Source organism: Leptosomus discolor, chromosome 7 (genome assembly GCF_034619465.1).
Source record: "Leptosomus discolor isolate bLepDis1 chromosome 7, bLepDis1.hap2, whole genome shotgun sequence".
In the NCBI taxonomy this organism is placed as follows: domain Eukaryota; kingdom Metazoa; phylum Chordata; class Aves; order Leptosomiformes; family Leptosomidae; genus Leptosomus; species Leptosomus discolor.
Window position 1 is genome coordinate 19,958,089 of NC_141397.1, and position 63,431 is coordinate 20,021,519.

Genomic DNA, 63,431 nt, shown 5'->3' on the forward strand with positions numbered 1-63,431 from the left:
CGGGAAATGCTGACACCATTCGCAAGAGCTGTGGTCTGGCCAACACCCCCTGCGATTAAATTTTGATATTGCAAGAAGGTTGAAGCCATCTGAAGTGCTGTGGTGTGGTCTACTGGCAGTGCCTTGCTGGGTCAGAGCTAGCAAAACCCTGCCTCTCACTGTCTCTGGATAAACTAACTGGCAAGATATCTATCTGCACTTGAAAGCCTGGCCGTGTATTGACATTTGCAGGGAAAACAATTTGTCACTGTAAAGCTGTCTCTATGTGGTGAGCCATAGAAAACAGTTGAAAAATAACTTTCTTCCTGAAGATTTTGATGCAGTGTCTTTGGTGGCGATTTTACCAGCAGGCCACCTTCACCACTGCTTTATATATGATATTTTAATGTAGGGCTGGACCGGATGGTTGTCACTCCAGAAAATCTGTTTGCACCACGCAGTTGGCCTCCATCCTGGGATGTTCAGGTGCCTCAAGGGCTTTAACATGTTTTATGGCAGAGAACTGCTTTAGAATCACTGGGGAGTGGCAGGCATCACAGCATAAGAAGTCCCTAAGTCCCTGTACCTTACCCTTTGCAACCTCCTACAGCCTACATTGCTGTTCCTCTACTGCCTTTCGCAATAAGTTTGGAGTGGTCCTGCATATTAAGCCAGGTCTTGGCAGCCCTTCCCCTGGCTGCCTCCACCCTGTCTCTCTGCCTTCATGCAGTATTTTATTTTTTTCATGATAGTGCAGCTTGGGTACTGTGCTAACCTATGCCTGCCAGGACTGGCCAAAGCCTCAGGCAGGGTAAGTGCCCCAGCTGTGTTTTTCCAGTGGTGGCCAGGGCAAGTTTTCCTGATTCCCCAAGTGCCCCCATTAGGTGCTAGGGTGATATCCACTGCACAGCCGGGTAGAGTGGCATTACACACATTACCTCGGGGGTTCAAAAAGGGACCATGCCAAGGCAGAGGGCTTGATCTTTCTGCATCCTCGTAAGCAAGGTTGCCTTGAAAGGTTACCATTTAACCCACATGCTGATTGCAAATCATTTTATATAAGACCAATGATGAACAAGCAGGAAAAAATGCTGTGAGAGATAGCAAGATGTGATGGTTTATGCATTGCAACATCACACACCTCCTTTATATACATATACATATACATATATATAAGCCTGAATGTATTGAATCTACTTTATGGGGTAAGGAATGCACAGGCTAAAGGTTGAAAGGAAAATTTAATATCACATTTAAACAATGACTCAGTGACTTGCAGAGGTAATTCCTGATGTGCTGGATGGGTCAGCACCAAAGCGGGACTGAGTGTGACTCAGAGGTGTGGGGAAGGGAGGTGAGGGATGGGGAACGTGCCAAAGCTGGGAGAGGATGGGGCTTTGAGGGTGGGATGGCAGGGGGAGCAAGCCCTTGGAAAGCTCTGTGAGCTGGAAGGGTACTGTGGCAAGGGGCTGAGGGGTAGGTGAGTGCCAGTGGCCATGGCAGTGGATGATGAGAAGATATCTCCTGTCCCCAGTTGATGGAAGCTCTCATGAGCTCCTAAAATTCGGGGAAATAACTCTGGGAGCAAAGCATAAATGGAAGTGTGTGTGGCAGGAGTACTGGCTCCGGGGAAGGACCCTCATAAAAAAATCCCCCAAACAAGGGGTGGAGGTGTCACATGGCGGGAGGGGCAGGACAGGGACAAGGGCACCACAGCCATACCGTATCTGCTGCCTCACAGTGTGCCATCCCTCAAGCAGTGGGATGGCACTGCTGCTGCTCGCTGCCTTGCCAGAGGTTTGTAACATCTGTAAGTAGGGGAAGGTAAGGTGGTGCTTTTCCAAGGGTGGACTGCTGTGAACTGTTGTGTTTTGTCTGGGTGCTGCCATGGTAAACCAGGAGTAAACCAGAAGGCAGTAGAGGGCCTAGACCATGAAATGCGCCTTCATATCCTGTGGTATCAGAGCCTGAGCTCAAAATAAGAATTTTGCTAAAGCCAACCTAGAGATGGGAGTCTGTCAGCAGGCCAGAAGTAAGAAGCCGATTTATTAAAAAAGGCAGCACGAAGCTTGTGGTCCCAAATACTGCTAAAGATGACACCTTACGCAGCTCAACTACCCAAGGCTTCTCCAGGAGGCAGCTGTGAGACAGCCAGGATGTGACCCATACAGTGGTCAGCTCTGGGGGATATCTACACCGGTGCCAACCACGGGGAGAGATGGACCAAGGCGGACCAACAAAGGAAAATGCCCTTATGGATGGGAAGGGATCTGGAAGCAAACTGGGCACACAGTCCTATTATGCTCACATGGCTTGGTCCTTCCACAGCATGGAAAGGAGCATGCGGGTAGAAATGATGTTGCGGGGGAGTCTGCTGCTGCCAGCAGTGTGGGAAACACAGCTCATCTGAGTGCTGGGAGGACCTAGACCACTCAGCAGCAGCCAGGAGTGAGCCATGAGGCCATGTTTTGTGGATGATGCTTCAGTGTGCAATGTAAATTGGCGAATATCTAACAATTACTTTGCCTCCTGGCAAGAAGACATGGGATCTGAACGAATAAGTGCCCATTGGCTGCAGAAGAGAAGACCTGTCAGAGATCTGTTTGCTTGAAGGAGTCAGTCTTTTCTGTCTCCTGTGAGGTTTTCAGGTGTGATCCACTCATGACGTACAGTAGACGCAATTTTATTGCAATTTGCACACACTTGTTTTGATACACCTCAGATGAAGTATAGTAGGGGAGAATAGTCTTCACACCAGTATTCACCAAATTTCATCAGAGTACTTGTACTTCTATTCTAATTTCTTTGGCAGGCACGGAGGAAACATAGGATTTGCCTAGAGTGGGAAAAGAAAGCCTGCATTACTATCAGGTTGGGTACCAATGCTATTCCAGACTGCTGTATATTATTATCCAAACATCATTTTTCTCCCTCAGTGCTTGTGCCAGCAGTGGTGTTGATGGAGCAGCCTATGGAAAGGACTGGTTCAGGTCAGCAGAGAGGTTTTGCAAAAATGATGGCAAAGGTGTTTTCCCTCTTTCTCAAGCACAAAATGACAGCTGAGTCTGGAATGGACACTTTTTGGTTAAAGCATCCTCTTGTAGCTTACCAGGAAACACGAATATTGGAAGGAAAGGAGCCCTGTGTTGCTACCCTGGCCTGTGGGTTGACCCCTTACAAGCCCTGCTGTCCTGCTCCATCAGAGCAACATGCAGCAGCATGTTCGCTGCCTGCTCCCCCATCATTGAGATATCATTTAATATTAAGATGCAGAGGACCAGAGACCTCAAAGGCAGCAAGGGAAGATTTACGGCAGAGTGTCTGTCAGTTGCTTTGGTCTAATTAAATGGCTCCTGCCTCCTTGACTCGGTTCCAGTGCAGTGGAGCTTGACTTGTTAAACACTAGGGAAGCATCCTGGCTGCTCACTGTTACTAATGCCTCAGTCCTAAAGTGTGACTGTTTGGCTGAAATAAGCTGTAAAAACCTGTTGTGGCCTTCCCATTCACCTTTGCAGGTAGCCAGACATCTCTCCTGGTGGGTGCCCGTCCCTGGGACAGCAGCAACAGAATCCGTGGACAAGGGGCACCACATGTGGGCAGACGAATGTGGGGCTAAATGCTGCACCTGCGGGGCCACTGCCACCCTTGGACCCTTTTTGGAGGTGTAGGCACTTCTCCTCTTCTCTGCCTCCTTTTCAGAGGGGACAACAGGGAGCTGGCGGTAGAAGAGCACTCTGGAGGTAAGGACCAAACCCCAGTAGTGGTCCCATGAGGTCCTCTCCATGTGACCCCATGCCTCTTGGGCAGGGGTCCTCCCCTCTTTGCCCAGAGCCACACTGCCTCTCCTGGGGCACCTCCCAGCCTGCCCTGCTGCTCTCCAAATTTCTAAACATCTGGAAACAGAGCCAAACGAGTTGTTCCCAATGAGTAACTCACCCAACACCCTCAGCCCATTTTTTCATGTCAGTGAAATAAGGAACAGGTCACGGTTTGAGTAAATGTGCCTATTAGCCTCAATCACTTGAATTATTTTTGATTACAGATTATTATTTGTGTCTTGTTAGCAAATTGGTTGGTGTGAGTCGTCAGAGCACATGCCATCTAATTGGCCATTTACATCATACGTTATTGCCTCCCTTCCCTGATTGGATGAATCAAATTTTATTAAACAGCAGCCTTCTTTCTCTCTTGTTTGCAGATGATGCATGAACATTTGTAGCTACTTGGCAATTCTGTTGTGAGACAACAAAAGAGCTTTTCAAAATGCCAGGAGAGGAAATACAGTGTGAATACTCTTGCAAATATTTACTTGTGCTCTTATTTGCAGTGTTTTATTGTGTAATGGATTTAATGATGTTATTTATCAAATAATTACGATTGCTCTCTTTAATGAATTTAAATTTAACTAAGTAATTTCCAGAAATATCTGTCAAAATTAAAAGAAAACTCCAGTGCACTAAATGCACAAGATAGGGGAAACGATTATAAATAGTCATAGATATATGGTGCTTAGATATTGTACAAATGTGTGTTTCACAAGCATCTCAGAGGAAAAACAAACACAGAGTTACCTCAGATATAATAACAAATTAGCAAATACTAAATCTCCACTTCTTCAATTTGGCAGCACCGAGTTAGGATGCAGTGAACCGGCCTTTTCACTGCAAGCAGCGCTGTGCAAAGATGACCACCTGTCAAGGTCTGTTTCTTCAAGACAGATCTCCGACAGAAGTTGTATTTTAGAAACCTGAGATGTTTTCAGGGTTTGAGTCTGTTTTCACAAACAGGGCTGCCTCATCCTTGCAGCCTTCCCAGCCCTGCCTTGCAGCAGCAGCCCCCAATGCCACCCCTCCGCCTGTTGGGGAGCTGTGGCTGGAAGCAGAGGTGAAGACACTATCCTTCCTACTTCTTTTCTGCTATGCATTATACCTGTGAAGTTTCCAGCATCCGCAGAGATAATTTCTTCCTACCTGTTATACCTTTGTTGGAAAACAAGAACTATAAGAAAATGTTGAATTTTGGAGGTGTTCAAGAAAACATGGGCAAGCATAGTAAGAGCTCCCCAAGATGGGCAGCAGTTGTGCTTTTCATGTTTTTCCTTGAAGGATCTTCAAGGATGTGCTCCTGAAATGCTGAAGACAAGGTCAGTCTCCAAGCTCAGTCCCTTTCCCTGGAAGCTGTGGGCTGGACATCTTCCAGTGGCAGTGACTTGAAAGGCTCCATTCGTATGTCTATTAAGTCACTGATCTGAAAGTGGTGGGCTGCAAAAGTCCCTCAAAATCTAGATCTATGAAAAAGAAGGAATGAGGACTCGTTCTCAGCCTAGTCTGAAGGGATGCCTAGCAAGCGTCAGAGAACAGGACCATCTCCAAAACACCCGAGTTTCACTGAAATCAAACACACTCTCTCCTCATCTGATTAAAATGGAGGTACTGCCTTTTTTCACACTGCTATTTTCACTCATGCCTTGTTTGAATACGCAACACCCGCCTCTATTTCCAAGGAGTGCAGTAAATGTGGACTCTTGGAGAGCCAAATTCCTCTTTATGAGCTCTGAAACACCCAAATCTTCGAAGCAAGAAATATTTCCTCCAGCTATCCATGCATGAAGTTGATTTATGACTAGTTTTCTGTTAAAACCATTGTAATTTTATGAAATGATAGCAGTATTGATTCTAGCAAGAGTTTCACTTTGCCGAAACTACCAGGGTAGAGGGACTAAATGTAGCCTTGGAGTGAATAATATAGCTTTCCACTTTATCAATTCCGTCTGTTTTGCTCCCCACCTTCACTTAACAACCTACATCTCTTCTTTCCATCCTTCTTTTCCCTTTAAGGCACCAGTCTTTTGCTGCAGTTTACATATTTTCTTACCTGGGAACTCTGAGCAGCATCAAAATACAATCTGAGCAATGAATAGACTGCTCAATATCTCCGAGGGGTTCATCTTGCAGTGTGGGAAGTTGAATTCTGTCTCTGAAAGATAGTGAATTACGGAGGTGAAAGATGATTTTTCTTTTTTCACGGAAAAAAATATTTCTGGTTTTTTTTTTTCTTAAAATACCAAGTGAGCAAAAATATTTGCTTAGAAGAACTAGGAAGTTCCCTAACCTGGGCTAGATTCTGGTCTCAGTTACATTGATATGAATGAAGATAAACTTTACTGAAGACAATGAAAATATCTTGGCATAAAACTGGTCTGAAGACCAGTTCCACAAACAGACAAATCCTCCCTTGTGTAGGAGAGAAACACAGGGGAGTTGGATGACATTCCTGGACCGGTAACCTCAACAATATCCTATTTTTGAGAATAAGCAGAAATTGCAGATGGACTCCATACACACTCTGTCCACAGTCCCTGTGTGCAGGTGTGGTTGTGTTTCCATTTCTAAAATCAGAGTGAAAAAAAGCAGCAAATACAAATGCTTCAGTGGCACTACTAATTCAGCCATAGGCACAGCATGTATGTCAGCATAAATCTTCAGTAGCCTAGCCAGCTACTGAAACTGCTGCTTCTGCATTTGCTTTCTCTGTACTGACTTGAAGAAAGAAATTTCAGAAAACCAGAGGGCTATAAAAGTGTTAGGAACAAATGCTGCTCAGAAAAATTAAGAAAAAGCTAAATATGTTATTTTTCTGGGCATACATACAGCACAGATTTATTTTTGCAAATGGACCATCCGAGGCTCTGTAAGCACATTAGATGTTTGAAGATTTTTGAGGAAGTGCTCAGGGAAAAAAGTGACAAATAATGTAAAGAGATTTTAGCATGATGAAATGATAGTTTGGATTCTACCACAGGAAACGTGGTTTAAAGTAAAGCTGAGATGTGCTGCCTGTCTCCAAAATGCTGCACATAGCAGTGGGGGTCCAGCATGGGGACATACATCACCAGCCAGCACATGGGGTCAGGTTTGAAGGTGGAGGTGGGCTTCTGCCTCTGTGCTGGTGCTAAACAGCTCCATGGTGGCCATGAAACCCTACTGCCTGCAGCCTGTCCCCTTAGCCCCAGGGAGAGGGAAAGGCACGTAATCGCTCAGCAGCTCCCGTCACAAAGAAAAAAAAACCTCACATCATGATGCAGGAGGGAGAAGGCTCCTGCTTGAGAACCAAGCCAAGCATGAAATTAGTATTTCCTTTACAGTAAAAAAAAAAAAAAAAGAAAGAAAAAGAAAAAGAAAGGCTGTAACATGGGAATAAATGTAAACTTGATGTGGGAACGGGCTTTGAATCTCTTTGTGAGAAGGGGAACACTTTGGCTGGCTCACTTCTCTCCCTGTTAAGCATCATGGCACCAAAGAGGTCTAGGACAAGTCACACAGTTAGATCCTGATACACAACGTGATACCCAGGTGAAACTCCTGTAGGTCTTGTATTCCAGCTCCCTCAGCAGCACCTCACCCAAAAGGCATAGACAGGGCCCGTGCAGAATTTCAGACCCCCAGGAATGGGTTAGCTCCTTTCCCCTGGCTCTCAGCACCGCTTGGCAGGCCACCAGCTGCCAAAAAACACTGCAGAAAGCTGGTGGGGCTTCAGAAGGGCTTTCCTGTGGACAAAAGGGCAGCAGTGCTTGTGCATTGGTACACATTTTTACTTCCATGGCTGGGTTTCATGTAGTCATTCGTATTTCTTCATCCCTCTGTTCACTTTAAGGAACCATTCCAAAAAGTCTCATGTTTGGAACCTTCAGCTCTGGGACTGACCAAAACTGGGGTGTGAAACTAAAGCCTGGGCAACCCAAGAGGTATGGGATTTAATCAAAACTGCATCTTGATTGAAAATGGCACCCTCCCTTTTTCCCAAATGAAAATTTCTCAGGAAATTTTATTTTGTTTGTGTTTTCTCCCCTCTTTTTTTTTTTTTTTTTTTTGACAGCCACATCTCAGCACTGCCCTACCCTTCCCTGCCATCTGTGGTCTCCCGGGGAGGAGCTCTGCATCCCCCGAGCCCAGCGCAGCGTGGCTGGCATGTTTCTCCTGGCCAGTTCAGCGCAGGAGCGGAGATCCCTGCAGCATCACTGATGCTCCCCAGGGAAGGCAAACTCTTGGTTTTGCTGTGACTGCCAAGTAGCTGAAGCAAAGCAAGCGAGCAGCGGGGACTGGCAAACACCCTGGGTGGCAAGCAGAAGCACAGCCTGCCTCCAGTGGGGAAGAGCCTCACCCACACAGGATGGGCACGTTTTGGAAGGTGTCAGCATGGGCAGTGGGCAGGTAAATACCCAATGTGTCATGCACGTAGTGCCTTTACCCGTGAAAGGCGTGGGATGAAGGAGGGAGAGATGGCTGTTCTGTGACAGAAATGAATGACCCAGCTTTGCCCATTTTGGGCACAATACACAAGGGAAGAAAGCAAAATCATGGAAAATGTAGTGAAGTTTTCAGCCCAAGGAAAAAAGCTAAATAAATTCCTATGGCTTTTTTGGTTTTGAAAAGCTTGTGTTTGGGAAATCTGCTTGAAACTAGGCTTATCCCACCTAGTGTCCTCCTGCCTCTGCTGGGTTGAGCTGTCACTGGTTCATGAGGTCTGATGTGCTGCAATGCTGCTGCTTGGTGCATTGCCTTTTTTTTTTCCTGCCATCCATCCAACATTTTGGTCACTTGTACATACTGAAGCACAGCTCTGCATTGAAAAGCCAGTCTCCTTCTAAGTCATCAGGCTGCTCCTCCTCTTAGCTGGGAACCGAACGTGCCTGTTTAAAAAGTCAAAACACATCCCTTTTTTCCCTGCAACTGCTATTTTAGAGACAGCCCAGCCAGTGCAACAGGATCTGGACTCCTGCAGCTCTACAGTATCTACTTTTTCCAAAAAATGCTGTGCTAGATGGGGTCTGACAGGAGGAAGTGGCTGGGGTGAGGAGCCACTCAGTGTGCTTGGGGTACCTACCAACCCTGGCAGGCTGCTGTCCCCCTCCTGCCCTCAGTACACCCACAGGCCTTTAAACTCCATGAAAGCTCTTTGATTTTGGAGAAAATAATAATTAAAAAGAAAAAGCGGAGGAAAATTCCTCCTTGATTGCTGAGGCGTGATGGCAGGACCCCTCCTCCCCGGCAGGTTTCTTTCCCTGCCGAAGCACTTAATCAGGCCGGCCTCGCCGCCTCTGGCAGCCGCCGCCCCCGCAGCAGCAGCAGGTGCCCACCGAGGTGGCCTCGCAAAATCTCCTCATCACCTGCAAACGGCCCTGATGATGGCACAGCAGGCGCCGAGCGAGGCCAGCTCTTCGCAAGCGCAGAGGAGCTTCACTGGCGGTGCTGGAGCTTCCCATCTCTCACCAGTGTTGGCAGGATGGAGGCTGCTCTGCCACCACTCCGGGCAGCGCCCTTGGGCTCTGGCCGCCAGCTGCTAACGCTGAGGATGCTCAGCCCTGAGGCCTGGTGCTGGCAGTGACGGCACAGCCCAGCACTCCCCAGTTTTGAGCGGGAGGGCATGTAGCTCCTTGGATGGTGAGGAAACACTGGGATTTCAGAGGAAAGGAGGAATCAAAGGGCCACTTGTGGCACAAACTGACTTGACTGCTGTTTTCCTGGTGTTGCACCTCCTTTTTGCTTACAGCCACAAGGCTGGGCGGGTACTCACTGCTTATCGTCTGGGACGTACTTTCATGTATGGTGCCCATATGGGGCCCTATTCCTAACCTGCGCCAGCCTTTACGAATGACAGTAGAAAGCACAACTTTGGCACAACCCTAGTGCTTTCGCCTTGGCTTCTGTACCATGAATACTGGTGCTTTCCCATGACCCACAGCTCTCTGCCCCAGGCTTTACGAGGGTTATGTGGCTGCCCTCCCAACTTTACTCGAGGTGACGTGATTACAGTCCCTGTCTCCTCTGGATAAATGTCTTCAGTTGCTCAGCAACCTCCATACCAGGATTAAATTAACTTTGATTACAATTACAGACAGCACGAATCAGCCCGCACCATCAGAAGAAAGCAGAGCATGGGCTGTTTTTTTCTGGAGGATTTTCTTTCCAAAGCACATCTCTCAGGGGGAAATCTCTTCTCCCCCCTTTGCTTTGTGCTGAGCGTGGATGCATCCAAACCCTGACACTTTAAATGCACAGTGGGATTGAGCACAAAAGAATTGATTTACATACCTGAAAATACTTCCCTGAGTGAGGAAGGAAAGCAGAGAGGCCCAAGTGCTGAAGGCAGCTTTGCTCTTACACCAAGGTCTCAGAACTTCTTCTGGTGAAAGGATAAGCTTAAATACAGCTACTCATCACCCCTATAGGGCCCTCGCTGTCATCTCCTCCAGGTCCTCCATTTAATATATAGGGATGTGCAGCTATTATATATAGCTCCACAGCTCCCTGGAGCAGGCTTCCCGGCTTGGGGGGGAGCATTTCCAAGGACACCTTGGGCAATGAGGGGTTGCGGGTGACTGACCGCACTGGGATCAGACCTACTGGGCACAAAGCCAGAGGGTTAAACATCTCTATTTGCTGTTTGTGCTGTTCTCTGCCCGCACCTGGAGCAGACCTGCCCGGCAGGCAGGATGTTGTTGTGGTGCCCGGTGTCTCTCCTGGGATGCAGTGGGCTATGCCTGTACTGGCAGAAGACACTCCTGCCCAGGCCTCAGCCCCCTAGAAAACTGAGGGTTGCCTGAAGCAGTGCCTGTTTGCTCCTGGCCTTGGGGAGATCAGGCTGCTCTGCTCCCTGCTCTTGCACCTCTTCATTTCACCACCTCCTCTCAGCCAAACCAGAGCCTCTCTTTCCCTGGCTTTCCCTCTTCTTCAGCTCATCATGCAGGAGAGCTGAGTGCTGGCCACCAGCAGCCTGTAGAAGACCTGCTGGCACGGCCCTGAAGTGCCTACTGAGCTGTTTCTTCAGATAAGAACCTCCTTCATGTAGGGGGAGAGGAAAACAGTGCAGATCAGTGCATCAGTGTGGGAACCAGGACCAGCAGCACCATCGAGAGGCATGTAAAGTGTAGTTAAAATCGAGGTTGGCTTGCTAAATGCCTCAGTAGAGGGGCAGCTTTCTTCTTTCCCTGGGTGAGGAGGAAGAGGAGGAGAGGGCAGGGCATGGCAGGGCAGGGCAGCAGTTTTTGCTCCTCTCCATAGTCCCCTGGCCAGGAGACTTTTGCCAACTCAGTAGGTAAGGGCATCATCTGCTACAGGAATTGGCCAGCAGCAAATGACTGCTCCCAAGTGGGAGTGGGGAAGGAAGTGTGGAGGCTCATTAAATTTAATGTAATTACTCTGGACTTACAGCAACAAAGGAATTTGGCTTTCTCTCTTTTTCCCTCGTCCCTGCCTTAATCTTCAATGTTATAAGGGTCTGGTCATACCAGCCTGGGATCCAAAGCGGCTCTCTGCAGCTTCTCCTTAAACAGGGATGTTCCTGGACTTGCACAGGCAGAGGTAACATGGCAGAAAAATTTATAGATAAGCCTAAAATTTGGCCAAGGTTTCTACTGTGCAGAGGTGTGATGCCAGCAGCTGCTGTCCTGGCATCCCCTGCTGGGTAGTTCCCTGTGCTGCCGGAGCCACTGCCCTCCCAGCTCTGCCAGGGAAGGGTCAGAGCTGCTCCTTCACCACCTGCCCATCAAGTGCACAGGAGGCATGGCCCCAGATGCCTGGGATGCACCACCTCACATGCATCACCTGCAAAACAGTTGGAGAAGCATCAGCCAGGATGTCCTGGGGAGGCTGGGATATGGGGGCTTTCATCCACCCACTCCTCCCTTCCCAGCTCTTGGTTTTGCCTCCCTTGCTTACTGCTGGAGGAGACAGAGGTGGCTAAAAAGCTGTGGCAGTGCTGTCCTGCTCCCCTGGGCACACACCTCTCCTCAGCACCCTGTGCACCGAGGCTGCAGCCCTGTCCTGGCATAGAGCCCCCGAGGCTCCGAAAGCTTGTCCATGCAAGCCAGGCTGGGGCCATCTCCTACTGGAGGCCTTCATGGGTTACATAGGCAGGTCCCTGTGCTGTGGCAGTGGGTAGCTACCTGCACCCTGGGAAAATGCGTGGTCATCATCTGTCACTGCTTACAGCTGTCTTTCAGTATCTGTTTTCTCTCTCTCTTAAGTGTCTTGATGTTTCCTGACACTTTCACCTTCCTCTTCCTTGTGTGCACCCAAGGGAAAGTGCCTTTGACTCACATTCCCATTTCACTGTGACGCATTTCAGACCTGCTGCAGCCTGCTCTGACACTTGCCTGAGTGTAGCACGTCAGATATGCCACAGTTTGACAGGATTTGCCTTTCCTAACATTATTTCTTACGAGAGGAGCCTTGCACAGTCCATCTCTCACAGACTTGGTCAAACAGTCCACTCTGATCTTGCAGCCATCAAGAAGTTGCAGTTCCTAGGGTCAGGTTGGACTTTCACACAGCTTAAATTTGGCTTTCTTCTGTACATTGCTGCACTCTTTGCAAATATCTCACATCCCTGTTTGTTCCAGCAGGACATATTCTATGGCTGATCTGTCTCTAGGAGTGTAAGGTTTATCTGTTTCATGCTGCCAGCTCTATGTTTGTTCGCATTCCTGAGCAGCGTCCTTTAAACAAAGTCCGCATCTGTTTACACTGCTCCTCATTTTCTGATGATGGAAGCAGCATAGGACACTTGGTCTTTGCAGCCTGGCCACTGCCAATTTGCCACCTTCAAGCTGCCTGGCACCCAACCCTACTTAGTGCTTGGTAGGAGTGCCTGGATCCTCCTGCCAGAGAAGCAAAGGCACAAAGCAAGGGTGACAGGGTCAACCTTTTCTTCCACTGACTATCTGTGTTGTACCCTCTATGTCCCACTTGTGTGGAAGACAACTCCCACTCCACACACTCGTAGAGTCACTGTTACTGTTTTGCAGACAGGCAGTGCAGTCAGCCATGCCTCCTTCCTGGCGCTTCCTCCCAGCTGGTGATCAGGCTGTGCATCCACTGGCACCAACGATGCCCCATGGTAACCAGCTGTCTCCTCCCTGTGCCTCTCAGGGATCTGCTGCAGAAAGACCCAGGCCATTGTCTCTGTACTGGTGATGCTCAGAGTCCCTCCTCCATGGTGATGCACGGCAGCACTAGCAGGTCTACCTGGCCCCAGAATGTCAGGGCTTAGCCATACATACCGTCTTCTTGACACTTCCAAGTGCAGGAAGTGGACTTCTTTTCTTCCTGCTGCTGGTCACCAAAGTCAACTGTCTGCCTGCTACAAAAAGAGAGATTGAACTATTGCTTACAAAGACATGTCTGTCTCAAGGGCTTTTGTGATACCTTTGAATCGTTGCTCCAGCAGCAGTGACGGAGCCAAAACAAGATGCCCAGGTGTACTCACTTCCCCTTCCCATGTCTCAACAGCTGTGGAAACACTGTTCCCGGCCATGCAATCCACACGTGTCAGCCTACAGCCTCCATTGAAGGTGCTGTCTGTCCTCTGTTTCCCTTTGAGGAGGGAGTGTCCACGGCATCCATTTCTCCTACGCAGATAAACACAACTTTCAGAATATGAAGGACTTTAGGTCCATTTAAATACTTATTTGCTAACACAAAAGCAAGTGCCCCCATAATTTAATATTATTCTGGAAGTAATTGGATAGAAGTCCTTTGTTTCTTTTCCTCCTGTCAGCTTGCATTTGTTTAATTTGGCTGTTGTGACACGAAGTGACAGATCCCATGCTCCATTGTTACAGATAGCAAAACTCTGGGATTCTTCTTCCTGCATTGTTAGAAATTTATGTATTCTCCCCATTCACTCGTACATCACTATTGTGTCAGATTACTGACCCCCTTAAGAATAAATGCATTTTAATACAGCTGACCCAGAAACCTCCCAGAGGGGAGATAAAGCATAGCTCCGAGAACCAGCTGAATTTCCTGTAGCTTAGAGAGGAATCAGAAAAAAAGGGTCCAAAGTGGGCAATGGCTCAGTGCCACGGCTATTTCCTATTAACAAGCCTCCCATCACATCCACATTTCCTGCTGCGCACAGCAGTCTGGTCACAGGGCCGCGTCAGCTCCTCTGGGTGGGAAGAAGATGCTCGCACAGAGTTTTCTGCAATGCTTTCACAGAGATACAGCTGCATGGGAGGATCAGGCTTTATCCCCGTGCAGGGCAGGAAACAGGGCTGTTGCAGAGACCAGGGATCATGGTAGGAGGCACAGCAGGCACCGAGGGCAGTAAAAGTCAAGGACAGGTATTACTCAGGCTCAACATCTGCAAGAGTGAGAAGGCAGAGGAAAAAGTTGTCTGCAGAGGCTGGGCAGGCACATTGCAAATCATGCTTCATTCTACGTTTGCCTGGCTGGCAATGTTTCTGGCACTTCTCTTTAACGAATATTTTTCAGAAGAAAGGAGAAACAGAAGGGAACTGCAGATTCAACCTTGTATGAAAATGTGAAGCTGCAGAATGCAGGAATAAAAATGTCAACTTTCTCTTTCAAGAAGTCTTTAGACATTTTTCTCAAATTTTGTACAGCGAATCTTGCTCCCTGTCCATTTTAGCAAGTTGTTTTAGAATGGTTTCTGTAAAACTCATTCAAAGCCCGAAGGACTTGCTTGGTTCTGAGGACCATAGGCCAGTAGCACCTCTCTTGCTTTGAGGTTTCTGAGCTGTGTGTTTGGGTCCCTGTGAGGGTCTTCAGTTCAAGGGAAATGTCTTCAGATTATAGGTGTGGCAAATTGTTGGGGGGAAATTTGTGTCACATTGGATGATGACTCCAGTTATCTGTCATGCTATTCTAACACCTTCTTCAAGCACCACAGGCCTTAGGTGCTTAATCTCTGTGCTATAGCTTAACAGTGACCAAATAAAGACCTTTTCAGGCAAAACTTCTCTTAATTTACAAACTAGAAGTTGAATGTTGCCCTCAAACAGTTTATAATGACCACATTGTTATGAGCCCTAAGAGGCTAGTCCTGCAGTGGCCCTGGCAATGACCTTGCCCCATGGGAACAGCAAATGTGGGTAGACGCTGCCACTCGGGACCCTGCCTGTGTGTCCAGTTTGCCACCATGGCTGGCCTGTCTCTGTGGGATGTGAGTCTGTGTCCACAGAAGGGATGGAGCCTCCCACCGATGAACTTCCCATGCAGTGCTGCTGAGGCCACCAGGAAGGTCCTTCATCCCAGCAATACACTTTGCACCCACCCTTGAAGAGACCAAACCCTCCATGGTGCTTTCCTCGTTTCCTGCACACACAGAGCTAAGGTCCTCTCTCCCATCCACCAGCCCGGACCCTGTGATCATGAGCTGAAACAGGTGTCTGCTCTCACTACTGGAGCAAGAAGTTGCGGGCACAAGAGGCAGTTTCACATGAGCTGGTGAAGATGTGCTTGCCATGAAGGTGCAGGGGCTGGTGCTTCCACACGTACTGGGAGAGAGCACACCTTATTTAGCTTGTTAACACCATAAGTGATGAGCCTTTCCACTGTCTTATTACTGATCATCAGTGGTGTAGGGATGAATCAGAAAGCAGCTAAGTTCATTTGCTTCATCTTCCAGGGTAGCAAAAACTAGATAGGCTCTTCTAATCTGTGTTTCCCTTCCCTGAGGGGGTATGAAAGCCAAGAGAAGAAAATAGCTGAGGTTTCAGAACTCATGTTGATTTTGCAGCATGGGCAAAAAAACAAAGCAAGCTTCTCCTCTTGTTTAGAGCTGAAGAACATTTGCTCTGGAAGCCCTTGAAAGAAAATAAACACAGTGCAATATGGTGTTGTTTGTACAACCACTTTTCTGTGAAAAACTTCACTTTAAATGGTTATGGAGATCTGGATAGCATTGATCATGCATGTAAATTTAAGGATTATGCAGTAGCCAGGGCAATATTTCTACAAATTAGGCTACAGAGAAAGATGCATTTCTGAAGGCCGCCCTTCTTCTCTCCAATGTGAACAGGTTCACACACATGCATATATATACATATATATAGTAGAGTTTATTTAGATCTAAGGCCCATTAAACAATCTGGCTTTAAGACTCATGATGAGATTAATCGGGCATGGTAATTACACGTGCTTGAAAATTACTTAGCAATTATACTTGAAGTTACCAAGAATTTCTATGATGAATTACTTTAAGATTTTAATTCTGAAAGAGGTAAGGACAAGGTTAACAGAGGTCTAGTTTGAAGACAGTTGAGCACCAGATAATTATCCTGCGCTGCCATATATTTACAGTATATACTGCTGCCATGAATCTTCAGACCTGTTGCAACGTAATTATTTCTGTTTTCCATAATACGAAATTAAGTCTGCACCGTGGCTTGGGATTCCCTGCTCAAATCTGTGAATATTTTTTTGTCAGTGGCCCAGAGAGGGGACCTCGCAGTCTCTCAGGTCACTGCAGGTGGCTCATCCCACTCTCCTTTCCTTACACACCAAGACGTGAATTAAGATGCCCGATGTTTGGCACCTATTTTGGGAGTTTTAATGGAAAAGGAGTTAAAAATTTCTGTTTTCAGAAACCAAAGCATTTAAGTTCTTAAAAAGTGCAGTGTAAGGGGCCACTTCTTGCCTGTGCCAGCTGAACTAAGGAGAAGACAGAGGGTGGGCATACAGAAGCACACTGTTTTCATCTATGAACATCTACTCTGTGCTCTAAAACCAAAGAGGCCGTAACTTTCCTTTGCTGGCCTCTGCACCCCTAGGGCGTACGAGTCTGTGGTCCTGGTGGGAGCTGGATGGAGTGGGGGTCTCAGCCCTACAGGGAACCAGGGGATGGTTTCAGCAGCTCTCTAAGCTATAGGCTTGGCACACTGGGTCTGCAGCGGCTGCACAGGTGTCCCCGGGCATGGCATTAGTCCCCTGGTGCTCAGGCAGAACTGGCACTCTCGTCACGGCAAATGACAGGCAGAGCCCAGCTCGTCCTCGGCAACTTCTGTCTTTGACAGAGTTGCACAAGGGAGGGGTTTCATCTCTGGTGCCCGGGCAGCAGGATCAGAGGAAAGGTGGGGTTGAATGAAATCTCTGCAGCACTTAAGTTCCCAAGTAAATATCTAATTAGAGAAATGTTTGGCTTCAATAATAAATGAGCAGAATATCAGGAGACATGAGTACTGGCAAAGTACATCTATGGCTAAGTCTTTACAATGGGGGCATTTTTTGGCCTGCCCTCCTATTTAAGATCCTCATGTAAGTGGAAAAACCATGTGTGCAGCCGCTAAGGGTAGGGCATGACTTTCCTCGCTCTTGCTTGAACAATTTGGAGGCACCCATCGGCAACCCACCCTCATCAATTCTGCATCTTCCTGAAAATGTACTTTTAAGCACCTTAATTGCATTTCAGAGATAACCCTGCAGGCAAAGTGACAGGAAGAGAAACCATATGGAGCAGTTTGGCGGTCGGGCTCTTTGTTTTAAATCAATCAAACATCTGCGGCTAATGTAGCTTTGGGCTGCTCCTCAGGAAACATTAGCCCTATTAGTCTGGGCTGGCAGGAACACAAAATAATATATTTATGGACAAAGCACATGTGCATTACTGCTGGAGAGCAAGCGGAGGAGGAGGAGGAAGAGAAGATCTGTGGTCAGCACTTTGCCTTCTCAGGAGGTCAGCTCCAACATGCAAAGAGCAGGGACGTGGGGTCCTGTCTCCTTGCCCCAGGCCCGTGCCGCCCACCTCCCTGCCCGGGTGCATCCTCAAGACCTGCTGCCCCAAGCCCAGGGCAGAAAGACCACCAAAAAGAAGCTGTGTGGCTTCTTAACTTAAAGGAAATGGAGTGGGACGGTGCAGTGGGATGTGTTGGAATCTGCAGGAGCAGCAATGGGAGAGGAGTACTGAGCAGTGGGGCTGGCCGTGGGGCCGTGTCTGGCTCCTCCCAACACCACATCCCTGTACAGCTGATGTACCGCAGCAAGTGCAGCACGGGGGTCGCACTTACCGCTTACAGGCAGAGGCAAGGACCGTGCGTGTGAGGGAGCAGGGTGTTACCAGGCTGAAACCACCGTTTCACACCAAGGGCTGTGAAAGCCAGAGATGCTCTGGTTCCCCATATAGTGTTCTCTTTTAAATCTAGACAACCTCCAGGCAGTTCATCCCATTTTCCTCCCATGTGGTGTCTTTATGTGCACTCAGGTAACAGCAGCAGTCTCAAGGAGGAGGTGGGAAATGGGAAGGGTAACAAGGCTTTTTCATCTACACTGCCATGCAGACAAATACGTATGCATTTGCATTCATAAATGAAAGGTACAAGGACATGTCTGCCTGCCAGCACCTCTCTAGTCCATCCACCCACAACCCAGTTCCGCAGCAAATGGAGAACCATGACTGAAAGCAAGAGCAATAGCTTTGGGGCTGCTTTGCAGCCGGCCATTGCCGCTGTGCAGGACAGAATTTGCACTAGAAAAACCCCAAAATGTGTGAAATACTGTATATAATCTTAATTAACTCCCCAACCAGAGTTTTAGGCTTTCCTGTTTCTATTCTCTACAGGGAAAAGCTAAAAAGCCTATGACATCAAGGGGGATAAGTCAGAGCATCCATATTTAAGGAAAAGTACATCATTAGCATGTTTTGATTCTGCCAAAACAAAATGTTGTGAATCCTGGAAACACAAATAATTGCTGAATTTAAGAAAAAAAAAAAAAAACTTACTCAGAGTAAGGAGTTGTATTATTAAATAGGCTGAGATAAACCTTAAATCTGCCACTTAGTGACACTGTGAAGTAATCATAAAACTATGACATTTCAACTAAATTTTCAGTCCAGCACTAGATGAGCCTGATTTCCAACATATGATCCAGTTAATAACAGTTTTTTATTTGTTCTGATGCTATCAACACTGGGCAGAGTCAGGGATTCGAGGATGCCTTAACTGTGACTTTCCAAATTTTTAAATGTTTTATTCCATCTTTGCACTTCTTCAGATTATAATGGCAGGGGTTGGGGAAAGGAGAATGGCAGCATGTGCGATTTGGCTATTATTTTTTTAGCCGTGCTTCCATGGATGCATTTAGTGCTAGTGTGTAAGTATGTTTGAGGAGTTTCTTCTTTTGCCCAGGTTGAAAATGCCAGACTGGTACAGTGACCATGAAATGCAAAAAGAACGCTGTTACATGCAAGAAATGCAACGACTTAAATCTGGAGAATACCGGTTTAATTTACATTTCTGGTCTTTCATGAGCATGCTCATTTGTAAGCTCTGGCTTTCTTGCAGGGACACAGAGAAGCTAAGCTGGTTTTGTAAAGCAGAGCTGCCGAAGCAGGTAATTCAGCACACCCTGCAGACCCCCCTGCTGCCTCTGCAGTTTATACCCCCTCATATGGCCTGCACTGTCCTGTCCACACCCTCTCCCCATCCTCTTGTGCACACAAGCCCCACGCAGGCATGTGGGAGCCCCACCCCACCCCATCCTCCTGCTCCTTTCACAGCCCGTTTGCTTTTCAGAACATGTGTTAGCTCCCAGTGTTTTCAGTTGCACTAAGACCATTCCTGCCCCAGCAAATGTCCCAATTTCCAAGCAGAGATGTGCTTCCACCTTCCTCTTCCTTAGAAGGATGGATGAATTGTGCCAACTCATGATCCCCATTCTCCCAGGAAGGAGCTCCATCCGTTATGAAATGGGGCAATCTCTGGGACAGTTGTTACTGCCTTTTCCTTCCCCAAAGGCTGACAACGTTCAGTGCTCAACAGCAACAGAGACACTCACCGACAGTCCTTTGAGAGCCCGTGAACACAGCCTGTGTAAAATACTTTGCCCCTAAAGGAAGGCTGGAGAAACATCTACACATTTCCTCTGGCGCATACATGAGAAGGCAGAAGTCTGAAGACTGCTGCTAAATTTGTCAAAGGACGTATTTTCCGAAGTACTTCTAACTCAGGCAAATTATCCAATTTATTTGCAAATTATTTGAAAATCCGTCCTCTACTCAAAAGAATAAGTGCTGTAATTCTGCCAGAGATCCACTGCATCCGCACCAGTCGCTTACCACCTTCTCCAAGTGCAAAGAAATACTGTAATTCTCAGCAGCATCTCCATCACGCAAAACACACCAGTTTGGTCTGAATTTTCACAGCAAAATGTTTCCTGGAGTTGTTTAGAGCTGAGGGGTTTCAGGAGGAAACCGAGGGATAGCTCTGCTGCGAGGACAGGGACACTGCTGCCGATGGAGCTTCCCAGTGTGGTTAAGGGCCTCCTGGGAGGGTGGGAAGAATAAGCAGGAGGTGTTTCTGGGAGGGAAAAATGATAGAAGGGAGTTTGCTTTGAAAATAAGGTGTACCTCCACCCACAGGCCATGTACCATGATAGCAGGAAATACAGGAGGTAGCTGAGGTCTTGCAGCAGACCTCCCCCAAGTTTTGACTGCCTCATGGTCCCCTCGGTGGCTCAGCAGAGCAGGGGCCTGTGTTTTGTGGGTCACAGAGCAGAATGGGGTCCTAGGCAGCATGTGGGGATTGAATTGTCCAAATTTCCACAGCTTCCCACAGAGGATATTACTGTCAGGAGTCATCCTAGCCCATGCGGTCAAAGGCAATCATCATATACAATATAGACATAATCATCAGCCATAACAAGGGGAAAAATTTTCTTTCTTGACCTGTACTTTGTGGGAACTCTTTTTCCAAGGAAAGGATGTGGGATCTTCTCAGCAGCAACGACAGCAAATCAAAGAAAGGGCAGCAGTCCTTCCCTTTGCAACTGAAGGTCTCTTGTGACCGCAAAGAGGTGATACTGCAAAAAAGGATTCAGAGAAGAATCTGTAATTCCAGTTTTAGTTTGTCTTGTCGCCAGCTGCTTGAAAGACTTCAGTGCTGGACCGATGTCTGAAGTGAAGGACATGGAAAGATAATTATGAAAGGAGAAACTAAGTCCTTTGGTGTGAATGTTTGTTGCTGTGGGAAGAGGGAGGTTGTGGCTACCCTGGTGACGAGTATGCCTCACAATTAAGAGAAGTGAGAAACAACGTGGTGACCACATGTACATTTGAAGATGGTGTGATAAAAGTCCGATTCACGTTCAGAAACAGATACAGGTGTGGGGCAGACCCAGGGGAAGGATGGGACCTCAGGGGGTTTGTCCTACTGCCTTCACACCCCTTTGGACAAGATTGGTGTCCTCCCTCCCAAGGATGTGCAGGGCCAGTACCAAGTGAGCTTTGTGAGTGGCCTCCAGGCTGGGCCCTGTTTGCCCCTTGCCCCTGTGTTAGCTGTTTACAGACAAGGCTGCGCTCAGGTGGGATGCAGCAGCCCTTTGCAAAGAGGCGGTGATAAGCCCGGCCCAGCTCGCGCGATGGGTCACCAGATAAGGTCGGCTGATAGTGGCTCATTACATCTTCATCCTGACCAGCACCATCTCTGTGAGCTTTGCAAGACCCGTTGTCCAGGAACATAAGGAGTGTCCCTAACCTTCCCCCTAGGTACCAAATCAAACAGTGTTTGTTTTCTTTTGCTTTCAGCAGGTTCCTTAACTATCAACCATGCAGGAGGGCTTAGGGTTTACTGCACAGGTTACTGCAGAGCACCTTGCTTGGGGAAGGTGCTCTGCACAAGCTGGGGAGTTTGTTTGCTCCTTGGTGCTCCTGCAAGATAAGAAAGACATTGAACAATGGGAACCAAATAATCTTCCTTTTCCCCCCTTGACCATTAATTTGATTCATGGTACTTTTTGTTTGCCGCTGGTGAGTAACGAGCTATTTCATCTTCACTCCAGATCTATGCAGAAATGATAGGTACACATCATGCAATGTAAAAGGCACATAGATTTAACTCCTTTGCCCAACAATGCACTGCTAATAGCATGTGCCTTAGAAAAAGTGCTGTGGTAGCAGAGGGGAGAAGTATTTTTTTTTTAATCTACCTTTGATTAGGGACGTACATTTTTGGAGTGACAGCCTGCCAGAAATACAGCGTTACACGAGCTCTCATCATCTGAACCAGCATCTTGGAGTAGCTAATTTTTCTCTCTCAAGGTCATTTTGTTATTATGCAATTGCACAAGCAACTAAAGGGGTAAAAAGACAAAGGAGGTTTTGACGCACTCCCAGCAGCACAGGCCCTTTAGGACTACCCATTTAAGTACATATGTTTGAAATATTCCCTACGCTTTCTCTCAATTTTGCTGATTTTTGTGCAGCCTCTATGCAGTCTGGGGCACAGAAGTGCCACCTGGCCATGCACGCTGGGTGCCTCGGGGTCCCGCTCTCCTTGTGCCAGGCCGGAGCTGTGCAAGGAGGGGACTGTGCAAATATCCAAGCCTCCTTCACGCCCATCTGTAGCATGGGGCACCTTCTTCAGTCCCATGCTGAGCAGTCATAGCCAGAAACCCTGGTGCCAGGTCAGCTTGCTGGTCCCTCCAGCCCAGTCCCCTTTCTCTAGCAATGCCCAGTCCAGCAGAGGTTCAGTGTTTTGGGGACCAGTATAGGCTAGGGGCAGTGGCACCCCAGCTGGCAGGCAGCCCTCACCCACCCCCCCCTGACTCATGCCAAGTGCCGGCAGAAGAATGTACCTGCGGGTTAATAGCAGTGCCAAAAGAGCGATGGTTTTCCAGAGCCCTCCAGAGCTGACTCATAGGACAGAGCTGAGCCAGAGATGACAGGGGGATAGAAATCAGGGCCCTGATGAGCTTCTCCATCAATTATCTATTTATTTCGTGCACCATCTTCTCCTTCTGCCTGTTGGCAACGAGGGGAATTCATAAATGATGGTAATAAATGCGAAATGACAGCTAATCTTAATTGACCAAAGCTTCCCTCAAAAGCCTGGGTCGTGCTGGATGTAATATGCTCTAAATGTAAAAATACAAGCCAGGAAATTACACTGGTGGTTTTACGTTCCTTTAACAGGGTGGGGTTTATGCTGCCAAGCAACAAAATCAAGGTGGAAACTGGCTGTGAGGGGGATTTTTTTCCTCCCCCAAAATGGGAACTCTGCAATTCAGCAGCCTCGCGTTGCTCCTCAGTCCCACTGTCTCTGCTTCCCAAACCTGCAAATTTAGGCTCCAAAGCAGCACCACTTGGTAGGGCATTATTGTCTGCCTAATCTAACCTCATCCTTCTGGGCATCCGCCACCTGCTCTGTGCAGCCATGGTGCTGAAACACAGTTGAGATGTGCTCAGGGGGAGCCCTGTATTTTGCCAATGATATTTTACCCTGGTGGCTTACTTATTTTCTCGCCACCTGTAATGCAGCACAGACTGTTATTTTTCCAAGAAAACACTTTTCTTCCCAGGAAACGGGCATTGACAGCAAGGCGTCCCCTTACATCCCATTAACTCCAGCACATTTCTCTCTGGAAACCGATGCGGGATGCCTAGGGGCTCTTTGGGGCCAAGGGGGAAGGAGGAGGCCAGGCACATCCCCTGGCAGACTTCTCCTCCCATCAGAGGGTACCTGAAAACCGCAATATTTTCCAGTGCTCCCTGTGAGAGCTGTGCACCAGGGAGCCAGGGCTGCAGCGGCTGCTCCCACTCCCACCCTGGGCTTGCGGCATCACCTCACTCTACATATTTCTTGGCTGAGTGGACAGTGCCCAGGACGCTGGGGCTGAGACATGTGAAGGATGAAGGCCAAAGGAGAGGGGAAAGTGGGTAAGAAAATCTGAAGACAACAGCATTTTTGCAGTCCTGCCAGGGTGCTCCTGCTTGGGCTTTCTTTCCCCCCTCCCCAGCCTGGTTAGGCCCCCTCCCTGCCGCCTCCCCCGCCTGCCGTGCCAGCTCGGCTGGGGTGGTACTGCGGCACTTTCCTGAGAGCATCCCAGAGACTTCAGAACCTCCTCCTCGTCCTGGCAGAATGACTTGCAGCTTTTCCGAAAAACTGGCAGGCAGCCTCAGTGCTTTACCATGGGAAGAGGGTTAACTCCTTCCCTCCTTTTCTCCTTCTCTCCCCTTCCCCTGGCCCAGTCCATCATCCTGCTGGTTTGTCTGGGAACCAGGAACAGAGGAGAGAAGCGTTTATTTTTAAGAGCTTTTAGCCCTCATGTCTCCATGGCTCAGGGTGATGGGAACGCAGCCTTGCAGCGACAGCCTGAGGCGTCACCCATCTGAGGTCAAGAGATAAAATCATTTGAGGGTGATTTTTGAAAGGGGCAATTATGGAGGATTTGGGGGTCGGTTGGTCGCACGGGGTGTGAAATGTTTAGAAATGGGGAGACGAGATTTATCCTTCAGGTGCTGCAGGGAAGAGCTGGCAGCAGCTCAAAGGGCTCCCAGCCCCAAAGGAATATTTGAAAGTTTTCCTGTTTTCTAGCTCTGCGTAAGAGCAACCTGCAGCAATTGTGCAGCAGGGATCTGGGACTCCCGCCTCCTCTTCCCAGATTTGCCTTGGGCTTGCAGCGTGATCTTCTTCAAAAACACCTGATTTCTTGGTTAATTTTCAAAACCACTTTTTTTTTTCCCCCACAGGAATCTCTGCAAGTATAAAACCACGGTGGTTCAGTGCACTACAGCTGCAAACCCAGCTATTCATCCGGCTCCCTGGTTTGCACCCAGTTAACGTGGGACCGTGGGGGGCTGCCTCTGTCCCCCTCTGTCCCTGGGCTCCTCTGCACCCACCACCTGCCCAGGGCAGCCCTGGCCCCCTGCCACTACTAGGGCAAGAACAACCCCTCTGCGCCCCTGGCAGAGGCTGGCCGGGAGGGCTGGGGGATGTGTAGTGGGAGAGGAAAGAGCTGAGGAGAAGGAAGACTAAGAGGCTGCCACAGCAAAGAGGTCCAGCCCAGTAAACCGGGATTTAAACTTTTTCCTTCTTCTTTTGCAGACATAATTCCCACTCCTGCAATGTCAAGACTTCAGATTATTGGGAGATAAATTTAGAATAGATCTGAAAAGTAATTTGGAGACCTAAAAATAGCCTGTGAGCCTGTCTATCCAGCAACTGTAAAACCAGAAGGGAAGAGAAAGAAGAAAAAATGACCAGGGGGTGGGGGGAATAGATATAAACAATTATTAGAGGGGGCAGCCGTGACAGAGAGAAATCTTGAGCATACGTGTGCCTGATCACTGGGATCCGGAGCCAGACAGCAAGCTATCTTAATTTGTGCCTGCACGCATCCAGAAAATACAGTCAGCTATTTTGATACTGAAATTGAGAGATGCTATTTCATGTCACAGCACAGTGGGTAGCCCTACATGACTGCCCGCTGCTTTGCCCTCCACACCCTGTCCCAGCCAGGGGCACCACCAGTGCCCGTAGCTCAACGGGACATGATCCCTGATCTTCTTTCTTTCTTTCCCTGATAAAGCCGTGAGAAATCCCATTTGCCCTGGGTGCTGAACCAGATGCGGTGCTGGCAGGCATCAAATAGCAAAGGTGAATTTTTTCCAGGACTTTTGGGAAACCAGGTAAACACAACTCAGCCAGTGATGGGGATTTGGTGTAGCAGGGTTGGACCTGGGCACCACTGACAGCCCCTGGCATGGTGAGCCAGGTCCAGGGTGCCACCATGAAATCCAGCCAGGAGCAAAAGGAGATGGAGATAGAGATGTGTGACAACATATGAGCAAGGTGTCTGTGCTGGGGAGAAGCCACCCGCAGCACAGGGCCACAGCCCACGTTGGAGGTAGTACCCGAGGCAGGCAGCGTAGTGCAGGCAGGACTGGGTGCCCCAGCCAAAGCTGAAACAGGTCTCCCAGTCCCACTGGGTGAGAAAATAACCCAGTGGGACCAGGGTATGCCCATCACAGCACCAGAGGCCCTGGGGGGAGCATGGCAGCCCCAGTGGATCATGAGGAGGGGGCGGCAGGAGCTGCAGATGTTTCCTGCATGCTGAATGTGAGCTGCAGAGAGGAGATAAATGTCAGTGCTGCGAGCCTCGCCTCGCCTCATATCATGCCTTGCTTTTATAACCTCTTCTTTTTAATATCCTGTTGAGACAAATAGCCCGTGCATGTGTGCTGGGGGTCCTGCCGAGCAGCTGAGCATCTTGGAGCATCTCAGCCCCCCTCAGAGGTGCCCCCTTGAGCATTTTTCAGGCTGAGATGCTCTAAGAAATTCAGTATTGCAGCAAATGCTGGGCTGCCAAATTGCTCCTGTCCCAACCTTGGCTCCCTCAGGGGCAACAGAGGCATGTGACATGGCCACTGGGTCTGGCTTGGCCACCTTGGTTTGTTGGTGACAGATCATGGAGGGCAGGGATTGCAGCAGGACAGAGAGACAATGTTATAGGTGCTGAGATGGTCAGTCGAAGGACTAATAGGATTGCCACAGACAACTCCTGTGCTGTCTTTTCAAATGTCACCTGGGCACTACAATGCTTTTGTTTAGCTGGAGCTGGCATGTATGGTGACAAATATAGGCACTGGGTAGGCGAAATACGGCTTCACATGTAATGACACTGCTGAACACCATAAGTCTGTCATAAAAACACTCCAGGCTGCAGTAACATCCCCTCTCCTTCTGTATCTCCCATCAAAAGCAGAGGGGAAGTTGCTGCAGCCCAAGGTATTTCTCCTCCCCTCCTCCCTCTTTCTGGAGGGTGTCATAAGACATCCAGCAGTACACAGGAGCGAGGAGGCAGAGAGCAAGAGCCTCTCCTTTACACCCATGTCCCCTGCTGACTGATGCTCAGCACAAAGTGGCATTTCAATTTTCCCCCTCAAACCATGAATTGCACCCTGTTTCTGTAACAGGCACTTTTGGGGCATACACATCATCCCTTGTGCGGGGTGTCACCACACTCCAAACTCTGATGGGGGGGGGGGGGGCAGGGGAGGGTGTGGCATAGGCTGGGGTGTCACCTCTTCTCGCACCATCAGCACCCACACCAGGAAGGTGGGTGCCCAGCAGCCACAGACAGCAGCACAATGCTCAGGTGAGCTTGGCTGTGGCAAGTATCCCCTAAACTGTAGGGCTAGCCATCAGCCCCACAGGCGGGTGCTGGCACCCTTCAGCATCCCGGCCAGCCCCATACTCCAGTCGCAGTAGGGCCAAATCCTGCCCCCCACCATGGGCTGGTCATCATCCCGGGTGGGGGAGCCGAGGCGAGGGAAGCAGTCTTCCCTTATCCCAGCTCCCATGGTCACCAGCCCTACCAGTAAAGTCTGGTGAACTGATCCTTCCACTCGGCAGCAGCTGGTGCAGCACCAGTGGGCTGACTGGGAACAGCCAGGGGGACACTTTCTGCTCCCCTGTCCCCAGTTACCAACATTAGATGCTACTTTGGTGCCTCTCTCTGAAAAAAAACACCCACTCTTTTAATAAAATGTGTAGCTCAGACTACTTGTTGCTGTCCCCGAGGACAACCTCGTTTTGCACAGACCGCTAAGCCTTTCGGCTGCTTTGCCCCCCAGGGGGCCACGGGCCATGCCGGGTTCCCACGGCCCGTGTCGCAGGGGCGGTCCCCCCCCCCGGCGGGGACGGCGGGGTCTGTCCCCGCCAGAGCCGCACCAGCCCTCGCTGTGCCGCTCTGTCCTAACAGTGACATGCAGCGGCGGCCCGCTGCAATGGAGGCTGCAGGTGCCCTGCTGCTCGGCCCCGGCTGCTGGGATCACTTACGGTATCCCCCTGCTTTCCGTAGACGTATCTTTTTTTTCTCTTTTTTTTTTTTTTTTTTTTTTTTTTTTACTAATGGGTCAGTATTATCTCCATAATGAATTTTGCTCTTCTTTTGTACAGCATTATTTTCTTCGAGCCCCCTTTTTGTTGCACCCACGCACGCCCACGTGCAGGGCCTACCACAACACTTCCTGCGGCCGCCCGGCCGTCAAGCTGCCCCTGCCCGCCCGAGGGCACAGCCAGCCACGGGCTGCATCGCACGGGAGCCGAGGCTGGCACAGGCCGGGGGAATCCTGGCTGCCTCGCTCATACCCTGCACCCCACACAGCCCCCACCCTGTCCCCATCTCCGGGGGTCTCGACACCTGCCTGTCACAGAGTCACCGACACAAAGGGAGCTTCTCCCCAGCCCTGCGCCCCAGGGCGGTGGCAGCCCTGCCCCTCGGCAGGCTGGCGGGGCGCAGCGCCCGTTCGGCCCTGGCAGAGCGTGCCCGGCGCTGTGCCCCCGTGCACACTTCTGCACCGCTTACCTGCTGCTGCTTGCAGATCAAGTACCTAATGTCTAAGCAGTCCCATTTAAACCCACAATCAAATTACAGGAACAAAATTAGAAGCCAGACTGGAGCCACTTTAAAAGTTGCCCCTTATTTAATAATTCTGTCGCAGTTATTTTTCCTCTTATCACCATTTATTCTCATTCTGGGGCCGCTCTGTAGTAACAGAGGAGGTTCATTTGTGCTCCCCCTCCTCTTTCCAATGTCTAGTCTTTCTGTGTGAGTTTCATTTCTGCCTTGTGAAAAGACATTAGGATAAATAAAACGATGCAATACTGCAGAGGTCTACATTAATGGGATCACACCACACTCATCCCTTCCATAACCCTCCCTTTCCCATACAAAAGGGATGAATTAAATAGACGAAATTCCTATTTCATCCCTGCTCGTACCTATAGGTATCAATCTGTTGTGCATGGAAGAAGAAATTGCAGTGCAGCTCTTCCTTTCAAGGCAGCACCATGCAGAGGCAGGAGCCCAGAGAAGGTGCCAGGGCAGTCTGGGAGCACCATCTCCTCTCTAGTGGGGTCTGCACAGAAGTGAGGGAGGAAAGGAGGTGAGAGCCTCCACTTCCCAACTGATGGAGGAAATGAGGGGAGAGCCTCCCCTTCCCTCCCTGCTCCTGCGATCCCCCTGTGCAGCCAATGGTGCAGATGTGGAGATATCAGGGTGGTGAGGATGCACAGCCCCAGCTGGGAGCAGGCTTGCACTGCAGGAGCCAGGGGAAATGCTTTTGTAATCATTTATCTATTAATTAAAGATGTGACTTGATGAGACTTTGGATTAATTCACCTGGCTGGGTTTCCAGATATCACCAGGGAAAAAATAAACAGCTTCTCACTAACCCTTTAGCATTTAAGTCAAAACTATTTTTAGACGCCTTTTAAAATCAAATCTGTAGCCCTTCTATAACAGGCAAACACTGCTGTGTGGTTAGTAGTTGTTGTCCCCCAAATGACTGCTGAAATCTAGCAGTATTTTAAAAAAAAATAGTTCATGTGACATTTTGGTGACAACTGCCTCTGTGACGCACTCGAATTTTCTATGACCAAGGCATGACCCTAACTCATGGCAGGTACCATGGCAGATCACAGCCTGGAAGCTGCTTCTGGGTGATGCACAAAGTCCCAGCATGTCCTGATCCTGCCTGTGCAGGACAGTTACACACCAGCACAGGGGCTGAAACACAGGAGATCTCCGTGAAGGAAAGTGTGAGGATTTGTGGCCAGGGAGAGGTGTTCCCAGCTGGGGTATCTGCTGCATGCCGGGCCTCTAGCAGGGCATGGAGAGGGGCTGAAAGGTGGGCAGAAATCAGTGTGCGGGGATGAGTCAGCTGGCAGGTTATCCCCTCGGCTTTCTCTGCGCCTTACCTGCACTCGATATTACCCTGCAAAGTTTCTTTGTAGAAACAGCCGTGTATTCCTGAAGGCTACAGCTGCGAGCAGGCTAACTGCTGGTGGACTGCTTGGGCAGAGGTGTTTAAGATGCCTAAGAGGCTCAAAGGTTTCATCCTGCAGCTCAGGCAGCTGGATGCATGGAATTAAATTGTGAGTCAGGGGCGTGCAGCAAGCAGAGCTGACAGCGACACAGGGCTCAGGCCCCGCAAGCCTGTAAACAAGCCAGAGCCACGGGCTGGAAGGGGCTCACTGTCCCACTGCTCTCAGAATCATCATGTGCTGGTCCTTCTACCCCATGCATGGCCCCACTACCAGAGTCTTCCTTCCACCTGCACACCCTTGCTAAGCAGAGTACTTGCAGAATGGTTCTTTTCCTTCATCCTGTATTTATCGAAGCATCTACTGGGAGTAGTCATGAGGCAAAACTGGCCACTGGTGTGTAGTCAAACACAGGGTCTGAGCATCCAGCAGGACGAGCTGAGGGAGTTCCATCTCACTCCTGGCAGGTCCCGAGGAGAACATGAGCAATAATCCCCTTTTCAGAGAGGTGCTCTAGCTGGGGGATTTGCATCCACTGAGCTGTTTAGCCTCTGTTTTAGGTTTGAGCTCTGAGTGAATGCAAGTATCTTCAAATAAAGTCAAAGCAGAAAGGCTGCTGGATATCAGACAAGCATTTAAATATCATGAAGCTACAAAGGAAGCGATAGCCTCACCTTGATCCACACACAGCTCCAGTCATTTGCACATCAAGTAGGTGAGTTCAAGAGAGCAGAAATAGACCTGTAAATATATGGAGATTTTGCTTTTGCAGTAGCTCGTTTTCAAAGCACATCTACTACTTAGCATATGTTTGGGGTCACACTTCACCTCACAGCCCTCACCCCACTTTCCAAAACAAGCCGTTTCAGCTCACTAGCTCTCTTCTACAAATGAAGCATAAAATATGAGTAAACACCTAACTTTTACTTTTGTCACCACCTTCATCTTGCTGCTAATGACTATTGCAAATAATATACATATCCAAAAATGTCTAAATTTCAGTGCAGTACGTTCTTGCTACTTGTGTTTCTTATTTTTAAAATATACATGACAAATACTTCCATATTTTATATTTCTACATTCTACTGACCATGTCCAAATCTTAAGGTAGGATATTCCTGTGATCAAAACACAACAAAGCAAACTGGAATAGAGCTAACGCCCTCCACTCCTCTTGTAAAAGATGGATTTATGATCTGTAGTGACAAGTCTTGTTGTACATCTTGATTTTTCATCTTACCTCAGGCAGTCCAGCATCCCCCACACCTCATGCTTCACCATGAGCTCAGTTTTGATTTGCGAGAAGCCAGTTTCTCATGCTTCCCCAAGCGCTGCAGGAGACAGCCATTCTTCAAATGTTCCCCATCCAAGTACCAGTCTGAGGCAACTGTGTCCAGCTTGTGAAATAGCACTTGCATTCAGAGGAGAAACTTTAGTCAAAGTAGAGATACCAAAACTTTACAGTGCCCCGCAGCACGCAGAACCAAACTCTCCAGCCAGACTTCCCTCTAGCTGGTGCTGGTGCTGCAGGCACCATCCTTACCTCAGTAAGCTGTGTTAGTGTGGGGCAGCTTAGGTAGCCCACATAAAACTGAAGAGAAGCGAGCTCAGAGATGGAAATGCTAGCTTGCCCTCTAGTTCCAGCACCCAGAGAGAAAGCTATTGTTAAGATAAAGATTCAACATTTTAGGGAGGCAATGAGGAATTAATTGCACGAGAAGATACTTCAGCTTAGCACTTAACTGGATTACAGATGCTGTCTGGGGCTTTGTCGTCTCCTTGCAGGCACTCCTTCGGCAGCAGGCTACCTTCTGCTCTAGCCTAGAACTTCACACCCACCCGAGGTGCATCAGCCAGGTTCTTCTCTCTCCCTGCCTGCCAGTCCTTGCTCCTCTATGCTCTAGGCACCCTGCAGCTTTCCCTCGCCACTTCCCTTAGCCTCACCCAGAGCTGAACTGGCTCTTGAAGCAAACGTTCTTCAGCCAAATTTTGCTGTTTTCAGCTGCCTCGTTCCTTTCCAGCCCTTACTCTTCCTTGTGGTGTATGCTGTCATCCCAGTCATGTGCCTCTGTTCTACACATTAGTCCATCCATCACCTGCCGGAAAATGTGAAGTCTCCATCCGTTTTCACCTACTGCCACTAACACCAGAAAGCAGCTGCTGCACACACCTATGTCCTGTTCTGCTCTTACTAGTCCCACTAAAATGTGTCTCACACCAGTTACCTTTAGCGACTCACTCTTTGACAAGTTTAACTTGTGTTTCCTACAAAATAAATCCCCAGATGAAGGCTTCTGTCAACTTGGGAGCGCTGCCATGCTTAAGCCTCGCAGGATGGTCTGACAGCAAACTGGCCAATGTAAAAGAACCCAACAAAATTAGAGATAAGTAGAGAAGCCCCAAGAAATTACCCATTTAAACAGCAGTTGACTCTTAGCCTAGGCTTCTGGAGGCTTGCATTTTAATGAATGCTAACAAAACAGGCATTCCTGAATATGTCTGGCCATGCACTGACTCCAGATGTTTTTATTGTACTTAATCTTGTCTTACTCCCAGTCAAAGAGCTGTATAACTGTGATCTGGAAGGACTGGGAATTTGAGGAAACACAACTGACCACAGGGAGCATTTCAGACAGAGACTGTCACATCAGTTCAGCATCAACAGTTGTAGCAACCTTAAAAATTTAAGGTTTAAAAAGAAATGCCAGCATTGGTTTAATCCGAGTGAAACCAGTTGATGGCATTTCTCCTGTTTGGACCCATTTTTCCAAGCCCAATGCCTACGAATTCACATTCTCCATTTCCATTTCACAATCAGATACAAACAGGGACTTTCTCGTGATGGTTGTGAATGTTTTATTACAGAGTCTTATCAATAAATTACTTCTCTGAAAATCAGTTTTTCAGAACTAAAATCTAATCTGGCAGGGCTCAATAAGTAACAAGATGAACTCAGCCATGCAAACAAAATATTACTAAGTTACTTTAATAAAATTTTATCACAACAACCTCAGGAAGAAGAACATGTCCTGGAGACTTAGACAGTTAATCTTGGATTTTTATTAATATTTTGGATTCTTTTTGTTATGCTCTAGCCTCTGGTACACAGCTGTCTTCATTTTGATGCTGGAACAGGATAGATCTTTGGGTGCCTTTATGCCTGTGATTCTTGTCTTATTTTACAGAGCTGTAATAAAAATAGCACCATCAGTGTTCAGTGCTCACTGCAGTACATTTAATCAACAGGTCACCACACTGAAATAGAACTTTTGGAGAAACTGAGCTTATTCCTAGACAGTAATTGCTCACCAAAGGTCTAGCTCCCAAGTCTTTTCAGTATGTGACATTCATTTGCTGCTCAGCACCTCTCACGATGTTTATTAAAAGTAAATTTTTGGGTTATGTTGCACACAATAGGATATTCAGAATTCCATCTTGACCTTCACACCAGTATCTAATACTGCCTGGAAGATAACCAACATACATTTTCTTTGTATACACAAGCAGTATTCTGAGCTTGCAGCTACTTGATGACAAAGACTTACCAGCTTCAGTTAAATACAACAAAAGCTAAGAACACCGAGACATGTGAAAACAAGCATTACCGTAGTTTTAATGCATTTTGGATGGTTAATTGCTCTGGATTTCCAGGACTTAATTACACACAATTTTTACAAAATCAATATCATGTCTTAACATTAATCAAACATAACATTTAAGATTTTTTTTTATTGTTGTGCAAAACTTTAGCAATAAGTCTTATTAGTACAATAAGCTGAAAAAGCAAGAGATATTTAAAACAATATTCACATTCAGTGTCGAATTTTTATCCCTACTTCTGTCTTTTGTTGTGGAATCTAGAATTCCCATCAGTAAGTGCTATCTGAAAATATCAATAGTTTGTTTCACCTTTTGTTATTTGGAGGAGACTCAAAAATATATTTTTGCATTAGGTTTTTACACACAACTAAAACAGCTGTCTAAGTTGATAAATATAAATTAAGACACTGAAAAGGGTGAAAAAATACATACTGAAGGCATCCACCTAAGTGGTGACATGACTGATAATTTATAGCTTATATTCAAAATATAACTGATATTCTGATTTTCCATTTTGAACTCAGGATTTTAGCAAACAACCCAAAATTTTGTTTAAAATTTCTGGCATCTGCTAATTGAAAAAGTAACTTAATTCAACAGTTAATTTTAATTAAAACTTTCAGCTTGTTAGATATTAAGTGCTACCAGTCAAGGCAGTCCCAAGTCAAGGCAGTCCCAAAGATTGTTTGATGTTTACATAGCAAAATATAGATAAATATCTCCTTCAGAAAGAGAGAGATTATGTTCGGCTGGGAACATCAATCAGAGTATTTCCTGAGTATTTCAGGTATCTTTGCCTTCCACATCACAAACGTGCAACAATTCCTTAACTTGAGAAAAAAATGCACAGAATTCCACTCAAGCTTTAAGACGGTGCTATCATTAATTCAAATTCTCTGTGTATAAAAGTATCAAGAACTCTTCAGTAGTCAATTTAATATTCAAAAGCAGATCAATAGTTTTATGTAAACTTGTTAAAAACCAAACCACCACATAATTTGGCTTTAAAGTGACAAAGTATTTTGCTTAATGTAATTTTTCAATGTGAAGAACTAATGTCAAACTACGATTTCAAGAAGATGCAGAGACTGGATTATCTCTGATACTGAAATACTCAATTAAAATTTATATAATTATATACAGAATCTTCAAAACATACAATAATAATTTGTTACAGTGGTATCGTTCATTTCAGCTACAATCCCTCCTATAAGGAGGCTGCATGTTAACTAAAATACACTAATCTGTTGTCATGCCCAATTAGAGAACATCAACACTCTCCCTCTGCCACTACTCTGCCCCAGATTTACTAAAAAGCGGACTAGGTTTTCTACCTAAAGAAAAAGGGACTTATACTCACTATCCATTCTCTAGCCCTAGTCAAAATCTTGTCAACATATCTACAACTGTTGGGTTTAGGCTAGTAACAAATCTTGTCGTAAAAGGTTAAAAATGGATGGAGTAACTAATAAGCCATCTTCTGTATTTTAAAAATCACTGAAACTACGTATCAAAACATTTATGGAAGCATGAGTGCTGGTGACATCATTGACTCTTATAAACTGAGCCTTCCATAAAAGCTTCACAGATGGTAGAAGATGCCTTGAGATAAATGCAAATAAAATCCAACAGAAGAAAGATTTCCCAATATTGAGCCCCAATTCTTTACAAACTAACACACATATTTCAGTGACAGACACTGCTCATTATTTTGGCCCTGTCCCTCTCCCAAAATCAGCTTCATAAGCTGTTATCACTCCAATAAAATTAAAAAAAAAATACACCCTCTTAAAATATTGTATATGAAGTTCTGGATTCCAAAAAGAAAACGTAGAAGTAATTTCATATTCTTGCTATGCAACATCAACTAAAAAATATGAATGTTTATAAAGAAACCAAATTGCATTTTGTACACTATATCTGTATCGGTACAGTTCTCTGCATTCGTGGAGAATTCAGCATCTTCAGAAGTTCAACATGTGCAAAACTCAAACTACATTTTGAAGAAAATTCCAGTTTGAAAAGTTATATGTGATTTCATATATGACAAGCCAATAATCTAAAGACCAATCTCAAACAAAGCTGTACAAAGTTTGCTTCAAATCTCCCTATACCCCCTGAAAAAGGCACTAAGTGGTTTAAGTGTGCAAATGGCTTCTTAGAAGAAACAGTGTGCAAACGGAGCCCGTTCCACTAGCTCCGCATTCTTTAGTGATTTCCTAGAAAGCATTGCTATTAAATGCTATCCGTTGTACTACTCTCTAAAGAACAGAAAACAGTCAGTCCACAGAATCACAGATATCTTTCACTTTTTGATTGAAGTCTTCAGGTTGATCAGCATACACATAATGACCTGCACCAAGGATAGCCTAGAGAATAAAGGTGAAGAAACAGGTTAATAATTGAAGAATGTAATAAACAACTAAATAAATATGGGGATATATGCAGAACCTGACTTTTACACATTATCCACATGATACATTATTATTTGAAAAGACAAATTTCAAAACTGGAACTGATCTCTTGCACCCAGGCCGTGTTAAAGCAGTGAGCACAACTGCTGCCAGGAGGTGGTACCACACAGCCTAAAAAGGACTGTAAACAAGGAAAAATCAAAGCTTGTTTCACCTGTTGAAGGAACTTTGCTACACTGGAAAAGAGGGTAAAACTACTGCTTATTCAACTGCACACCTTGCTGAAAACCCCCCCACCATTCCAGTGGACACAAGTCACTGCAAAACAAACTTAGGAGAATGTGCTTTACACATCAAACTTCTGATTCACCTTCATCCCTTCATTCTCCACTCAAATAGTTCTGCCAGGTTGCTCTTCAGGTCTGTAAGTGTTTACATTAGAGAGAGCATCAAGTAATTTATATTCTCGTATCACAAAAATGGTATGGAGGAGACTAAAGAGGGTACTAGGATAAATGATGAACTCAGAAGCTTAAATTGCTGGGGATTTTCTAGACTTGTGGAAGCAGATTTCAACCCTCCGAATTAATGACTGCTATGCTAAGCAGGGACAAGTAAAATCCAAATTATGCAATACATGGGGGGAAACCCCCATATTTGTGACCTAGATTATTTCACAGCAACTGTGTAACAAAATTAAGGGCTTAAGTAACTACCCACAGGGTGGTTACCCTATTTCTAGAACTTATCGTTCCCTGCCAAAACTGGTAGAAAGCAAACCATCACCATAGTGTACAGCAAAGGTACTTGACCTACTTTCTTTCCATTTTATAATCAGTCCAAGATTAACTTGTATTTAAATCTATTTTTTTCCCCTCCCTCCATCAAAACACTCACTCGTAAGTCTCTAACTGAAGCCCATAAAAGTATAGTTATGTTATTGTGTCAAAAACCCCCACAAACTCAAAGTAAAAACTAAGTAGAAATAAACACACATAATAAAACTCCTGACCCTCTGTGCATTTTATCAAGGATGGCACTACCAGTCCAGGTCTCAGCCTCAGCCTCATGAGAACCCTCTCCCTCCTATGGCTTTTTTGAGTGTCCCTATAAATTTCTACCACTCCAATTTATCCTTTCAAATCTGTATTTGGCTTGATAAAATTTTAACCTGGAATACAATAAAGTTTTTCACAGTCTCTTCTAAAAGTCATTGACCAGACTAGAAAAATCTGCCAGAATGGTATATGCTTACCCTAGCAACATACTGTACACTTCTTAACTGTGACTTTTTGTTACAACTTTCTCTCTGGTTAAGCATTTAAGTGACATTTTCAGTCTGGAAGTCAACATTTATAAAATGTTCAATAAAAATGTCTTTTCTCTGAGTTCCAGCTCTGATGTCAGCTACATCAAGATTATCAAATTTTATTTTAATGACTTGTAGTATACTGTCAACATCACATATTGTACATTTCTGTCCAGATAGATCTAGAAATCAGTAAGAAGGCAGCTGGCATACTCAAAACATTTCACCACCTCATAGTATTGTAACATATATGCATATTCAATTATCACGGCTGACTGATGTGACAATGCATGAAGAATACTTTTAAATTCATTTGTTTTTATAGAAATCAACAAAAAATGCAGTATGCACATTCACATCAAGTTGCAAGTACACACGTTTTAAATGATAACGCCATACCTCTAAACAAGAATGTATTAGCTAGGAAGACAACACCAAGTAATTTTTTAATAGTTAAACGAAGACACTAACAAGAGTCTAAGCACCCGGTACAAACCACTCTCTCATCAGTGAAACAAAAGCATTATAAATACAGATTACGACATTTTACAAGAACCTCTTCACTGTGTCATACACATATGCAGATATTAGAGGACTGCTGTGGTTTAAAACACAGAAAAAACCAGTGACTATAAAAACTACTTGTATTAGCACACTGTAGAGCAAAATATTTTGTAAAGAGGAAGAATGACCTTGCTCAAAGATCTAATTCAGCTTCTAGTGCTACAGTTAAGTTTCCTTCTTGCTCTGGGAACTCAGTAATTTTTTGTCTAGGTTTTCTCTGATCTAACACTCGTTTTCTCTCTGTGTTACAGAAAGCAAAAGTTACTACCTCGGGCTTTAAATCAAAGGGCCAGTATTTCCACAGTTGGAATTAAAAAAATAAGACACGATTTAAACAAATCCACACAATAAACAAACATCTGCTTTAAAAGTCAACTTACTATTGTCTTCACATACGAATTTGGTCTCAGAGACTGGATAGTGCTGCCAGAATTGCCATCTATACATGAACGTGCTCCATAGACCACAGTGATAGGAATGTCTCGATCCATTTGTGGAATCCGTTGCAGCATCGGCCTTTTTGCCCATCCGTAAGGAATAGTCATGTTCTTGAAAGCTGTTTCACCACTTCAAGTCATTCAAAAGGGTAAAAACAATTAAAATTTCCATGAGATCTGCCTTTTCTCTAAATTGGAGTATCTGTGCCTTTTGGTAACACAGAGTGCGATAGTACATGAGGTTGGGATGTTTTACTATTAAGAAATTTAAGTTTTCAAGGTTTGTATGTAATTTTCAACAGAAAGAGCCTATGTTTTTACAGTACTGAGTAATAACACTTAAAACAATGAAATGCCTTATTTTAAAAGTTTTTTAAGATATTCTTTACAAATTAAACCACTGCAGTGGTTTAGGGCCTGAACTCTCAGAATTAACACATAGGTAGTTTTGAAGAAATACAGAATTAGGACAGCTTTTACGTTTATCAGTTTCTGGAATTCAGAAAAAGTGCAATGCTACTTTGTTCTTCAATTACTACAATAAATGTTACAATGGAAAAAAAGAAAAAGCATGCACGTTGTTGCCATGGCCATTGGAGGGAGTAGCAGGCACTCAGTAAATGAAAGACAGACTTCAAAACATACACTGGGAAACTCATACTCACCTGGGTGACTGTACATTGCAGTGATAGATATATTCAGCCACAGTGTTATCATCAAACATCGATGAATATTTTCGCTTGAAATCTGGTCTTAAACGCTGAACAAGGCTTAATCCTGTTAAAACAGAAGAGACAACTTTTATCAGATTGCCTAACATTTTCATTACAACCCTCCAAACACGCACCCTTGAAACCTGTGGCTAAGCTTGCTGACTTCTAAACCAATGTTTTGTTTCACTACTTGCATGCCTTCGGAAAACATGACGGCACTACAATAAGCAGGAATGAAACACAAATATTCTAAAGGATTTTATGCTTTACCAGAAGAGGGCCAATTCAATCCCTGCTGAATACACATGGAGGACAGGGAGGTGCCTGACCAGCCTAGTGGCCTTCTATGACGGAGGGACTACACCAGCGGACAAAGGAAGAGCTACGGATGTTGTCTATCTGGACTTCTGTAAGGCCTTTGACATGGTCTCCCACAACATCCTTCTCTCTAAATTGGAGAGAGATGGATTTGATGGGTAGACCGTTTGGTGGATGAGGAATTGGTTGGACAGTCACATCCAGAGGGTAGTGGGCAATGGCTCGAGGTCCAGATGGAGATCGGTGACAAGTGACATGCCCCGGGTCCGTACTGGGACCAGTGGTGTTTAGTATCTTCATCAACAACATAGACAGTGGGATTGAGTGCACCCTCAGCAAGTCTGCAGATGACACCAAGCTGAGTAGTGCAGTTAACACGCCTGAGGGACACGATGCCATCCATCGGGACCTGGACAAGCTCGAGAAGTGGGCCCATGTGAACCTCATGAGGTTCAACAACGCCAAGTGCAAGGTCCTCCACCTGGGTTGGGGAAATCCTTGCTATCAATACAGGCTGGGGATGAAGGGATTGAGAGCAGCCCTGCCTAGAAGGACTTGGGGGTACCGGTGGATGAAAAGCTGGACATGAGCTGGCAATGTGCGCCCACAGCCCAGAAGCCAAAAGTATCCTGGGCTGCATCAAGAGAAGCGTGGCCAGCAGGTCAAGGGAGGTGATTCTGCCCCTCTACTTCACTCTGGTGAGACCCCACCTGCAGTGCTGTGTTCAGCTCTGGGGCCCCCAGCACAAGAAAGACATGGACCCGCTGGAGCAGGACCAGAGGAGGGCCATGAAGATGATCAGGGGGCTGGAGCACCTCCCCTGTGAGGACAGGCTGAGAGAGTTGGGCTTGTTCAGCCTGGAGAAGAGAAGGCTCTGGGGAGGCCTTACAGTGGCCTTCCAGTACTTAAAGGGGGCCTATAAGATAGACGGGTACAATCTTTTTTTGCAGCGCCTGTTGCAATAGGACAAGGGGTAATGGCTGTAAACTAAAGAAGGGCATATTTAGACTAGATATAAGGAAGACATTTTTTACAATCAGGGTGGTGAGGCACTGGAAAAGGTTGCCCAGAGAGGTGGTAGATCACCCATCCCTGGAAACATTCAAGGAGAGGTTGGACAGGGCTCTGAGCAACCTGATCTAGCTAAAGACGTCCAACTCCCCTGCAGCAAGCAGGGACAAGATGATCTTTAAAAGGTCCCTTCCACCTCAAACTATTCTATGGTTCTATGAATACATACAGGGAATGTTTGAGAAAGGCCACTGCAGTGACAGAATAAACACGCAAAGGGGACCAGCAAAAGGACTAAGCAGAGTATCTTTCTGTCACCAGTTGAGTCTCACATGACACCAATATTGGTTTTCTCCTTGCTCTGGCAGCACTGGGTGGGAAAGAAGCATCCCACCTTTCAGAACCAGAAGGCACTGCTGAAAATGCTGGTCTGTTTTTCTTCCTTAGATAAAACTCTGTGCTGTCCTTTTACAGAACAGTCATCTTCTTAAGCTAGTTCATCTAGCTAGTGTTTAGTTGAAAGAACAGAAGTCTATGCTGAAAAACTGGTGTAGAAATCTTGACGTGAGTATAAGAGATTTAACCTAGGAAAGCTATTGTTCCCAAGGTCTCTCAACAGCCAGCCAAAGTAGAGAAGTGTGTCCCTTCAGGGGCCAGTTCAGGCTTTCTAAGGTTAAGCTCCTATTCTGAATCACTTCTTTAAGGAAGAAGCCTCTTGTAGTTGACCAGACAGTTCTTTGGGACAGGAGCCTCATCAAAGGCTAATCTTAGTCTAAGAATATTATTCATCCCTGAAGAGATAGGCTCACAGTTTACCACTTGGGTTTATCAACTGAAAATACTGTTGTTAATCTATGCAGTTATGATGATGTCACTTCTTCCCACCTGTCCCTGGCCAAAGGTCTGGTATGATTTATGTAGACCTTGGCACAGTGATCTATGATTTTGTAACCCTGAGATTAGAATATTGCAACACACTCTTATGTATGCTTTAAATATGTACGCTTTAAATCAATTTAGAAAACTAATATGGTGCAAGAGAAAACAATTCTCTTATGAAATAACAATTGAAGTCCTGAAGTGGTGAAGATTTTGCAAACATTCTGCAACTTGCTCTGCTGCTTGTATTTTCTCTGTAGAGACTTATGTCTTTTTCTGCCTGTTTGGGGTTTTTTTTTAAACACAAACGATACAGCTGGCTTGGAATAAGAGTACCTGGAAGCAAGAGGCTAATTCTATGTCTTCCCCTGCTATCAGCATAGAGGCCACAGCATCCCCATTTCCAATAACTGCAGGACTGAAAGTTATAAAATTTTAGAATTCACTTTCTATTTTGATAAAAAAGTGTTTTGTCTGTGGGTCCAATTGCAAAATGGTTCTCTCTCCTTCCCTGGGAATTTACAGTGGGGAATGAAACAAGGAGTCAAGGCACCTTGGAAAACATTTTGGAATGAAATCCCACTGTTTTGTTCTCATTATGTTTATTGAAGACACCCTCAATTGCCTGGCTGATGTTTTTCATAGAGTCTATGGAATGCTAAAAGAAATGCTAACACTGAAGACCCTGAGTTCCACAAAAAGGGTGTGGTCACAGTGACATTACTGTTGTCCTGAGGCATTTTTAGGCGTTCAGCTCTAGGAATGGAATTCACAAATGCAATCTAAGCACCAAAACCCCTATACTGTAAGCCTCCTGGGTGACTCTTCCAGTTAAGTGAAGGAAAACACACAAATCAACTAACTGGAAATCACTCAAAGATCTCTCTTGATTCTGTCTGTCTCCCAAGTTTAAGTATCTGCCCGCAGGCCTGATTAAATACCCATGTGATACCATTGTGATATCCCAAAGAACCTGGCTCACATTTAAATGCCTAACTCATACCTTTGACCAACAGTGATTTGCTTTATAGTGAGGATCAGACAGCTACATCTGCCCAGCAGCTTAAGCACATCTGCTTAAGCAGATGTCCAAATAAACTGACTCACTATAACTGCAGCCTACAATAATATAATGTAGCTCACTACAAACTATCACACTAGTATTTCTAATAGAAAGAGTTTGCCCTCTTGTCCTAAAGAGTTTATCTTTCCTCAATCCCTCCCACTTTCTCCTCCAACTCTTCTCTCTGAGTGACATGGACTTGCAACAAAGCTTATCTTAATGGGGTATCTGTCCCATGTTTAACACAAACAGAAACAGTATCTGAGAGTAGATAAAACTCACCAAATGGTCCTGCTATCCTCAGCCCAGCTAATGGATTAAATGGACTCAATATAGCTCCTAGTGCTTTGATCCAGATTGGAATTGGTCTTTCATGTTCAGCGTTGTCAGGCCTCTCTGGAAAACCCCATGGCTCCACTAAGATAAGGTGTTTGACCCTGTTGGCAAAAAAAGGTTCAGAGGTTTAGAGTACATCAATTTTTCTTCAATTGAGTACGACATAAAGGTACTATCTGTGGACTATGCAACCTGCTGTAGTCACTTCTATCATAGCGGCTTATTACCTAGTTTCTGATTCATCAATGGTTTTGCTTTTGATTGCGAATTAGTGAGAGACTGAATTGCAACTAATTGTATATACGAACACCAGAAACTTGGAAGCTCACGTCACAGAGAGAGTCTCAATATTCAACAGATATCCACTGTTATACCCACTACAAGAAAAAAGCCAGTCTTCTTTCTGTTTTCAAAAATAGCCTAACCTATATGCTCAGTTGATATTATTTACAGGAGCAGTTTAATTTGAGAGAAAAGATAGTAATTGCTTCTGTTTCATTTAAGTACACTTGCTAAAAGCCTTTATTTTCCAAGCCATCTAAGATCTCTGTTGCAAGAAGAGATGTAATTTATCTGAAAAATCATCTTATCAAAGTAAAATTTGAACTGGGAGAGGCAGAGCAAAATTAGCAGATGTTTTCTAAATTTATTGATTTTAGGTCATGAAAGAAACGTCAGAGACAATTTATAAAATCATTACTCAAAGGAATCTCAGTACAGAGAGCACACGCAACTATCAATCACTTCATGCTGCAAGTTGCCCTCAAAGAAAAAAAATCTACTTCGTCTTGCTAGAACTGCAATTGTCCATTTCTTTTAATTCCATAATAACACCTACTCCAAGTGTCCTAGAAACTGCCGACTTCTGAAAAAGTGACTCTTAACTATAGTTTTGCATATTTAAGGTAATTTTCCACACACGCTTCATCATCATTACTTTCTTATTCATGACTTCCTTCTCTTTCAAAGACATAAGATTAGATATTCAAGACAGCAGAGTTCTTACTGCCTAAAACGGTGTCAGAAGTGATTCCGAAGGCTATTTCTGGACTATAATCAGTCGGGAAACCAAAAATCTGTGCTTGAAATGAGGAGTTGAAAAGGATTAAGCTCACAAAGATGTTTCTTGGCTGTCAGCTCAGCCATGAGCGCATTTGCACACAGCAGCAAACACCAACAGTAAGAGAGGACTGGGTAGAATTTAACTACGCAAACCAAGCAGGAGAGATTAGAGGCTAAGCAGCACAAGCAATGAGGAGCTGTTCACGACAGCCACACATTCTGTGCACAAAATATGGCATTAAACATAACACATCAAACACATGAATAAAAACAGAATAAGCTTTTTCATGTTTCCTTTCTTAATACTTTCCTTCCTATTTGTCATTTCTCCTTTTGGTAATCAAGCCTAAAACAACCCAGGACAATGGGAAGTTGACCATGAGAATCATTCCAGAAGTAGTAGTTCAGAAGTTGCAATATGCGAAAATCATGAGCACCACCATCCAGGAATATTCTAAATGGGAATATTTTTGGATTAGTAACCTCAGTTGTCCCATGAACAACTTTGGTACAACATAGCAAATTAATGGACCATCTAAACCTGGAGAAACAGATCTACTTTCCTAACAATATGTGTCCAGAATCCCTTAAGCCTCTAATGCATTGTTAGATAATCTGGCTGAAAGCTGTGCTATATTTATCACTTGATTCAATGCTGTCTTAAGATCCTATCAGTCAATTTGCCAATTTGATGGTGTTAGTTTAATTTCAGAGAAACATTAGTAACGTGAGAGCACAAACTGCAACACCCCCGAATTATTTAACCCCAATTTAAGCACAGTGAGGCATGAAAACAAAGTGTCACTTTGGATTAAGTCAGCAGGGGGCAGAAACAATACCCCATCCCACAGGGACAGGATAGCACCATTTACAGATAGATACTTCAGGAAAAGGGGCAAGGAACTTGTAAGTGATCCCTACAAGAAACTAACTACAGTTAGCTAAAAGTTGGTTTATGCCCAATAGAATAACAGGTTTACATCCCTAGAGCAGAGGACTGCATTTCTTCATTGCAATTCTGGATTTAGTCACATGCCAACTTTCGCACATCATTTCCAGCCACGTGTGCCAGTTGTCGTCCACTTGGAAAGAAAGAAGTGAAGTGTTTTAGGAAAAAATGATACACGAATTTACTTCAAAATCTCCAAATAAGAGACAAAGAAATGTACACAGTATAAATCGATGTAAGTATAAAAGAATAAGACATGTTTTGTGTAACATAGAATCTGCCATACGATGTGGAAAGCTAAACTTATATTCATAAGTTTTCACAGGAGTCCACTATGGGTATCTAAACAAAAGCAACGTCCTTTTTTGGTACAGAATGTCCTCAGTTGTTGGGATCCTAGCTCACCAGGGGCTATATAACCAGGCGATATAAAAAAAAGAGATAAATTATTAGTTAAACAGCAAAAAAAAAAGGATTAGCTGTTGGCCACAATGTGATGCAGAAAATACTGATGAAATACAATTACAGGACTGCTGCAGCTGGGTTGTTTTGCAAAGAAGAAATATGAAGTGGCATAAAGACAATTTAAATCAGTCACTAAAATAATTTTTACATCATCATGCTGGCACCAGATCAACTGCTAGCATATAGGCATAAATTACCTAGGGGAATTACGATCAGAAATTTCAATGTTATCCAAAATCTGGCAGAAATAGGCTTATTTTCTCTTCATAAACCTATGTTTGATCTGAGATGTCACAAAACATTCACCTGTAAATACAACCTTTGATATAATCATGCAAGGGGGTACTGAACAAAACCAAAGAGGTACAGAAAAGTATACAGAAAAGCATGTTTACCATATCTAGTTATTTCCATTAACCTGTAAACAAACCATACAATTAATACTTTGGGCTTAAAATTCAGTACCAAGTTTCTTCAAATCAGCACAGTCATTTACTTAAAGATAGTCTATAAAGACCCTGATGAAATAAAATCTGTGTTAAAATCATTAGTCAAATAAAGGAATTCCTTTATTTTCACATACCTTGATGGGTATTTTAATGAGTAAGCAGCGGCCAGGAATCCACCTAGGTTGTGTCCAAGTAAAATCATTTTTTCTAACCCCAACTCCTTTCTCCATTCTTCTATGGATTCCACAAACTGATTTTCTGCTTCCCGAGCATCAGTGTCAAAGTGTGGTCTACTGCTACGTCCAAATCCCAAGAGATCAAAAGCATGAATGGTCCTGTTCTCACAGAGATCTTCAAAATTGAGAGCCCACAGTCCAACACCTCCTCCAAACCCATGCAGGAGAACAAGCGGAGTTTTATGTGAAAAGTCCGGAGAGAATGTTAGTGTCCATATTTTATTTCCTTTAGATATATACACATATCGTTTACTGTATGTGCTTGCAATACCTGAAGAAAGAGTGGGAAAAAAAATGACATTGGTAGACATGCCTGATAAAATATTAAGTACATGCTATGAAAACCACTGTTTTAAACAGGAGCTCCCTTTCACAGGAGAGAACCTACAATCAAATATCTAAATAAAGGAACAATGAAAATCTAGTTCTAAATCTACATATTTCATCACAGTGTAAAAGCCATATTTAAAAACTTCTTTGATTATATTTAATGTAAATTTATAGAAAATCTAGTTATATCTAGAAATCTCATGAAAAAACAAAGACTTACATTTTAGCATTTTGTCCTCAGCCTCTTTAAGGTGCAGCAGTGATGTGGGACACCAGGCAGGAAGCCAGCTGAATAACCATCCCAACCTATAACAGCAATACAGAATAAAAATTTCTTGAGCAAGATGGTAATTTTTTGCACCATTGATGCTTTGAAGATATTTCTTTTGCTGCTCTTCATAAAAGAGCCCAAGTAAATTACAAGCCATGCAGTATAGGAGTGTGCAGTGTGAGGAAATTCACTTTCTCCTCACTTTTATAAAGCAAGCAGTGTCGTGATCAGGGGCATTCTTCAAACAGCTATTTCTGCACTATGTGTTCCTTATCAGTGTACTGATCTACCTCCGTCAGAGCAGGCTGCTTCCGAGAACTCGGAGACATCAGCCCTCACACCAACCTGTCAAGCCTGGCAGGCTATATCACACAATCCTTGGGGCTTCCAGCCTCCTCTCAAGTTCCCTTGGAAGTCTGCCTGCACATACATTACCTTGCATGAACCTACTATTTCCATAAAGGTAATAAACCACGTGTTTACCAGCCTGACCCAAACTGATCCATATACTAGATAAATTTAAAAAGAGAAAAATAAGCAGGTTTATTTTAGTAAAGTAAAAACCTAGGGCCCTCATTACCAATTTAGAAACAATGTCCCAGAGGAAAATGACACAGAAATTTCAATTCCCTCAACAGAAGCTGCTTTTCCAGCTGTCAGTTACTATCTTGGTAGCACTGACCACGAGACCAGGGGGAATGACTCAGCTAGCAGTGTTGCCTCACTGACAGTGCTTCAAAGAACACAGCAAGCAATTTGGTATAGCTCTTCCTGGGTGCGGTGCTAACATATCCCTTGCTTTCAAGATAGAATCCTCTTTTTCCCCTCTCTTGCCTGTTTCCGACGTGGCTCAGACAATTGATGCAAAGGCAGCTACTGTAGGACCCCAGATCGTTCTTCATAGGGAAGCCGATACGGTCACCAAATCAACTGTCTGTCTTTAGTGCTTTTTTCCTACGCTGAACTGCCTTCCAGTTAGTCACAGTATTTTCAGGACTGAACGCTGCAAGTATTAGTTGTACAACAATGATAAAGACTATAATGTTACTAATGTCCAATTTTTCAGAGTGTACACAACATATCGACAACAAATAATAGATTTGCCTCCCCAAGTTCTTTATCCAAAGGAACTTCTCCCTACCTTTTTAAGGGGCTGAGTTAGTCCAGCTCAATAGCTACTTAAGTTTATGATACAACATGGAAGGTTTTCTGGGGATGCACAATGCAATTGCAACCAGCACTGTTCAGATTCATAGAAACATACTAGGGGATATCAAGGAAAAAAAGCCCCAAACCATACCTGATCAAAAAGCATTAATCATCCAATCACCCATGCCCACTGCTATACCGTATTATTTACTCCTCTGAGAAACACACTGGTGCCTGGCTTCCTAAACCACCAGACCATGGGAATTGTTGCAATGGTGTATCGAGTGACTGGGAAGGGACGGTTCTATGCCCATCCATGCCATGTCCTCAGCCAACCTAAGAAATGAAGGAATCTGGCATCTTACAGGAATAGGCATCTAAGTGTTTTGCTTCCATGTTAATCTAGGCATTTATTTAAAAGTAAAATTTTTAAGAGGTTAAAGCTGGCACCAGCCAAAAGCAATTTCACCAGCAAATAACCGTGAAATCCAAGTTTAACAATTTCACTAATTGTGTCCAATGTCATGAATTACTCTGGCAAATTATTAAACAATAATCTCACCACCCATCTGAGCCGAACTTCCTGCTAGTTATACGCTCAAATAAGCATTTTCATTCAAAACTCTTAGGTCAGAAGCACAAAACCCAGTCACTATTTTCCCAAGCCAAAACTATATGAAATGTTTCTTTTTGGCAAAATCACTGATTTAGCAAAGAACCTTCTTTAAAGATTTTTTTTTTTTTTTTTTTTTTTACAGAAACGTATAGCAGCAACATATCAACATTAAGACAGTGCAGAGATATGACCACAATGAAATAAAAATGAAATCTACAGGTCACAGTCCCAGATTTTTATTTCACAATCTTAAGGAGACACCTGGATACTCAGGAAAAATACGTAGAAAATTGTATCAGAATGGGAAAGTTGTAACACAGATGCCCACTCTTTCTTTTGTTAGTTATCAGTACTGTTTATAAATACCGAGATTTTAATTCAGAACAAACACCACATACACATAGCTTGACAAACACAGTCAGCAAGCCAAAAAGTTTAAAATAGAAATTATGTTTGCAATTCATTCTGTACTTGCTGAACTAGAAGAGCAAGTGAAGAAGGCTTTCTGTCAAAACAGTGATCACTTTCTAGAAAAGTTATTTTAGAAAGAAAATATTTAGTTACCTATATTCAAGACTTACTCCTTTGGCTTTCCTCCGCTCCTTCCAAAAATGATTTACCACATTGCTAGATGTTTTCCATATGCGGAGAACAATCAACTATTTAATCTATTTTCTCTGATAGCTTTGGAAGACTACAGTGTGGCTGTACCACATCAAAAACCGTGAAATAAATCTGGCAACTCACAGCCCAAACTTCTATCATTTTTATACTGATTGTACAAATGGGTGTTACACATCAAATTACCAAGCTGTGTAACTAGTGGAATTGAACCTGTATATTTGTTTGTGGCCATGCAGTAACAAAAAACAGTGTGCATATCCATGCTAAAATAAGCAATAATCAGTAGGGCAGAGCATGACATAGAATGTTTCCTTGCATCTTCTGTTTGGGGTCAGTTATACTTTTCACAGTCACCTGAAAAAGTCTGAGTACCGGAGGCTGGAAGAATCAGAGGCCAGCCAGCAGGGGGGTGCTGACCTGCCCGGCATTCAGAGAAGTGACTCTCTCTGCCAACAGACCTCCACGCTTCTTGTAACACATCTGGGGCAGGGGGCCAGAAGGTAAAGGAAAGCCCCAGAGACACACACTGAACGGCCTTAGATTTGGAGACAGTCAAGGAGATTAGTGTTAGGCTAGAAGATTAGTGAGACCATCAGTAGCCTATGCTGATGACCAAATACAGTCATAAATAATGAAAACAAAAGGGACACTCGGTCTGACCATAAGAAAGAATAAAAATAAATAAGATATAAATAAAATAATTATTTAAAAATTAATATTGATTACTGTCTTTAGATATCTATGGAGTAAAGAATAATTTAATATTATGTAAAAGGTAACTAAGGATAACACTGCTTTTCCCCAGCTGCTTGAATGTTAATTTGAATCAAGAACTTACAGTCACAGCACAGCCTAAATTGCCTGAGGATAACATTCAAAAGAACTGAGAATCAAGTAGAGGCAGTGGCATAGTGAACCTGATCCACCCACCCATCCACCTCTACTGATTAGGTCAAACTGGATGAAGAATGTGGCAAACAGGTAACTCAGATACCACCGTTCTGTCAGCTAGATTAACCATATTTAACTTGGTGAGAAGTGATTGCATGCAAGACAACCGATGGATTTGTAGCCAGACATACTCCACAAAAAGCTCATGAAAGCTTAGATAATAGTGAAGAATTGAAAACATCTACTGTTACACCGAGGTATGCACTCAAACAGCTGAAGAGTCTATCTGATTTCTGGCTTGTAACATGGATTTAAAGAAAGAAGCTTTACCATATAAAGATGTTCAATTAATGTTTTTGTAATATTACTATGTAACTCTATCTAGGAGATATAAATGTACATACCCTGAGCTCATTCTCTCACTTTTCAAGCTTACAATTTACTTACTCATATCAGTTATACAAATGCAGAGGTCTTTCTACAATACTAAATATAAAAATCAGCTTTTCACTAAGATTTTTGAAGTCAGCAACCAATATAGGCCAAGAAACAGGTGCTGAAACATGCATCAGTGACGCAAGTGTGGCGAGTAGACCTTCCTGTCATGTATTTGGACTGAAAGATTGTATCAGCAGGGAAGCCAGAGCTCAGGGTATACCACAATTACACAATAACTCATAAGAAAAGGCTTACAAGAATGTAACTGAACACATGAGCAACAGAGCTGCATATGTGCTTCTGTCTTGCTCTCAGCAAATTACCATATTTAATATTTTTAACTGAATTTGTGAAGACAATGTGGCAAACTACCTGCTACTTAAGTAAAGTATTTTTCTTTCCAGCATTCACTATACCCAAATTCCATCTTGTTCTCTATTTACTCCCAGGAAAATTTCTCTTGAATGTCAGTTGTTTAACAAATCACTGGGGAAAAAAACCCACAACTTTGGACAAAAATGCAATAAACCTATTTCAAACTAGTGTGTGAAACAACAAACAAACAAACATGTTTTTAAAACTCCAGTAAATTGAGAAGTAAACTTGAGGAGATATAGAAGTGGCAACTATTTTCAACTCAAGAAAGTTTTAAAATTGTTATATATTGGAGCCACATATCTCTGAATAAAATCTCATAACATTTTTCTGTTTGGTAACACAATATTTAATAGTGATAAGAAATTAAAAACGCATAAGTTAGTACCACTAAAATTAAGATGTCACTTAATCATTGTGGATTTAATTTTATGAACAGGTTCAAGTTCTCCTACATGGTTTCAGACACATCAGCAGTCTTTTTAGCATTTCAACAACTGTAATCATTTAAAGTCCAAGAAAATTACACATTCAAGCTTGGTACCAGTTTAAAGCAGACATCTTGCTATGAGAGGGAAAGTTCGGATGGAGAAAGTTTTAACGTAAATAAATTACATTCTTAAAGACCAAAATAAATGCTCCTTCTGTTCAAAGGATATCTATCGGAACGTAACGGTGAGGTTTTACTAGTTATAAAATGAAGTAAAAACTATAAAGCAAAGCACATTTAATTGAAAATGACAGAATGCATTAATGATTACTGTGAAAGAGGACTCAAACTTCCAATTAAATTTGGAAAGTTTAGGAAATTAGAAAAATATGTTTATCATGTGAAAGCAACACACTCTGCATGAAACTGAGAACAAGAAGCAGCAAATAAATATATATTAGACTTAAACCTTTGACAGAAGTAGTTGGCTGCAGTTAATATTCAGTGTTAGTCCGTTAAGTCAAGGAAAGATAAAACACACAGAGGTCTGTGTCCAACTCTGGGAAGCACCCTACTTCTGCATTTTTATTCCTGCTGGTGTCAGTATGCTGTAAACTGGGTGATGTAAGGCCTGAATCTTGGGCCATCCTTACTACAAGCAGATCAGATCAGATCAGATCTAAAAGCTTACTATTCCCTCCATTTTGCCATTTCAACTATTTTGTGCCTGTTCTCTTGTCAGATTTGTGAAATGATTCAGCTTTAAAAGGAACTATGGTTTAAACCAGATAATTATGGAGGCCTGGCTACAAAGAAGCCAAACAGTTACCCAGCAGACCTATGGGCTAACAAGGTGGAAAAAAAGACTAGGGAGGCAAGGTAGAGGAAGGCAAGCTTTTAAGTTAGAGCTGCCACTGACAGACTGTAACATATAATCATGACCTCAGTCAGTCTGGATTTAACCAGGCAGCGATGTCTCAGAACAAGGCTCAGGATATGGCTTCACGGGAACTTTAACAGCATAACCAATTTTAGGAGTCCTTGTACTCTTTCATTCCTGTCCCCAAAGTGCAACGTGTTCTTTAGTGCCTCAGTATTCTGAGAATAATGAATACAGTCAGAATCATTCAAGCATGTACAATCTATGTACAGTAACTGTTACTGCAAAGGCTGTGTATCCAGGGGCAGAGCTTCTGCATGTACAGTAGCAGTCAGATGTAGTAAACACAAAAACAACTTGAATGATATGTCCCTAGGACAAAAATTTGGTTGTGGCAGCTGCAGACATGTATCAGAAGAAAAACATTCCATGTTCCACTTCCTAATCATTGCATGAAAAGACCAAAACTGTTGTAATCCTCAGGGAAAGACCTTAAGGAGCATTCTAAAGAGGTAAGACCCCAAAGCAAGAATTAAGAATATGGTATGGGAATAAAAATCCTCAATCCTTTGACAAATGTCTACCATTTTCACAAGGTGACAAAAAAAGCATGAAATTGCTGTGAATGGGTTAAAAAGGAAACCCATTTTTTTCCCCAGACGACATTACAACCCTGCCTACAAAATTCTATTTTGATGAGTTTTGAGCCAAGATGTTCCATGCAATTAGATGTTTTGAAACTCTTGCATACTTCAGCAACATTATAATGAAAACCTCTGCATAATATTTCTAGGAAGTGTAATGTCCATCAGCCCCATTCCAACAAAAAGCCCGTGATAGGTTATTGCAGAATATTGCTACACTAGGTTAGAGGTAAAAACAATGCATTCCTCATGTACTTACTGCATCCTGAACGCTGTATTCAGAACATTCAGCAACAGAATTAATGTAAAAATTCAGAAGCAAATTTTATTACTTTGTCTATTTATATTAACAGTGCTACACAGAACTATCACTTATCAAAATTAACCTGAGAATGTAATGAATGTGAACCCATAACCGATGAGCATTTTCTGGCTATTTTAGTGATACTGAAATTTACCATGTTAAATTCATTTGAGCAACCTGAGCACTCAGGCAGTGGAGAGAACCTACAATTTTGCTCCCTGCCATGCTGAACCTCAGCCATAGGTATGCCTTGCTGTATGTGTTGCATCATTATGGCCCCCTCCCCATTTTCTTCTCCATCTCCCAGTACTGCCTGCCTGCCTTTTTTCTTTTATCCATATGTATCCTTTTTATATGCTTTTGTCATTTCTTCCATCCCCTTTCTAGCTATACCCAGAGATGTCCATTTCAGGGCATGTGCTTCTTCACTACACGCCACAAGAACGAAGTTTATCCATGGACTGCATCCCAAGCCTGCCACCTGTAACACTCCTACTGCTTACAAAGTAGCTATGTTAGCACTCAATTGGTTGAAAAAAAGAAACCATTAAGCATGCATGCAATCATGAAGAAACCATGTGTATGGTCACACAGCTATTACTTATTCCTATTACTGCTCACTGCTATATAGGCTCTAAATCCACAAACAAGGGCAGTGTCCTACTGTCCTCCAAAACATCACAAAGTCTTCTCCACAGTCAGGTTAAAATCAGGCCACAAATATACGACAGAGCAGAGAATAAATTAATTCTAACAAGCTTTCAGAAGTACTGTTCCCCTCTGACTTACAAAACACTCCTTAACATACAGGCATTTCCCCTTAAAAAATTATGGTCCACTAACTGCTAATAGCAACCAGCTAAGCAAGCCCTCAGGTATTTCCTTACATCTCTTCTAAGGACCCGTCATTTTATATTTTGACTTAAAAGCTAAAATCAAACACATTCTAGAGAAAAATTGTACTAGCAACTACAGATCAGGTATGGAAGACTACAGAGATAAAGATGCAGATGAGATGAAAGGGGGGGAGCTGCACAGTCCCACTAAAACTACTCAACCTTGTGACAGAGATCACACGTGTAACACACAGGTTTGGTACCACTGAGGACCTACATCCCTCTGCCTCCTCCACAGTAAACTCGCGTCTGATAGAACTTGGGATTGCCACAGCTGTGAAGTGTTTTTACAAACAATCCATTGCATTAAGAATTTGCGAAGAAAAGCATAATTAAAATAAAGAAAATTAAAATTTCCTCCTGGTGTCCTTCAGATGTTACACAGCTTTCTACTACTTTAATTTTATTCATCCACTTACTGATGTACTCCTGCTGTCCTTCAGATGTCGCATAACCTCAGCCTTGCTTAAGCCTTATTTGTCAGCCTCCTCATACCTACCATGCCAGAGGCCCGCGTTTCAGACTGTCCCTGAGTTTCATCGAACAGGACAAGAACAAAACACACATGTAACAGGCACCTCTCATAAATCTGCACCACTGCCCATACTCTACCCTGCTTACCTTTTGTTTATATTCCATAGTGTATTACGCACAATTTAGATTACAACGTAAATAGGAGATGATGTTCTCATTTTTTCTATAAGGAGCCACAGAAGAACACAGGTGATAGACTATCTAAAGCACATGATTATTTCCCTTAGCTCTAAACACAGTATACACAAACTCCACTCGTACTCAAGTGTGAATATACACCAAAGATGGGTTGTTTCACTGCAGATCATTAGAACAGCTTCTATGTTGTGTTCCTTTATCAGTCACCTACAGTGACTAAGCTACCTACGTCAAACTTCAAGAACTTGTAGTCAACGTTTTGGGCCACCCAGCCTCATTTCCCCTTGCTGAAAAACCAAAGAAGGTCACAACCCTTTTCCTAACAGACTGTTTCGTGTATATGCCTACATTACAAATGCTTTAGATGTCAAGGAAGTGCCAGTTATCTTAAAAATAGGTAAGAAGTCAAATCGGTCTAAAAAGCCATTGCATCAAATGTCCTCTTAGGGAAAGTATGATATAATTAATAAGCCTTTACTGTCAGTATGCCAGTTATTAAATGTAATCAAGAAAAAAAAATCTACAATAGTCTGCTAGCACTAACCCACCCCATTTCTTTTTTTTTTCTTTTTCCTCATTGCAATACCCTTCTTTTCCTCACTTCAATACATGAGTGAACTTTCTCGATGACAATAAACACTCTTGCATCTTCTGTTATAGAATGCATTTTTATACCTGTATCTTCCTCTCCTTTCTGTGGTCTCCTATGATCCCGAGTTTTCTTTTACAACTCACTCAGAGCACCTTTCTCCTCTGCCATTCCTCACCATGTTTTCTTGGTGTCACTTAAAATCCTTCTCTTTCACCCTCTTAACCTTATTCCAGACTGACCTCATTCCCTTACACAGCTTCACTGACTCACAAATCTCTCTTCTCCACTGACCTCTCCCCTGCTCTTCAGCTTCTCATCTGGATCTTTCAGAGCCAATGCAAATGCAGATGCTCACCTTTCCTCCCATGCCCTCTTCTCTCTGGCTGTCAACACAAACCATGTACAAAAACCTATCCTGAAAGAATGTCAGAATTGCAAGTAAATACTCAAAAGTTACGAAACACAAGAATCAAAATTTCCTCAACAAGCAATCTTAATAAACCACTATACAAGAGGGAAGAGAAAAGACACTTTAATAATTTATCAGTTGGAAAAGTTGTTCAGATTCTCCCATAAAAGTTCAGAAAAGTCAGAGATCCTGCTGTCATAGACACTGTTCCCTTTTGGAGGGGCAGATCTCCAACTGGGCCTATCAGCCCCCTAGCAGACTCAAAAAAACTTTGAATATAGCCAAATGCATGCAATACTGCCTACAGTTTGCATTCTCCAATGACCGACAGTCACCAACACTATGGCAAGCTCACAGCTACTTGCCCTCTGGATTTATGACTGCACTTTAATTTCCACTAGGGCTACGACCCTACCCGCTCACAGGTACTCTAATCCTAGTTTGACAACTTCTGTAGTAGAGTCTTCACTTGATACTTGTAAAGTTTCCACTTGACCCACACAATTAGTAGCAGAATTGCTGATGCTGCCTCTTTAACCTGCCTTACCCCCCATCAGTAACATCCGAAATGTAAATTAAGAGCTACTACATAATTACTATCTTCCTCCCTCTGCTTCTCATATTTTTCTTTAACAACTTGACCCAGATGGCTGATAAATCTAGTCAGATTTTTACTTTTTTTTATGTGGGATTTCTGTCATAACAGATGACTTGGCCAGGTAATCACTGAAGGAGAGTGGGACCTTCTACGGGAGGCAGTGGAATCCTTCAGGCCAGACCCTGAAAGTGTCTGTTCTCTAGTGACAGTAAAAATTTATGTCCTTCTGCTGCATACACAAAGCACGAAGTGCACACCGCATGAGATCACATGCAGGCCCAGCAGTGGAAACCACACAGCTGAATGCTGCTTCACCAAAGGTGGCAACCAGTGTTTACACAGGCCACTGGAAAGGAGCAACTGAGAGGATGCCCTGCTGCTCAAAGAGAGGGGAAGACCTTCCACGGCTCGCCAGAGCATGTTGGTGTGGCCTTTCCTATTGTTTGATACGAGAACAAGTTTCAGAAAGAGTGGAGGAGAAAACCTTTCAGCCTAGACATGTCCAGCCTGTGGCATTTGAACCTCTAGGCGACATTTCCTAAGGCAGCCTCCCTTAGGAATGATAAAGAACTATGAAGAACTAAAGAATTCTCTGAAAAATCACAAACACATCTGCTGAATTATAAATTAAATGTATGGGATGCCCCAATTTTACTTACTTTGGTTTTAAACTGTGAAACAAAGTCCAGGAGCCTCACTGTTGCCTTATGAACAGATCTTGACCAAGGCTGTGGTACTTTGGCAACTCCTTGCCATCAGCCCTGTCATCTAATTTCCTGCTAAGCTGATGGAACTTGAAAGGTGGTAAGTAAATGTACAAGTAGGTCTAACTGAAATTTTAAAATCCCCTTCACAAGGGTAAGTATGTCAGGTATAACCACGGAGGGCCAGTGTGAAATGGGTGAAGCAAATGGAAAAAAAATAACAAATAGAAAACTCTTCCCTAAATCTCTGTCCTAAACATGAATCAAGAAATATCTTGATATGTATAAGAAGGATACAAGGGAATTCAAAGAGGAGCCAAAACCAAGTAAAAAGAGCGGAACAGATCATCTACTTCGATATACTCACTGCAATTATTCTTTTTCAACTTTTTTCCATAATGTTTGCCTACAATTGCCAGCCAGCAAAAGCTGAACATTACTGTTCTACCCCCCTACAGTGTTTAATCAAGCCTCTCATGGAGGCATTCCTTGTCCAGGGACAGAGTCATGATCATCTTTTTTCTGCCACTGGAACAAGAAGAGAGCCTCTACTATATTTTGCCATCTTTCCCTCTCTCCCTTGAGTCTGTGTTGGGAGAGAAGAGAGATCTTCCTGATGAACACAGACCTTCCCTTCCCAAAGCCATACAAGGACAGGAAAACCATTAGAAACAATCCTATAAATGACTCAAAACCTGCTCATAAATACACTTTCAGATGAACACACAGATGTAACACAAAAGGCATTAAGCACTGAAGCTACGACTGACACAACCCTGCCAGCAAAAAAGTAAGAAAAGAGGAAGGAAACATCCTCTAACCTTTTCCCACATGCGCTTACCACACTGCACTCATGTCTCACTCATGGCTCTTTAAAAATACAAGTTGTAGGTATCAGACCTGCTGTCAGTTGTCTGCGCTCTAGGGAAGGCCCTTAGAAATAGTCTCCCTTCACAAAGAAAAGTAAGCAGGACTCTGCTTTCAGCAGCCTACCCATTCAGTTTGCTTTAAAACCTAGATGATGTAACAAGCAAAAAAATCAAGGAAAAATTTTGATTTGAGAGTGTCCCTTCATGCTTTAACATACCACTATGAATTGAACTACTAGGAGGCAGACACAGGCTTCATTAAGCCTAATAAAATATTCCTCTTTTATTAAACAAACGGCTCACTTCAAAACTGTATGAAGAATTCTGTAATACAAACAAGCTTGAAGGATAATATTGTGATTACTGGTGTTGCAGTGTATGTTTTTACTTATTACTCCAAGCCATTATTTTGTCAAACTACAGGTCACTTACAAGCAATCTGATGTAAGGGCAGATCCCTTAAAATTTTTGTTTTAAAGAAAGCTACTCCACTTACGTCAGAGGGTAAAAAACCCCACTATTTTGTTTTGGGGATTTTTTCCATACATATACATACATTTAGCAGCTGCTATTCCTCGTTACATTACAAGCCATAAGCCGTCCTGCTGAATCCAGAGTGAGTATAAGTGAATTCAATACTGGCAAAAGGCTTATGCTGGGCTGTTTGCCTCCCAGGCAGAAGTCTACATCTAAAACTTAGGTCCAAGGCTGTGAAGAGGTTTAGAAATCATTAGCGGGCGACATGTTAACCAAGCAATCACTTCCATCATGAACACTAAAACATTTGTTTAGTTAATCTTCTCATTCAAAGTTAGGACAATGTCATGAGTATTTTTCAGCTGAGATCTAGGAAGTAACTGAGCCACTGCTATTCTGTTTTCATCACGCTTTACACAGTCACCAGATTGCAACAAACTGAGCGTGTTGCATAACAAGTTGAGTCACACTATTTTTTTCAAAGCAAACAAAGTAAACTTCTTTTTTATTCTTCGTATACACCTGTCACTAACAACTTAATCTAGGGTTTGGATGGTATATTGTAACTCTTCCTCTCACTGCCACAGAGTTTCAAATCAAAAAATAATTAACATATTTCACTTGTTTATAAATTTCGCCCGGGTACTGAGCTTTGCTCAACTTCAAGAGATGAAGAAATGCTAATTTTACCTATTGTTAGAAACAGACCTAAAAAAAGAAAAAGCCCTAAGAACTTGGAGCACTAACATTTCATTAATGCTAACACACTCTCTGAATTCATCGAAAAGAAGGATGAGATTTTGTTCTTAGAAGTCTTTAGTGAATTGAGGGGCTTACTCTGAAAGATTTCACAGCAAATGGCCTGATTGTTCAGCAGGGGGACACTGACAATGTCCTGAAAATCACCCCCCTTTAAAAGCTCACCACCTGAGTAAACCAGGATGAGGAACTCACCATAATCCTTTCGAAAATTTAGCCTGTGATTCCTAACCCTATGTCCAGATCATCCAGTGTTACGATCCTGCAAACCTGACAGGCTACTGAAGTTGAGGGCACTTGGCACCATCTCAGCAGCACTCAGCACTCCGTGTGATCAAACCAGACAGCTAATACAGTTCAGGCTAATGCGCTGAATGAACATACAAACAAAACAGGTTGAGGCAGAGCTATTTTAAGAGTCTTACTTAGAAAACATGTAAATCATCAACAACAGGCTGTACAAGGAACGTGTATTTCATGAATGTGAACAGGTCAGAATGAGCACAGAACCAAGCAAGGGACTGCAGTTTCAAATGGGTAGTGCTGCAGAAGGAGAGGTGGGGGAGAAGGTTATTTTGAAAGCTATTTTAAGTTTGACGAAAGGAGGAGAGCACGGAGTTACAGAGCAGATGAACTGCATAGTGCTTTGAAGGGGAAGCCTTTGAAGTTCATACTTGAAAAGAGACTGCTGTGTACATATGGTGATAAAGGGGTAACAGAGTTTGGAAAAGATGGATAGTCCAGTTCTGGTCAGACTGAGCTGGCAGAGCAGCAAAGTAAGATGAAATACCAAAGCCAGAAGATGTAAAAAGGACTACAAAAAATACAAGACTAAGAACACAGGTAGTTATGAAAGCTAACAGAACAGACATGTAACAAGACGACCTGCAAACAGTAACAACCTTGATATGAAGTCACAAATGCACAATATAATCGTCATGCAAATGGCTGAAGAATTTTAAGTGGAATTCCTCAAAATAACACAAGATTTAATTATGAGAGAAGGGAGAGGGAGATGGAGAAGAAAAGGTAAGAAACTAATTTTTGAGGGCCAGGCGGTCACCAGTGAGATACACTATGTGATATTTAAAGGATGGAGAAACAGGAAAAATTCATGTGAACAGTGCACACAAAGCCCATTTACACATCTGACAGAGGGTATAACGCATGTATATGACTAGAAGACTAGAGTTAGATATCTTCTGACAGAGTATTTAGAACCCTAAAATATGATGGAACAAACTGGGAGATAAGTGACCCGCAGATGTATTAAGTATGTTTGGTGAACAGACTCAGAGATAGGATGACTGTATTATTCTACAGTGGGATAAAGGAGGGCAGACAATTTGGGGGCAATGGGAGGGTAGAAGGACAGGTCTGTACTGGAAGCTGAAGTGTACAACGAAAAATAAAACTGAAACACAAGGTATGAGAAGGCATACACGAGTAATGAATATGTGAATGGAAGAAGAGCAGATTAATAACTTATTATGGAACCATTTGAATGTACACAGACAAAAGATGTAGTGTGGAATGATGTAATTTCAGCCAGAACTGTGATTAATAGATATAATTAAGTCATATATCAGGGTGTAAGTAGTTACAAACAAGTATTAGGGATTTATGTTAAGAACAGGAGCAGGACAATTTATGCCAGAGCAGTTATTTTGGCAGATGTGAATGCCTTGTGATACTAAAAGGAAAGACTAACAAAGATAGCTGGAGATGAGGCATACAGTACTACAAAAGGGAAAAGTTAGAACAACATCATACATGTTTGTAATTTAAAGACGTGATCTCATCTCCTCCTGGTGTCAAGCATCACACAGAAGAATGACGGCACAGTGGCAGAGAGGCTGACAAGCCTTACTGGCTGCTCTACATCTCAGTGGACGTATTGAAGAGATGGAGTGAGAAGACAGGATGCCTGTGTGTACAGGCAAAGCTGCAAAGGTGCACAAAAGCATGGGGCAGCGGCACACAGGGGCGCACAGACTGGACCCTGGTGCAAAGGAAGGATGGACGACACCGGGAGCGCGCACACAGCCAAAGCAGCGAGCGAAACGCGCCTGCACAGGCGTAGGCAGGTGTGCAGTGAGTGACAGCAGCTGGGCCAGGAGCCGCGAAGCTCGCACGCAGAGGGGGAAGCAGCCAGGGCTCGGGGCTCGCACGGAGCCGGCGGCAAAGCCCCCCGGGAGCCTGCCCGTGCGGACACACCTGCACCTATCGAGGAAGCCGCAGCAGGACGGCGGTCTGTGCGGCAGGAAAACATGGCAGGCGGCGTGCCCGGGCGCTGAGGCAGCACCCCAGCGGCGATGCAGGAGCGCGCAGGGTCAGGCGGGGCGGCCGTACCGCAGGCGGGGACCCCGGCGGGCCGCTCGGGGAAGCGGGAGCCCGCCCCGGCCCCCAGCCCCGCGGCGCGGGACCGGCCCCCCGGCCCCCAGCAGCACACCCGCAGTACGGCTGCGGCGGGAGCGGGCGGGCAAGCAAAGCCTGCAGCGGCAGGGTACGGCGGCAGCGCCGCTCCAGGCTTCCTCCCCGCGCCCAGGACACCTACGGGGAGGACGAGGGCCACGCCGAGCCCGCTCCACTCACCCTTCGCTGGAGGGCTCCTCCTCGGCCATGGCGGCGGCGCGGCGGCCGGGAGCTGGCAGCGGAGGAGGAGCGGCGGCGGCCGGTAGCGCAGCGAGGGACAGCGCGACGGCGGCGGCACCGGCCATCACGGGCTCCTCCCTCCCGCCTGCCCGCCCGCCGCCTGCGTCATCCCGGCGGCGGCCACCCACATCATAGAGCGGGGCGGCCAGAGCGGCGCCGTGCGCGGCCCGGGACGGCGGCGGTGCCGAGCGCCGGTGGCGGGCGGGGGAGGAGCCGGGGCGGTGGCCGCAGATCAGGGTCCCCCTGAGAGGGGAGGGCGCCCTGGGCGCTTCCAGGCTGCGGTGGCCTTGCTGGAGCGAGGGTCCCGGGTTCCTGTTCGTAGGCCCCGCGTCCGCCCGCCTGATGCCGAGACAGCCGCACGGGCCGGCAGCGCCCGCCCGCGAAGGAGGGCTGCGACATCCCGGCCGGGCAGCGGGTGAGGCCCTGTCGGGCTCGGTGCTCTGTCGCGGTCGGCGCCATCGCCATCGCCCCCGGGGTGCCTCTCGCCTGCGAGCCTCGCGCCCGGCGCACGCGATGGCGTACCCGTCTGCGGGGGGCGTGTTCCCCGGCCTGCCGGCTGCCTGGCGGGCGGCGGGGCCGCCGGGGAGCCGAGCGGAGGCGGGAGAGCCCCCGTGCCGGCACCGGCTGCCCGGTAAAGCAGAGAGGAGCGGGGCCAAACAAGTGACTCAGCCCCTCCACGAACAGAAGTCATTCGCCCGCTGGCTTAGCAGGGCCCGCGGAGACGGCAGCAATGGCAGTCAGCGCTAGGTCTCCGGGTTAGAGTCACAGAATGGTTTGGGTTGGAAGGGACCTTAAAGACCACCTAGTTCCAACCCCCTGCTATGGGCAGGGACACCTTTCACTCCACCAGGTTGCTCAAAGCCCCATCCAGCCTGGCCTTGAACACTGCCAGGGAGGGGGCAGCCACAGCTTCTCTGGGCAACCTGTGCCAGTGTCTCACCACCCTCACAGGAAAGAATTTTTACTAATATCTAATCTAAAGCTCCTCTCTTTCAGTTTGAAACCGTTACCCCTCTCCCCCTCACTACTCTCCCTGATCAAGAGTCCCTCCCCACTTTTCCTGTAGGCTCCCTTAAGTAGGGATATACAGTCTCCCCAGAGCCTTCTCTTCTCCAGGCTGAACAAGCCCAACTCTCTCAGCCTGTCCTCACAGGGGAGGTGCTCCAGCCCCCTGATCATCTTCGTGGCCCTCCTCTGGACCTGCTCGAGCAGGTTCGTGTCTGTCTTTGGGTTGGTAGTTTGTATTTGGTTTTACCTATAAGAAGCAAATTCGGAGCTCTGGATTTAATTTAAATATTGGCTGTCCCTGAGATGATTACGAGTAGAACACGTTGCAATTTTCTTTTCCAAGTGTTTTGAAAGATTTAAGCGCAGCCATGCCGGGGGGGGGCGGGAATGCCGGGGGAAAGGAATGTGCTTGTTTTAGACAGCATTCAGCTGCGTGAGAACTGTGTATTGAACAATCAACAAACCTTAATTGAAATAAAGCAGCAATATGCAGTGAATGGAAGGAGTGGTGAGAAGTTTTTCAGTCTTGCGTTTCTTCTGATTTTTGCCACTGAGCTGAAGCACTTTAGAAAACCAGATGGAAAATCGATTACTGTTTCATTTGGTTTCTGAAATCCTTTGATAAAAGGCATAAGGTTAATTTGGTAATAGCTAAAATCATTCTTAGCTAAAACCCTTCTGCAGTTTTAACAACAACGATTGCTGAGATTACGCAAGCTCGGCTGAAGTTTGTTTGGCTGTGTCACAATGGTTTGGCAATCATTTGACATTTTTCTCTGGAGAATGTATTTATTTTTTATTATTGCTCTGAAAGATTTTATTTACTGAAAAATGTGAACATTGATGAGTACAGAAGTGTATGATCACTGACAAACGTTTGCAATGATGCTCTCTAGAATTTTCAAACCGCCTGAAACAATAGCTCTGAATGCTACATTTGTTTTCTTCTATATTTCAATGGAATATTAAGTTTAAAAACTCATAGGTAAGATTTACGCCCTGCTCATGAAACATGCAAGTGTTCAGACATGCTTATACCTCTAGGATTTTAATTCAGTGGTGCTCACACAAGCACTAATTGATTGCACTTGTTTAAGAATGTAAATATACAAGTAAGCCACTCCCACTTAGCAGCCCTTTCTCTTACTGAAAATTACTCAGTTTCTTTAGAGCTGTTTTGATTATGTGGATAAATCAGCTGTATTTTTGTGCATGAAGTGACTGCAATAATGCTGATAGAAGAAAGGGGATCACGCATCGGTTGGCTGATATTGTGGTGTAAATGAATGAAGGACAGCTGTATCATAATGAGAAGCAAATAGTTCAGATGAGTTTTTCCATTTTTGTATTTCAGAGAAATTTCTGGACACTGAAAATGTCTCTGACTAAAAGAATTGTACCTGTCACTTCTCTATGTTGATTTTTAGTGGGACTTGTATCTCGCCCTCTTTATTGAATTAGTTTAATGTCCTTCTCTTTAATAACTATGTTATCCAGTGTTGCTATTATAAGCCAGAATTTTATTTTCAGATCCTGTTGTCTAACATAGATAAAGTTAAAACAGACTTTCTTCTCTTACAGTGATAAAGTAAAATTTTTAAAAAAACAACAGATGTCTGTTCGCTTTATTGTTATCCTTACAGCTTACTTTGTTAGACTTTTTCTCAGGGCAAACATCTTTTCCTGCTAGCATCAGAAATAAAAGTTCC

General features: G+C 44.6%; 1 protein-coding gene across 2 annotated transcripts; it reads right to left on the reverse strand.

Moving 5' to 3' along the window:
* Positions 1–32,296: 32,296 nt before the first annotated feature.
* Positions 32,297–60,686, reverse strand: ABHD5 (abhydrolase domain containing 5, lysophosphatidic acid acyltransferase). Of its 2 annotated transcripts, none has more exons than XM_086467792.1 (7): positions 60,655–60,686; positions 45,682–45,767; positions 45,030–45,402; positions 41,917–42,071; positions 38,316–38,427; positions 37,594–37,780; positions 32,297–35,295 (listed from the first exon to the last, which is right to left on the reverse strand). In XM_086467792.1, the coding sequence occupies exons 1-7, from the start codon at positions 60,681–60,683 to the stop codon at positions 35,206–35,208; spliced, it is 1,032 nt and encodes a 343-aa protein (XP_086323918.1). In that variant the 5' UTR covers positions 60,684–60,686; the 3' UTR covers positions 32,297–35,205. The 2 variants fall into 2 exon arrangements, with proteins under 2 accessions (XP_086323918.1, XP_009959225.1); XM_009960923.2 differs by lacking the exon at positions 60,655–60,686 and adding an exon at positions 54,380–54,411.
* Between the last annotated feature and the right edge of the window lie 2,745 nt (positions 60,687–63,431).

Coding starts and splice junctions, on each gene's coding strand:
- ABHD5 (XM_009960923.2), bottom strand. CDS start 54,411: ATGGCAGAGGAGAAAGGTGCTCTGAGTGAGTT. Junction 45,768..54,379: donor AAAGGTGCTCTGAGTGAGTT/GTAAAAGAAAAC, acceptor TTGCTGTTATAG/GTTGGGATGGTTATTCAGCT. Junction 37,781..38,315: donor TGCAATGTACAGTCACCCAG/GTGAGTATGAGT, acceptor AATGACTTGAAG/TGGTGAAACAGCTTTCAAGA.